At 32.0% G+C, this 72,089-nt stretch overlaps 4 protein-coding genes across 5 annotated transcripts in view; 3 read left to right on the forward strand and 1 right to left on the reverse strand.

Moving 5' to 3' along the window:
- Nucleotides 1-18,712: 18,712 nt before the first annotated feature.
- Nucleotides 18,713-20,135, reverse strand: LOC115975468 (probable ribonuclease P/MRP protein subunit POP5). Its single transcript, XM_031096287.1, has 3 exons — nt 19,634-20,135; nt 19,379-19,515; nt 18,713-19,142 (listed from the first exon to the last, which is right to left on the reverse strand). Exons 1-3 carry the CDS (start codon nt 19,809-19,811, stop codon nt 18,993-18,995), a joined length of 465 nt encoding a protein of 154 aa, XP_030952147.1. The 5' UTR covers nt 19,812-20,135; the 3' UTR covers nt 18,713-18,992.
- A 1,211-nt stretch (nt 20,136-21,346) lies between these two features.
- Nucleotides 21,347-22,690, forward strand: LOC115977209. Its single transcript, XM_031098926.1, has 2 exons — nt 21,347-22,107; nt 22,464-22,690. The coding sequence occupies exons 1-2, from the start codon at nt 21,354-21,356 to the stop codon at nt 22,496-22,498; spliced, it is 789 nt and encodes a 262-aa protein (XP_030954786.1). The 5' UTR covers nt 21,347-21,353; the 3' UTR covers nt 22,499-22,690.
- Nucleotides 22,691-47,063: 24,373 nt separating this feature from the next.
- Nucleotides 47,064-48,682, forward strand: LOC115975550 (feruloyl CoA ortho-hydroxylase F6H1-3-like). Its single transcript, XM_031096409.1, has 2 exons — nt 47,064-47,636; nt 48,009-48,682. The coding sequence occupies exons 1-2, from the start codon at nt 47,131-47,133 to the stop codon at nt 48,577-48,579; spliced, it is 1,077 nt and encodes a 358-aa protein (XP_030952269.1). The 5' UTR covers nt 47,064-47,130; the 3' UTR covers nt 48,580-48,682.
- A 13,487-nt stretch (nt 48,683-62,169) lies between these two features.
- Nucleotides 62,170-72,089, forward strand: part of LOC115975625 (feruloyl CoA ortho-hydroxylase F6H1-3-like) — an 11,305-nt gene continuing 1,385 nt past the window's right edge. Inside the window, exon 1 of one of the 2 annotated variants that reach the window (XM_031096594.1) lies at nt 62,170-62,433. In XM_031096594.1, the coding sequence (XP_030952454.1) occupies nt 62,170-62,433 (264 nt within the window). Of the gene's footprint in view, nt 62,434-71,855 lie in introns of those variants that run through there. The other variant, XM_031096521.1, reaches the window with a different exon arrangement.

Here is a 72,089-nt window from a genome sequence, read left to right on the forward strand (position 1 = left end):
CGAGGACCATGCAAGGCCTTGGTTCTGTCCAAAACTTATAAGATTTCTTTTTTGTACTTGGTTTCCCCATAGGCTTCCGAGGACCATCCAAAACTTATAAGTGTACAAAACTGTATAAGATTTCTATTTTGTACTTGGTTTCCCCATAGGCTTGAGTCCGAGGACCATGCAAGGCCTTGGTTCTGTCCAAAACTTATAAGATTTCTATTTTGTACTTGGTTTCCCCATAGGCTTGGGTTTGAGGACCATGCAAGGCCTTGGTTCTGTCCAAAACTTATAAGATTTCTATTTTGTACTTGGTTTCCCCATAGGCTTGGGTCCGAGGATCATGCAAGGCCTTGGTTCTGTCCAAAACATATAAGATTTCTATTTTGTACTTGGTTTCCCCATAGGCTTGGGTCCGAGGACCATGCAAGGCCTTGGTTCTGTCCAAAACTTATAAGATTTCTTTTTTGTACTTGGTTTCCCCATAGGCTTGGGTCCGAGGACCATGCAAGGCCTTGGTTCTGTCCAAAACTTATAAGATTTCTATTTTGTACTTGGTTTCCCCATAGGACCATACAAGGCCTTGGTTCTGTCCAAAACTTGTAATATTTCTCTTTTTTGTACTTGGTTTCCCCATAGGCTTGGGTCCGAGGACCATGCAAGGCCTTGGTTCTGTCCAAAACTTATGAGCTTTTTTTTTTTTTGGTTTATTTCTCGACAATAAGCCCCTATACCAGGGCGGAAATAGGTGGCTTGAGGCCGGAAGCCCCTAGAGATGCCCACGCCCTTGGTACTGCAAGGCGTAGCCCCTAGCAGAAGTTTATGCCGGAGCAGCAACTGTATGTCGCCGGAGACGAAGGAAACCCCAGGAATTTCTGCTTGCTAGAGAGTTGACTCCAACGCCACCTTCGCCAACGCGCAAGCTTCTCCACAGACGGCGCCAATTGTAAGGACACAATTCCTTTGCGGCCCAATAATGATGTTGGGCTCGCATATGAAAGATCCCTCACAATATGATTTGTAGAGAGTGGGCTTGAAAAGCTAGCTGTTGGTCACGGGGCGATGCCCGGTCTTGGTTTTAGAGGAATTCATGTAGAAAAAAGGAGTTGGGCTTGAACATTTAAGCCCTAAGGCGTCGCACCCTATGGGATGGGACTCCTCGGAGTTGATCCGAGGATCTTTAACGTCTTTCCCGGTTACCCAACGATGGGCTTTTTCGGTGAAGTCAGGTGTTGTTGAAGTGTTCTCACCCATGTAGTCTTTCTTTTTTGGAGGTGGGATGGGACCTCCCCACCAGACTCATTTGCTTCTTCTTTTATACTAGCCTGTGTTCGCTGTCCTTCGTCCACGTGTAGGGTCAACCTTTACGAGACCGACATTTGTCCCATCAGTCCCATCCCAGAATTGTTGGGGATGGTTGATAAAGCTGAAGAATACGGCTTTGTCAGGGGCAGGGCATTAAATGGCAATGAGAGTAGCTTTCCCGGATATTCTTAGATCCCCTTTTTAGTTTGGCCCTATACCAGTTTTACCCCTCTTTTCCGGTGGGATTCTGGATCTGCTGAGGACTGAACTGTCCTCGGCTGCCCCCCAAAATTGTTTTGTGCTCTGTATTGTAGAGCTTGGGCCACAGCTCTCCTCGGCTTGGGCCTTCGGATTTCCAGGAGCAACTGGGCCTGGCCCTTAAATTATTGGGCCCCACAATTGGATTATTCAAAATAAATTGAGAAATAAATCAATATAAAAGTGTTAAAATTATAGCAATATACTTGAAAAGTTTAATACAACTTCACTATTAGGACATATGTGATTTGATGTTAGGAACATATGTCAATATTTTATGTAATTGCCTAATCCTTTGACAAAACACACTTTACTTGTAATTGGGTAGATCTAGGATGTGTTTAATGCATCAAGAAACAATATTTCAAGTTTAAGTGTTAAAGTTGTAAGGTTGAATTTAATCAACCATTTTGTTGCTAATTTGCTTGTAATTCAGCATTTAGAAACCCTGTATTTAGGTGGAAATCATGTAAGGATAGTGTGTGAGAGAGTGTGAAGAAAAGCTCAAGAGTGTGCACTCAGTAGGGCCTCGCGACTGGCTTGCGGCTGGCAAATCGCCAAAGGAGGCACATATGTGAAGCATGTAAAGGAGCTGAAGAGTCAAGCTAGTTGGATTACTACAAGACAAAACTTCCAATCTGTCCAGGCAATAAGCTCGCGACTCAAACTCACGACTCAGTCAAGTCGCGAGGTCAAGTCGTCAGACCACTATGTTTGGGAAAAACTGACATTTCGCATTCCAAACACACACTAGTATAAATACCCCTTATACCCACGTATTGTAGAAAGCTTCTAGAGAGAATTTTAAGAGAGAAATCCTTGAGAAAAACAAGATTGACTCATCCACAATCTTTATCCTTTGATTCTCCAAATTCCTCTACTCTCATCCTCTCCATTGTTTCATCCTTGAGAGGTACATTTAACCAAATCCTTTTTTCACCATACTCATATCTGTGAGAATGTTATTTGGTGTTTGGGAAGCATTTAGGAAGGGACCAATTGATATTGGTTGATGCTATGGGCTATAGCAGAATTCGGTAATCTAGAGAAGACAAAGGTTCGACGTAACCTCGTTGGAGCAAGAAGTTTGGAAGGCTTACGTACATTAGGTTTGAAAGGTCTTCTGCTGTTCATGTATCCCATCTTCACTCTCTAGTGGATTATTGACTACTTGGAAGACGGCGGAGAGGTTTTACGCCGAAAACTTCGATTTCCTCTTCAATAACGCATTGTTGTGTTATCTTTGTGTTTGCATTTCTCTTCCCTTAATCTTTGCCATTTAATTTCTGCTGTAGTTGTGATTTTATTTGGTTTAGATTGTTTTATCAATTATGTTTTAGCTTATTTTCATATTTCACACATACATTGTTTGATAATAAGCTTGAATTAGTAATTTGTAATTTGGGGGTCTAAATGTTCAAGGTGTTTTACACACTAATTGAACTTTCAAAAGCCATGCAAGTCTATCCAAGAATCAAGTAATGAAGTGCTGGATTTTAAAACTCGACAACTAGCATCTATCGAGGTTTAAAAACTGTTAAAGCCCATGCCTTAACAACTAGCTCGATAGATAGCTATCTATTGAGATTTATGAAATTCAATTTTTCAAAGCTGATTTCAATCCAATCTATGGGTGTATGTTTGGACTTTCTTTTCTCACAACCCTAAACATATATAAGGATTATTTTGAGGGCCGTAAAAGGTTACAGAAGTTGCACAAAAGCACAATTCCACAAGCGTGAAGAAAAGTGTGACCGAAAACCTACTTTGCCCTAGTTCATCTTTCTCTTGAAGAAGCTGCTGTGTTTGTACACCGTAGGGTTTTGTAACCAAGCAACTTCATGATCTTCATCGTGTGATGAAGTGAAGAACTTTGCAGCCAACATCCTTCTCTAGTTGGTGATTAAGTCGCGTACTGGGATCTGTGTAATTTGTTAGTCACGTACTGGGAGCCATGCATTGAAATGAGAGATTGTCACTACAGAACAAGTCCAATTGGGTATTATGGTAAGGGTTCAACTATAGGTTGGTATAAGATACTAAGATTTCTTTACTTGTAACCGCTTGTTTTGATAATAGTAGATTCTCGGGAGTGGTGATCTTAAAACACCTGGTGGGGTTTTTACTGTGTAGGTTTTACCTATTTATAAACAAATCACCGTGTCAATTTAATTTCCACTGCATACTTAGTTTAATTGGTGATTTGTTTGTGCTGCCACGTACATTGCATGTTAATTTGATTAATTAATAAACTTGGCTAATTAATTGATTAATTTATTACAAGGGATCAATACGTTTTTGGCCTATCATTCACACTATTGATTGTGTAAGGACACAAAGGTTTAGGGGCCCAAACTCACTTAGAATAGTGAAATTTGTGCTATCCAGCTAGACCCAAATCAATAGATATTTGTAAAGAGAGTTGGGCAAGGATTCAGATAGAGAAGGAATGAACGAAAGCCAAAGAAGAAGTATATAAATGGTTCTTTACAATCTTGCTCGAGGACAATGTTCTTGGGCAAGGATGTACACTCTTCTCTCTCTTTCTCTATCTCTATTCTTGTTTTAATCTCTTTTTCTTGATTTTTTTTGGGGGGGGGGGGGATCCCTTCATCTGGAACAGCATTTTTTATGCCTCCTACTAATGTTATTTAAAGTTTTTTTTTTTTTTTTTTTTTTTTTTTTTTATCTGAAAAATCGATTCATTCTTCTTCATTGGTATATTATTACTCTCATCTATAAAGTGGCAAAATCAAGATTTTAGTTCAGGGGACACACAATTAAAGAAAAGATTGCCAACAAAAATAATCCAAATAATATTAGTTTGGGACATTAAAAAAAATTCATATTATAAAAAGGAACAAATAATAAATTGATAACTGATAACAAGAAATTAAAGAGATTAATCTAATTATATAAAGTTTAAACATGTTATTGGATTATTCAAAATAAATTGAGAAATAAATCAATATAAAAGTGTTAAAATTATAGCAATATACTTGAAAAGTTTTATACAAGTTCACTCCATTGATTGTGTAAGGACACAAAGGTCTGGCGGCCCAAACTCACTTAGAATAGTGAAATTTGTGCTATCTAGTTAGGCCCAAACCAATAGATATTTGTAAAGAGAGCGGGGTAAAATAAGTTGGACTTAGCTCGAGGATTCAGACAGAGAAGGAATGAACGAAAGCCAAAGATTAAGTATATAAATGGTTCTTTACAATCTCGCCTGAGGATGATGTTCTTGGGCATGGATGTACACCCTTCTCTCTCTCTCTCTCTTGTTCTAATCTCTTTTTCTTGATTTTTTTTGGGGGGGGGGGGGTCCCTTCATCTGGAAGTCCTCTTTCTTTATATACTCCTCAGCTTATTGCATCCTAGCCCTCCATCTACAATTCCCCAGACTCTCCTTGGGACACTTGTCCCTTTAAACTTCTGTTGAAGATGGTAGAAGGAGATGCTTAGCTGTGAATTCTACTGTTCAGGTCAATTCCTCACCAATGTAGCTGATAAAGCTGTTGCCAGTCATTTTATGTGGAGGCAGTAGGTGAGCTTTCACTGGAAACTTCCTTCACCTACCTTGACTCTCATTGAACACCATCCTCTCCATTCGGCCTTTCAGGAAGTATTTTGTCCCCTCTCCTCCTATCCTCAAGCGAATCCCCTCCTTGGGCTTAGAATGCTTTTATAATGATAGTCACAGTTTGTTGTATCCTTCCTCGGTTCTCGGGTCCCCACAGATTTCTTTTTAAAAAATGATGTAAAATTCAAATTTCTTTTTTTATTCTTCTAATTAGTTAAAACTTGAGTTTATAGCAAAAACTCAAAGTTTGAAACTATGCAAAAGTCTAGAGATGAGAGGAAAAAAAAATAGAGGAGGGATGAAGAGGTATTTAAGGTTTAGTATTGTAAGAAAACAAGGCATAAGTACATTTTTTTTTGAAAAAAAAAAAAATATTTTAACTTTAAAATTAATATGGACACATTGCTTTGAGTTGGATAGCCATAAGAAATTTTAAACTGGGTTTGGTAGATAGATTTGGTATAATATATATATATATATATATATATATATGACACTTGGTCTTTTAAAATAACTTAAATTCATATTCATATATATATATATATATATGGTTGTCAAAATCCCGATCTAGATCCTACGATCCTACGATTTTACTATCCCACTTGCCCAAAACGATCCAGATCTTTGTGATTGTTTAGGATCATATGATTCTAACGATCTCAAACGACCCTAGTTTCTTGTAAACTTTTTTAACTTGATAGACGGTTCAGTTGGACCAAAATGAAAAATAACATCACAATAGATCAAGTTTTGCTATTCTAATCTAGAGAGATAGAGTGTCAGTTGGACCCAAATGAAAAATAATATTCCAATAGAGTCACGTTTTGAGGTTTTTGGCTTCTTTAAATAGTGCTTACGAAAGGATGTAGTGATGTATGGTAATTACATCAAATTGATGCAAATTTTTGGTTTTTTATGAATAAATGTATAATTTATGTAACTATTTAACATACCAATGTCTTTTTTTTCCCCCCTAAATAATGTAGAATCTTACAATCCACGATTCAATCATTCGATTTACGATCCCACTTACCTCCCATGATTCTACGTAAGATCCCGATTTTGACAGCCTATTATATATACTTTAATGGAATGTATAACATATATAATTATACCATGTCATATATATAGTTATTTTGAAAGACCAAGTGTCGCGAGTAATTTTTTTTTATGGAAGGTATAACATATATATATATATACACACACCATGTTATATATATAGTTATTTTGAAAGATTAAGTGTTGCGAGTAATATTTTTAATGGAAGGCATAACATATATAATGATACCATATTATATATGGTTATTTTGAAAGTCCAAGTGTAGCGAGTAATTTTTAAATTATCTCATGGTCTTTGTCATATATATATATATATGTATGTATGTATGTATGTATGTATGTATGTATATATGTTATACATTTCATTAAAAATATGTAAGAAAACAAGAAGACATGTTACATCCCTTGTCTCTACCTATGCCTCTTCACATGACTTTATTACTTTGAAACCCTTCTCAAATTATCTTAAGTACTCTAGTTAGAAATTAAGCCTAATCAGCCTGGATTGTAATTTAATGAAGACCTACCAAGGGTAATAATATTTGGTAATGGTAAAGATTGAATTAGTAAAAGTTGGTCAAAATGGGCATTTGCCCCTTTCGCCCAAAACAAGTAGCAAAATGCACATGTTCTGAAACTATCTAGCAAAATGTCCTTGTTTTGAAACTTGATTTTTAAAAAATCGAGTTTCAATGAAAAACTCGATTTAATGAAAATCGAGGTACTTGCAAAATGTTACATTGAACTCGAGTTCCATATAAATTTTTTTTTTTTTATAAAGTTTTTTTTTTTCCTATAACTTGATTTTCTAAAAATTGAGTTTATCATTGAAACTCGTTTTTTGGAAGATCGAGTTTAAAATAGGGGTATATGGCTAAATAATTTCAGAACAGTGGCATTTTGCTACTTGTTTTGGACGAAAGGGGCAAATGCTCATTTTGGCCAGTAAAAGTTATGATTGGGATATAACATTTTTATATACATATATTCTTCATAACTACTGATATAGACCATTGAATGGAGTAACAACATCAACACTAAAATTATTATTATTATAGAAGACTTATTGATTTTAGTCATTTAATTGTTTTTCTTTTGTGGAAAAATACTAGTTTTTTATGTTTTTTATTTCCCCCAACCCCAATCAGTCAAAAAAAGAGTACGGCCATTACCGTCCCCCCAAAAAAAAAAAAAAAAAAAAAAAAAACCATGACAAAAACAACAGCAACATTAAACTTTTACTATTATGAACTATAATATATCTGTGGAGGTTGCTGGAATTCATTGTGTTTGACTCATTCAAACCACCACTAATCAACTTAAGAAAATCATATTTCCTAGCATCAAGTTTTGTGCTATCGACCTTTTCTTTGGCAACGTACCATTATGCTAACCTAAGATTTGATTTTGGGATTTGTATACGTTTTTGGGCAATTTTTATTTTTCATTGACTCTGCCGACTTTACACTTTACATTTCTACTTGATGATGTTTCGTTTAGAGAGAGAAAACAGATTGTGGAGCATGTTATATGATCTGCCAAGACTCAGTTATGTTATTTGTGTAAGATAATTGATACCTAATCTCATATAACAGGTATTAGTTACAACTTATGTGAATTGTATTCTTATTATGAGTGTGACTTAAAATAATTTAAAAGAGTTTGGTGTTTTAATAAAAAAAAATTAATTTAAATTGAATTTGAAAGCAACCTAAATTATAGGAAAATTATGTAATTTAACCAAATCTTTAATTAAGGAAACCACTTATTACAAAGAAAATATAGTCACTTGATATAACCATGACTTAACCCAATTTTATTTTATAGTATATTGTTTCAGGTTTGTTTTTGTGAGAGCAGTGCGGCTCCAAGATTTTTTTTTCCCAAGGGAGGGGGGGGGGGGTCATAAGAAACTTAAATTAAACAAAATTTAATAAAAAGAAAGCTTGAATATATCCAATTATAAGGGGAAAAAAAAACCACATGAAGTTTTACGATATGTTTCTACAAGTTTTTATATTTTGAAATCGTTAGATGATAGTTCATTATTAGCGATCATTATTTATTAAAGTGGGTAGATGTGACTATTTTATTACGTTAAGTTTGTATAACATTTTTGTTTTTATGCACTTATCGTTATCTATGATAGTTCACTTAGTGTCTTTTTAGACAATCAAATGCTTGAACAATTATTAACTTTATAATACTATTTTTTCCTCAAAAAAATAAACACTAGCTTCACAAATTTTTTTTTTTCCTTGAATCACTAACTTTATAACAAAAGTTATTATAACATGATAACAATACATACACATGTAAGTGTAACAAACCCTCTATATTTCCTAATTATTAAATTATAAAAAATTATATTATATTTGTACAATACACTCACACATTCACACACACCACAATTCACACAAATCACATTATAACAAAAATATAAAAAATAGCACACACAGTCAATATCAAACATACACTCACAAACATATAACATAAATTTATAATAAAGAGAAAGATACTCACGACTCACAAACATTACTCTTTACTCTTAGAGTTGGAGACACCAAGATAATTAAATAGAGAAGAGAGGTGAGATGAGAATCATGAGAATTAGATCATAGCAAAGAGAGAGATTTGTGTTATTGTTTAGTTTTGGGTTGGGTTGATATATGATAAGGGCGTGTAAAAATATTTTTAGGGGTAAATTAAACTAGTAAAAAAAATATTTTATGTATATAAATTTTTTTTCCAAGTGGGGGGTGGGAGTGAACAACATATACAATTGCCCATGTGTGAGAGTGACCTTGTGCTTTTTTAAGTGAAATTCTCTCCTCTTTATTGTAATGGACATAGGTTGAAGATCGAACCACATAAATTAGGTCTCATTTTTCTTTCTAGATTTTTTGTCTCATTGTTTGATTTTTTTGTGAGATCCTTTTACAATTCCCTATTCATATTTACAATCAATCTTCTGAAAATGTTATCCTCACAAATCTATCTAGAGGTCCTTTATTCTTCCCTTTGTTTTTTTTTTAAAAAAAAAAAAATACTAAATACAGATATTTAATGCCACACCATATCCATATTCTGAACAAGTGATTTTTATTTTATTTTCAGTTTTAACAGATATTCAATAGGCTATAAACAATTTACACTTGACCATGTGCATCTCAATATCAAAGGAGACAAGGACGGTGTAATCTAATCACGCATGTGTAATTGTGTCCCTTTCTTTATTTCTAAATTTCTTTGTTCCTATCTCTTGTTTGTTTGGCATCTTTTGCCATATACATTACATGGTACTGTTTATATTCAAACTCTTGTGAAAATAGTCAAAATAATATCCACACATGAGACAAAACTACTCAAAGGTTCCTTTAACACAACGCTAGGAACAAGAAGGTGCACCATTGTCAACAAGTGATTTCATTTCCCAAATCTCAATATAGATTATAGAGTCATAGACTATTCTATAAACAATAGAAAAATGTAACAAATGACTTTTCTAGTAATGAAACTAACTTATAAGTTAATTTTTTGTTTTTTAACTTTTATGTATAGCTTTTTAAAATCTCTTTTATTTTTAAACTTTTTCAAAATAGTATACTTTCAGGAAAAAATTTTAAATATAAAATTTAAAAGCTATTTCCAAATGAACACATATACATTTCTCAAATCCCAAGGTAGACTGTTCTGCAAATAGCTTACACCTAACACATTTGCAGCTCTATAAGCAATGACTATTTATTCTAGTCACACTTTACAGGGCGATATGCCTATAGTCAGATTTAACCTCAGATTTCCTTCAGCATGTTACATATTTCTCAACCATTTCATATTCTATTTACATGTTTCACTGATTCAACCATCTCAATTCTCAAAATTCACCTCATATGAATTGACTTATTGATATTTTTATGCATGACCAAATTGATGATGTTCACATTAAATTTTACTCCAAGTTGACACTACAAAACACGGGGGCCTTGGGCCGCGTTTTTTAAGCCGCGGCCATAAAAAACGTGGCCCAAGATAGACTAAAGCCGCGTTTTATAAAAACGCGGCTTAAAAAAACCTTAAAGTCGCGTTTCAAACGCGAGGCCATAGAAGGGTTCTAAGGCTGCGTTTTTTTGAGCTAAATACGCGGCCTAAAGACCTTCGTATTTAATTTTTTGGCAAACTCTTTTTTTTTTTTTTCCTGTTTTCCTTAACTGTGGCCGCATTTTTAAAATGTGGCTCTAGCATAGACTAAAGCCGCGTTTTAAACATGCGGCCATAGAACACGTCTAAAGCCGCGTTTTTTTGAGCTATAGCCGCATTTTTGGGTGTGGTGCTATGGCCGCGTTTAAAACACGTGGCCATAGGACTTGCGTATTTCTTTTTTTGTTTTTTTTTTTTTAATTCTTAACTATGGCCACATTTAAAAAACGCGGCTTTAAATTTAGTCTAAAGCCACATGTTTAAAACACAGCTTTAGTTTGGGATGGGGCTGCGTTTTCTAAACATGGCTTCAGAGTTTGCCTATAGCCGCAGGTTAAAAACGCGGCTTTAGGCTTTGTATAAATAGGCTGGTTAGAAATTTTCCAACCCTCTCCCTTCTCACATCATTAGCCTCCATCTCTCTCACTCTCTCTCACTATTTGCCATCGCATGTCGCCAATCCTCTCAAGTACCGTTGCCGACGAAGCCCTTCATCCGCCGCCGACCATAGCTCAATCCTTCCTACTCTCTTTCACTGCCGATCGTTGTGCCTTTTGCACCACCGATCAAGCTCGATGTGCCGCCGTCGACAAAGCTTGTCCTACCGCCAATCTGCTAACTATTCAAGGTATATCTTCTTCTTCTTAATTTTACTTCAGATCCCTCTTTTTCGGTTCAATTATTCTTTCAAACTTTCTACCTTTTTCATTTCCATTACTCCGATCTCTCTAATTCTTCACTGCCCAACTTGTTTTTTCTCTCAAAATTTGTGTCTTTTATGTTTTTGTCATCTGGTTATAGCTGATAAATCTCATGCTATTAATGGGTCTAATTTTTATTATTAAAGAAAAAAAGATGTGAGGGTTTTCAAAGTAGTGAACCAAGAAACAAAAAAAGAAAAAGAAAAAGAAATGGTATCAAATGAGTGCTTAAGTTTGTATTTAAATTTTGCTCTTATCTATTGGTATTGTGTTTGATAAACTAAGAATTAATTTGAATTAAATTGATTTAGATTCCTTGTCGGGTATTTGTCAAAATGTCAAAAGACAATATGCTCTTCTTGGAAAAGTAGCATGTGCACTTTGTAAGAGCTCATGCTTCATTTGGTCCCTCAAAACCCTCCTTAGTAACTTGTTAGAAGTCGTTCTGGGAAACTCTGGAACAATCTTAACATAATTCACCTGTTAATCATAAAGAGAGTTGGAGGAATTGTATCAATAACTTATAAATTAATTTAGACCAATTTGTGAAAACCACCATGGAATTGAAATCTATTCCATCTCTTCTACACATCATTTGGCATGAATTTATGACACTTTTCAAAGCAATTGGTATGAGTGTATAATAATATATATATGGATTCATTAGAACTCAAAAAGACACCAATTTGATTTGGAATATGCTAAAACTACAATCCATTCTACTACAAAGAGGTTAAATTGATGTGACAATGAATGTGGTTAATGTCACATGAAAAATCAAAATAAAGTGAATTTTTGAATTATTTGTTATTTATATTGTCTTTGAGAGTTAGCAAATAAGTTGTAAGCATTTATGTAGTTAGTGCTCCATTTGTTTTGCTGTAAAATTTTGTCATTGAAAACATTTACAGTGCATAAACCACCAAAATCGATGGTCTGATTACAGGAGCCGACCAGTCCAGTGGCTAGAGCTGGTGGTCCGACAGCTCAGCCCACCAGAACAACGACCTAGCCACAAGATGGAGAGATAGGTACTGTGTGTTTTTGTAAAATGTGTTACCAAGTTTTTAAGGTAAAACATTTTACAACCTTTTACAAAGGATTTTATAGTCAGCAATAGAAAACATTTTCAGGTTTGACCAAATTTTAATGAAACAAAAATAGCAAAATGCTAAAAATATTTTTCATAAAATATTTTTCAACAAAACAAATAGAGCATAAATTTGTAACAGTTGTAAGATCACCATATTTGATTTTCCATTCAACATTATTTGGATGGAAAAAATTTCAAAGATGACTCTTCAATTTTGAGCAAGAATCCGATATGACCAACTATTCTGGACCACCATCTACATGTGTGTACGCGAAAAATAATCTGCAAGAGCATAGAATCGTAACAAGTAGTAAAGTGTTTTTAGAAAACGAATGTCGAACCCACAGGGATTAACTATGTTATTGAATACCAAAATTCACTAAATTAATTACTATTTGGAAAATCGAAAATAAATGGAATGTTCTACTATCTGAATTAAATTAAACTATTTAATAAAAATAAATCTACGAATAAAAAGAATTAAAAAAGCGTAAAAATCTAACAGTGTAAAAATATAATAAGAATGGACCTAGAGCGGTTGATTTCACCTAACAAATCCCACACAATTTATTCTTCCTAATTATTAAATTCTAATAATCTCCCGTTGATGATTAAAAATTCCTTAAGTATTCAATATCTTCTCTCGAATAATATCAAAAATATCTTCAAATAACAATTCCATATCTCTATGTGAATTTAATTAAGTGGAGACTCATTACGTACTTTGAATTTTCTATAAAATCACACTAATCGTGGTAAAGCATCTCTACTTTTGCTCAACTATTGGTGTTTAATTCTAGAACTAAAATAACAAATTTCCTCTTGGTCTCATTGTCATTCAATTGATCAATCAATAATTCGTAAAAAGAAATATTAAGCATTAAGAATAAGAATTAAACACTCAATCATGGAAATATTAAAAATAAAATAACTCAGAATATAAATTGTGTGTTCATTGCTAGACTACATCAACGCTCTAGAAAATAAAATTTAGTTCATAATAAAATTGAAAAGAAAACAAATAAAACTTATGTCTTTCATCTAAATTGGTTGATCAACATGAAGCTCTCGCCTTTGTCCTCAAATCCTCCTCTTCAAAAAGACTCCCACAAGAAAATTCTTCTATGCGGCGCCCCCTTTTCCTCTCAGGTTTCTCCTCTCTCTTTTTTCCCTAAAGAGCCTTTAAATAGGTCAAGGAATCCTATTCCCATTTGGAGAAAATCCCAGATTTTTAGGCTTCACTTAACCGACTATTTTGGCCCATTTAACATCAGAATTTGGACTTTTGGTAAACTACAAAGTTGTGGCCCTTTAAGTTAACTTTCCAGCCCAACTTGAATCATCTGGATTAGACATCTGAGCCCAAAGTTATGCTGAAAATACTAACTGATGTGCAGGCTGGAATCCTAATCCGAATTGGACTTGGATTTGGTGCAAATTTCCTTTGATTCCTTGCTCCAATTGGACTTGAATTTAATTGGGTTGGTCTTCTCTTGAATTCATGCCTGGCTGGATGTAAGTTGACTTGATTCAATTGGCCTAGCGCCACTTTGCATGTAAAGTCCTTGTAGATTAATCTGAAATCTTCTCATTCCTTCAAAACACAAATGAATAGATAAATATAAATAAAAATCAAATCAAATCAAAAGAAATAAAAGAAAACTAGCAATTTTAATAAATAAGAGGATAATAAAAATCATGTAAAAATTACACTTATCAGTGTGCAACACTAATTGCAGCAGTCTCCAAGATGCATTCATCAGCACGGTCAAATACACGCTCAATTTCAATAAAACTTGTTTGTGTATCAACAAATATTCAAACTTTTCAATATTTCAGAGGTTAGTCCAAGCATGCTTATTAAAGCACTCAGTCAGGTCAAGCTTATTCATATATATATATATATATATGAATAATAGAGGATTAGAAATTAAAATTGTTTATATGCTATATGTTTCCTTTATTTTTTTAGTTCTTCTCAAAAAAAAAAAAAAAAAAAAATTTGGGCTCTTCTACTTCCCACTATTTACCACTTAAATGTCATTCTTTGTCCAACATTTCTCAGTCCTTTTTGGCCCTCTTTCTCCCTATTATTTCCTGTCTTCTTGTTATTTTTCCTCCAACCTTTTCTAACTCTTCTTTTCTCCATTTTTCTTTTCAATAAATTTGCTATGAGTAGTGTTTATTACATATAAATTGTTTTACACCATTTTACACACACTCCAAAAAACAACTAAAACTGTGACTTGAAGTCACGATTTTCGCTTATCGTGACTTCAAAAATCATGACTTCAAGTCATAGTTTCAATTGTTTTTTAGGATTTGTGTAAAACTATTTGTGCACAACAACATTTTTCCATTTTCTATTACTCCTTTTGTATCTCTCTCTTTCCCATTCAATTCACATTCATCCACACAAAAAAAGGAGATTACTCTCTCTCTCTCTCTCTCTCTCTCTCTCTCTCTTTCTTTCGGTGAATATTTTATTCTTTCTTGTAGTTCTACTTTGGGATGAGGAGTTTTTGTGTTTTTTATACCTCTACTTTAGATTTATGTGTTTTGATGCTTTTGTGTCGTATTTCATAATTCCCCATCATAGGTCTTCTCTCTCCCTCTAATGGCGTTAATTTGATTTTAGTTTTAGTTATATTTATAGTTGTTTTGAAAGTGGGAATTTGAGTTTATCAAAACAAATTTACTTGATTATGCATTTGAATGCACCTACCAACTATTTGAGTAAATGATTATTACAAATCTATCTTTTTTGCCTTTCATTGCACCAAAGTAAAGTTCAGTTGTATAGAAGAAACTCTAAGACAATATTACCCATTATGACACAAGTTAGAAGAACATGGACCATCTTTAAAAGAAACAAAATTAACTAAACACATCCAAAACATGCAAATAAAAGACTAATTGAAATAAGAGTAAATAGAAAAGGCTGATGCTAGAAGCACACAAAATATTTATTTTAAGTTAGTCTTATTTTATTTTGGAGTCCATTGTAATATTTATTAGTCAATTGTATTTTTTTAGATCTTAATAGTTAACTAGGTTATTAGTATTTTATTTTATTAGAGTCAAGGTTATTTTTAAAATTCAATAATTGGGATTCCTAAGCCATTTAGAATGAGGTTTCCTATGCTCAAAAAGAGAAAAAAAAAGAAGGAGGAGAAATCAGAAGAGAAATTTTTTTTAAGTATAAGAATACCTCTTTGATTACAGGAGTCTACCTCTAAAGACAACTAATCATAGTTTTAAGATCCTAATTTAGTATCTTCAGCAAATTTCATAAAATAAATTATAATTATGTCACATTACAAAATAATTACATATTTTCCCACATCGTGTAAGTCCACATCTAGTTTGATGTAATGCTTATACCTTTGTTTTCTTCCATGGGTTAGTCCACAACAAATATTAGGGTAATTCTCAAATGATCGAATCACAGTAAGAGCAATATGTGGTGCCTTAATGCCTCCAATGTTCATAGTGTCATCCGCCCTATCCTAAAAAGTGAAATATCCTATGTGGCAATTGAAGAGAGCATCCATGTGCGATTTTAATTACATCACTGGCGGCTCCATGTAGAGTCCAGGGTGGTCACAAGACAACCCTGACTTAGAAAAAAATTAATTATTATATGAAAATTTTAAAAAATTTATGATTTTTTTATCCTTAAAAAATATTTGGGACAACCCTAAATTTTTTTAGGCTCAACATAGTTACACTTTGGACAAAATTTAGCAACAAACTTGGTTGTAGATTAAGATTACAACTCAATTCAATATTTTTTTTATTGGATGTGAATTTTGACAAATTCATCATTGGATTACATTTTCTTCTTAAATCCTCCATATTTGCAAAATTTCAAAAAGATGAAATATCAATAGCTATGTCATCACTCAAATCTTTAAATTTCGAATTTTTGTTGCCTAAAATTATATATGAAAAATAAGTTTATAAATTAAATAGTAAATAACTTCTGATTGACATGAAATTTGACATATGTTTTAAGAACATAAAGAACATACAATTTAACACTTAAATTTTCAAAATATGTAACCATATTAATTTGTTTAGTAAGAGTTGTAGCCTTAGGTTACAGCTTAGTTTGTAATCAAACTTTTCTTTAAACTTTGATCCCTTAATAGTATATTAAGTCCTAAAAAACAAAAAGAAAAAGCCCAAGAAAATTTATATGGAACTAAAATTTTGAAAAAAATGTAATTTGCAGTATTGATAATGAGACTATCATGCAAAAATTTCAAAATAAGAAAATTCAAAAAGGAAATTGTAAGACTTTATGTCTTTGTGTGTGAATGTGTTTTTTTTTTTTTTTTTTTTTTATGGCCAATATATGAAGTTCTATTTTTATTAAATTTTGTATAATTTAAGTTTCTTAATGACCACCCTAGAAAATATTCTTAGAGCTGCCACTAAATTAGATGAATTTGTTAATGAGTCATGTGACTTATTTAAATAATACACATAGATAATCTTATAAACCGCCACGTAATGTGTTGGAAAATTGTAGATAAATGTTAGAATTGATACAAATTAGTGCTTTTGCAATTATTGTAAGGTTGAATTTATTCAATCATGTCTTAGCGTTATTTCGTGCTAAATTTGCTTGTATTTTAGCAATTAGATACCCTGTATTTAGGTAAGAATTATGTGTGTGAGAGAGTTTGAAGCAAACTTAAGATATATGCAAACAAAGGAGCCTCGCGACTGGATCTCGCGACTACTTCACGACTGGCAAGTCATCAAAGTGGCATACGTGTAAAGCATGTAGGGAACTGAAGAGTCACGATAGCTAGAGCACTATAGGACAAAAATGTACAGTCTGGCTAGGTAGTTAGCTCACGACTCAAACTCGCGACTCGTTCCAGTCATGTGGCTGAGTTGCTAGAATGCCCTGTTTGGATGAAAATTGACTTTTCACATCCCTCACATACACTACTATAAATACCCTTATACCCACGAAATGTAAAGAGTTTCCAGAAAGAATTTTGAGAGAGAAACCCTAGAGATAAACAAAATTGACTCATCCATAATCTTCATCATTTGATTCTCCAAATTCCTCTACTCTCACCCTCTCCATTGACATATCCTTGAGAGGTACATTTTGCCAAATCCTTATCTCACCATACCTATATCAGTAAGGAGGTATTTTGGTGCTTGGAAAGCAATTCAGAGATGACCAATTTACTTGGTTGATGCAATGGGCTTTATTGCGGTATTCGGGAAGCTACTACAAGAAAAGAGTCTACTAGTGAGGGGTAGAATACCCTTGCAAAAATTCAAATATCGCCGCAAAAGGTTATTAACGAGGGCATATGGCCCTCGAAGGCCGTCGTATTTGCTCTTGTTGCTAAAAGAGATTTTGCAACCATACATTTGCAAATAAATAATTTACAAAGGCAATCCACCATCGTTATTGAACAAATCCACCCTCACAAAAATATATTACCAAATGATGAGAAAAGTCGATGACTTATTTTTAACGAGGGGAAACAGTTGTCGTTAACAACTATTTGTGAGGACCTTTATACCCTCGCAACTAGTTATTTGCGAATTCCAAATTGACAACATACTTTTTAATGACAAATAATGACATCACTAAAATTTATTTGTGAGGCCTTTTAACCGCTCGCAACTTATTTTTAGTGAAGAGAAGCAATCGTCGTTAATAACTATTTGTGAGGGCCTTTATACCCTCACAATTAGTTATTTGCAAATTTGAAATTAACAAAAAGACAAATAATGACGTCGCTAAATTTTTTTTTTTTTTTTTTTTTGGAGAATCACATCGCTAAAATTTATTTGCAAAGGATTTTAACCTCCTCGCAATTAGTTAGGAATAATAGTGATGACATTAAACTGTCACTTAAAACATTTTTGCAAGAGGTTAAGGGGTGTCGATATTCTATTAATTGCAAGGGACTTTGTCATCACTATAAAGTTATTTATAACCAAATTTTTATGTTATCAGTGGTAATATTTTATTATTTATTTATTTTTAATTTATTTTATATCATTTTTGTTTAACTATCATGTTACAATAGTACAATAATTACTAAAAATTGATACAATAGTCCAATAATTACTAAAAATTGATCCATCAAAAGATAAAAATTCATATAAGTTCAAACTTTAAAATATAAAATATACAAAGATATCCTGAAATTAAACCTTGTTTTAAACCTTTTTTTTTGTTTTGATAAACCCTTGTTTTAAACTTAAACAACTAGAGTTATGACAAGATCTATATTAGTCTTCCTCTGAGTCACCCTCCAAGTTGCTTTCAACCTCTATGTTATTATTTGAGTTGTCCTCTTCATCTCCGCTAGTACCATCCTAAAAAATTTATTAAAAAAAAAACATTAAACATGAGTTAAAATGAAACAATATCACCATCGACCTCAGCAGACAATATCCACTCCAAAGCAGCATGTCATTGAGTGGCAGAGTTTATGCTCACTAAGCTTTGGTTTTAGTTGAAGGAACAACCTGTAGCTTATCCTAAACCTTAGCATCATGTTCAGAACTAGTCTCCGTTTTAACACTGAGTAAATTGGAAGAATGACCAAGAGAAAAGCAAAGTCAAGTGGCTTTTATACACAACACACATGGCTCATGTGCACGTATTGCTTTTCTTTTTGTATTTGCCAACGGTATGTGATGTGAGGGTGGAGTACTGTGGAGGAAGGATTTAAATGGGATCGATGTATTGGCGGTGGGCTGAGAGTCTGGGATCCATTGATTAAGCCACCCCCAACCCCCTTTGATCTCAGCAATACTTTCAGTGCTCCAAAACTTTGATCTTGTCTAGACAGTTTTGCATGTGCTGAATAGCATCGATGGCGAGACAAGCCCCAACTACAAGTTTGTACTGCTCAAATTTTAGCCCATCATACTTCAAGGCTACATTTCTACAAGCCTTTATACTCCCCAGTAAAAAGAAAAAAAAATGGTATTATATTCCATTTTGATAGATGAAAAATTCTGATAAATTTTCAGAAAAAAATTCCGTATGGCAGTACATAAAATTAGATTTGCATCTTTGTTATGCTAATTATGAAGAAATATAAGTTATTTAAGTAATTCAAACTATGATAAACACACAAATATATATAAGCATTATCAGCAGGGCAATAGAGTATCCATCTCTCTGTTATTTGAATTACCACTTAGGTCCAATAAGTTAAATAGCACAGGGCAATTTCCAATACTCCTAACCATGGTGATGGCAGACCAAATCTTTTGGTACTCTTCCCTTGAAGCTCTAATGATGCAAAGCTTTGTGATGGGATTCACATACTTGACTACACATAAACAACAAGTTCAATGATTGTTGAAGACATGACACTTTATTGAAAGTAAAATGCAAGTGTGCATAAACAAGGGAAAAGGCAAACTAATAACTAGCAATATGGTACTTACCTTGGAAGGATCCAAGTGATGAAGCAAGACCAAAATCTCCAAAGTTTACAAGAATGCTGTCTTTGATCCCTTTTGAGACATTAAATTGGGTAATAATGATGGGATCATGCCCAGCAAGATCTCTATTAGGATCCAAGAAAACTTCCACAATCATGTACCTATTTTTAAATTCCACCATAATTCTCTACCTGGCATAACAATTGTAACATAACACAATTCAGCATGGAGAAGAGGAATTCTTTTGCTTTCTTTCTTTCTTTCTTTTTAAGATGAAAAAAACAAATAACCTTGTACAGACATGATGGGGAATGACTAAATTGACCTTCAATGCAAAAATTGATAAAAGGAATGAATTAAAAGAAAATTTTAGAAGACAAATAAACATAACCACGATTTGGAAGTTCCACTGGTTTGGAACTTCAACAAAATGGTTATATAAGAAATGATACAGAACTTTAGCATAAGGCCTCTACAGAACTATCAAACAAACATGAAACCATATAAAAGAATTTGAAGGTTTAGTTCTACTCAAAAATCAACTATAGCACTAAATAATCAACAGGTCAGCGAATAACTCAAAAAACAAATGGAAGTAAGAACAAACAGCTTGAAACTCATAACTACACCTAGATATGTAATCCAAAAAACAAATAAACCTGTTGAAGACAGAAGCATTACAAACGACAGAAGTAGCAGCACTGAAAACGACAGAAGAAAAACAAGGCTGAAGAACAGAACGACAGAAGCAAGAGGAGACTTGAAACGGAACGTTTTGATTAATGAAGTCACACAGGACACACGTGCGAAAGGAACACAGAGCTTAGTTAGAGAGGAAGCCAGCTGTTAAATTGTAATTAGTTGATTAGTTGAAAAACGGTTAATTAGTTAGCACAGCACCTGGAGTAATGCTCTGTTTTTGAGTTGTATATAAATAGCTCAGTTAGAAATTATATTTTGATCAATTCATTTGTATCATTCATTTTAGCTAATAAGAATTTCAGTTTCTCTCTACTCTCTGTTATTTTACATGGTATCAGAGCGCATTTTCTCTCATTTTCTCTCTTGCCAAACAGAAATTTACTCTTGATTTTCTTCGTTTTCTTGGTCTCTCATGGCTTCAGACTCAACATGTGCACCTTCTTCTTCGTCTGCACCTACTGGAAGTGCAGCTATGGCAGATGAATCTGCTAACAACCCTTTTTTCTTACCAGCGAATGAAAATCCTGGTTTGGTTCTTACATCTCAGCCTCTCGTTGGCCCTGAGAACTACATGACCTGGGCGAGATCTGTGTTTCTGGCTCTGAGTTCCAGAAATAAGTTTGGATTTGTCAATGGTTCGATTTCAGAACTAGATCCAACCTCACCTTTCTTCAATTCCTGGAATAGGTGCAACACTACGATCCTATCATGGCTGACCAATTCACTCAGTCCTGATCTTAAGGCTAGTGTTATGTACATAAATTCAGCAAGGGATTTGTGGATTGATCTCAAGAATAGGTTATCTCAGGACAACACTCCAAGGCTGTTTGAGCTTCAAAAGGACATTTCACATTTGGTTCAAGGATCACTCTCGGTGAGTTCTTACTTTACTAAATTCAAGACTCTATGGGATGAGTTTGTGAATAATCAACCTTTCACAGTGTGCAATTGTGCTTGTGTTTGTGGTTCTAAGTCGTCTAAGCTAGGTGCACAGCATAAAGAACATGTTTTTCGATTTTTAATGGGCTTGAATGACAGTTATGGGACCTTGATTGGGCAAATCTTGCTTATTGAGCCTTTTCCCCCTCTTAGCAAGGTGTGCTCGTTGGTTTTACAAGAAGAGAAAAGGAGAAATATTGGCAACACTGTTAATGTGGTTCAGCAATTGGATCCTGTTGCTATGTATGTGAATGGTAGTAAGTCATTTCAAGGTAATCAAGGTCATGCTGGTAATCAAGGTTATGCTCGGAATAATGGAGGTAAAGGAGGTAACTTCAAGAAGGAGAGACCAATTTGTACTTACTGTGGCTTCACTGGTCACATAGCAGATAAGTGCTACAAACTTCATGGGTATCCTCCAGGGTATAAGCCAAAAGGTGGAAATAAGGCTATGGCTAATCAAATCACAGGAAGTTTTGGTTTTGATGGTCTTCCTAATATTCAACCTTGTGATACTAATCAGTTCAACATTGGTCTTCAGACTCCTTTTGGTGTTTCACAACCAAATTTTGGAGGTTTTCTTGGTGGTTTTGGTCCTCAGAATTGTCAACAGACCACTCAGCCTCAATGCCCAATTTCTCAGGTTCAATGTGAACAGCTTCTCAATTTTCTAAAGGCTTATACTGCATCCAGTTCAGGTTTTGGTACTCCAAATGGCATTGGTACTCAGACTGCTTCACAGGTTGCTTCAGTGATGGCACCTGCTCCTTCTCTTACTACAGCTAATTCATTTCCTACAGTTGCTTCAGTTTCTTCATCTTCTTCCAATTTCTCAGGTAATCCCTTTTGGTTTGCCCCTAATTTGTCTCATTCTATTTTTTCAGCCCAAGTCATTGATAGACATTGTTTTAAGTCTAATTCTTGGATTCTTGATACTGGGGCTACTGATCACATGGTGCACTCAGTATCACAATTAACCACAATCACTTCTATAGTCCATTCTTGTGTCTATTTGCCAAATGGGGAAAAGGTTGTAGTAACACACATTGGCACTGTGCAAATTTCTCCTACACTCACACTCACAGATGTATTGTGTGTTCCATCTTTTAATTTCAATCTCATTTCAGTCAGCAAACTCACTCAGCATAAACTTTGTTGCCTTATATTTCTTGGTGATTGGTGTTTCATCCAGGACCTTGCTCAATGGAGCATGATTGGTCTGGGTAGGCAAAGCAATGGTCTATACTTGCTTCAAGCTTCTATTCCTCCATCAAGATCAGCTGCTCTTGCAAATAATGTCAGCCACATTTCCTCTTTAAATTTGTGGCATTCTAGATTAGGACATCTTTCTTTGTCAAAACTTCAATTGTTGAAGCACTTTGTAGATATTGATGTTCAAAATAAGGCTACTTGCTGTGATGTATGCCATTTTTCAAAGCAAAAGAGGCTTTCCTTTCCCTCCAGCTCTCATGTAACCACTAAGCCTTTTGAATTGATTCATTGTGACCTATGGGGTCCCTTTTCTGTTAATACCATTGATGGTTACAAATATTTTTTGACTATTGTGGATGATTTTACTAGATGCACATGGGTTTACTTGCTTAAACATAAATCTGAAACTCAATTTCTGTTTCCTAAATTTGCATCAATGGTTTCAACTCAATTTGATAGTAAGATCAAAACCATTCGAAGTGACAATGGTACTGAGTTTTTCTTGAAACAATTTTTTCATTCTAATGGCATTTTGCATCAACTTTCCTGTGTTGATACTCCTCAGCAGAATGGTATTGCTGAAAGAAAGCATCAGCACATCCTCAATGTTGCAAGAGCTTTGAAGTTTCAATCTCATATTCCTTTATGTTTTTGGGGTGACTGCATCTTGACTGCTGTTCATCTCATCAATAGAATTCCTTCTAAAGCATTAGGCAATAAGAGTCCCTATGAAATGCTTTTCAATTCTTCTCCATCTTATCACCACTTAAGGACTTTTGGCTGCTTGTGTTTCATTTCTACTTTATCTCATAATAGGCACAAGTTTGCACCTAGGGCCAGAAAATGTGTGTTTCTTGGCTATCCTCATGGCATTAAAGGTTACAAGGTTCTTGATGTTGAGTCCAATTCAGTCTATATTTCCAGAGATATTGTCTTTTATGAAACTCTCTTTCCTTATGCTGAATGTTCTCAACCCTCTACTTCTTATTTGGATGATTTTGTTTTTCCTCATACCACCATAGATTCTGTTGAGTCTGTCCTTGTTCCTTGTTCTTCCTCCATTCCTCATTCTACTTCTATTCCTATCCCCGACCCTAGTTCTATTCATGTGGAACCTGTTTCTACAGAACCTGTTTCTGTTGATTCCATTGGTTCTGATGTTCCTACTTCTTCCCAAGCTTGTGATCCTCTTCCTTATCCTTCTGGTTTCAATGTTCCCCTTAGAAAGTCTACTAGGTCCCACAAACCTCCTTCTTACCTGTCTGATTACTCTTGTAACTTTGCCAGTACCAAACCCAGTTCAGGTCTGCCTTATGTTCTTTCAGATCATTTGAGTTACTCACATCTTGGACCTACCTTTAATTCTTTTGTCATGGCTGCTTCTTCCATTCCATCCGAGCCTATCTCTTTTCAGCAAGCAGTGGAATTTCCTGAATGGAGAGCTGCCATGGACAAAGAAATTGAAGCTTTAGAGGTTAATGATACTTGGACTTTAACCCCTTTGCCTCCTGGTAAGTCAGCCATTGGATGTAAGTGGGTTTATAGAGTTAAATACTTACCTGATGGTACTATTGAGAGGTACAAAGCTAGGCTTGTAGCCAAGGGTTTCACTCAAAAGCATGGGCTGGACTACTCAGAAACTTTCTCTCCAGTTGCAAAATCAGTTTCAGTTCGGATTGTTTTGTCATTGGCTGCTGTGAAAGGGTGGTCCCTTCATCAAATGGATGTAAATAATGCTTTTCTTCATGGGGAGTTACTTGAGGATGTTTACATGTGTTTACCACCTGGTTTTCACAGCAAGGGGGAGCATCATTTGGTTTGCAAACTGAATAAGAGTCTCTATGGTCTCAAACAAGCATCCAGACAATGGTTTGAGAAGTTTTCCTCAACTATTCTACAAATGGGGTTTGTCCAATCAAAGTCTGACTACTCCTTGTTTACTCATACACAAGGAGCTTCATTCACAATTTTGTTAGTATATGTTGATGATATACTTTTGACAGGAAACAATGTTGCTTGTGTTAATAATTTGAAGAAAGTTCTTGATGATAAGTTTGGTTTGAAGGATCTAGGCTCATTGAGGTATTTTCTAGGATTGGAAGTTGCTAGGACTGATGAAGGCATCAGTCTTAATCAAAGAAAATATGCTTTGGAAATCCTCAAGGACACTGGGTTCATTGGCAGCAAACCTATTAAGTTTCCCATGGAACAAAACTTGAAGTTGTCCAAATATGAAGGCAAGCTATTGGAAGAACCAGGTCAGTATAGAAGATTAATTGGACGACTCTTATACCTTACCTTGACAAGACCTGACTTGACTTATGCAGTGCATAGGTTGAGTCAATTTGTCTCACAGCCAAGGGAACCACACTTGCAGGCAGCTCACAGGGTGCTACAATTCATTAAAGGGTCACCAGGTAAAGGCTTATTCTTCCCAAGCAACACAGAGTTGCATATCAAGGCCTTCTATGATGCGGATTGGGCTGGATGCCCAGACACAAGGAGGTCCCTCACTGGTTATGCAGTATATTTGGGAGATTCCTTAATTTCTTGGAGATCAAAGAAACAAGGAGTCGTGTCCAGATCCTCAGCTGAAGCTGAGTATAGGGCTATGGCAAGTGTAGCCTGTGAAATCACTTGGGTTTTGCAATTGTTGAAGGACTTAAGGATTGAGCATTCAAGACCAGCTATGCTATTTTGTGATAACCAGGCTGCACTGTATATAGCAGCAAACCCGGTCTTTCATGAAAGAACCAAGCACATAGAAGTTGACTGTCATTTAGTGAGAGATAAAATTTTGGAGGGAATGATTAAGACTTTCCATGTTGCTACGAATTCACAGGTTGCAGACATCTTCACAAAAGCTTTGGGTTTTTCATCTTTTGTGAGATTGACAGAGAAACTAGGATTGAAAGACATTTTTCAACCAAAGCTGTTAAAGGAGCAATCTGAGCAATTACAGATAGCTTCCTTAGTTCAAGTTACAAAGTCTAATACTCTGAACTTGAGGGGGAGTGTTGAAGACAGAAGCATTACAAATGACAGAAGCAGCAGCACTGAAAACGACAGAAGAAAAACAAGGCTGAAGAACAGAACGACAGAAGCAAGAGGAGACTTGAAACGGAACGTTTTGATTAATGAAGTCACACAGGACACACGTGCGAAAGGAACACAGAGCTTAGTTAGAGAGGAAGCCAGCTGTTAAATTGTAATTAGTTGATTAGTTGAAAAACGGTTAATTAGTTAGCACAGCACCTGGAGTAATGCTCTGTTTTTGAGTTGTATATAAATAGCTCAGTTAGTAATTATATTTTGATCAATTCATTTGTATCATTCATTTCAGCTAATAAGAATTTCAGTTTCTCTCTACTCTCTGTTATTTTACATATAAACCCAAGGTGATCAAGTTAATCGGTTCATCACGAGTCGATGGACATGTAACCATGGCCATGGCTCCTTTAATGCGTCCAAGCTATTTCACCCTCATAACTTGAGACTGATTATAAAATTAGTTTTTAAAAACCATAAAACCCACTATCACCCTCATCCAAATGAAAAGTGATCTCAGAAAGGAATTATAACTAGACTTCTCCATACCCATGGATAAACGCAACAACAATTATCTTTAAAAAAATGATAAAACCCATCACTTTCTTAGGCTCTATAGAAGAAGAATCATACCTGAGAGAGGCGTGATTGAGAGAGAGAGGCATGAGATTGGGGATTAGGATTAAAGGGAAAAAAAATTATAATGAAGAAAAAAAAAATTTAGTGCCCAAATTTTTTTTTGAAAGTTGGCGCCCAAAATATTGAAGCGCACCTTTATTTTATTTTTTTCAAATGAAAATTATTCTAATATATATATATATAATTGAAACCTCTGAAATTTTCATAATTATCATTTGATTTAAATAAAATTATCATTTGATTTAAATAAAATTATTTTTGTTTAGTCCAAGATTAACAAAGAGTGAAACTTTATCTCTCTAATAAGTCCAACTTAAACTCAAACTTATCATTATCATTTTTTTTAAACAAAATTATTTTTATTTAATTTAAACTTAACATAAAGTGAAACTCTCACTCTATTGTTTCAATGTAAAATATTTTCAGGAAAATATTTTACTATTTTTAGGATGTTTATTTTAAGTAAAATATTTAAACAAAAGTAAAATATTTTTAGCCAACCAAATCAATCTAGACAAATTTGTGTAAAATATTTACACTTAAAATTTTGATAAAACATTTTACATTTTCTCTACTCCCTCCTTACCTGATACTTACATTTCCTCACACCTCAATCCCTCTCAGTTTTCGCTCTTCCTCTTTCATGACTACTATACCTTCTCACTCTCAAGTTCTCCCTCCTCTCTCTTTTCTCTTTGGCAGTTGGGACTCCTACTGGTGAGCGGTGAGGCAGTCGATGGTGCAGATCGTCAATCTGGGTCGGTGGTGAGGCGGTACAAATCGTCAATCTAGGTTGGCGGTGAGGCGGTGCAGATCGTCCTCCCTTTTATACTCTTCCTCATATTCCTAATTTCTTTCAAGCCGCATCTCTCAGATCTGGATAAGTGGGTTGTCGGTAGTGGGTTTGGTTTTAAGTTTGGTAGGTGGGTTTAGTTTTGGGTTTTGGTGGTTGGGTATGGTGCTGCTGGGTTTTGTTTTGAGATTGGCGGCTAGGTATGGTGTTGGGTGACTGATGGTCATCGGTTCAATGTTGTACCTATGTATGAAGCACCCACATATGGGTAGGGATTTATGTAATTTGCTATTTATGTATATCATCATACTCATAAGTGTATATATGATGTTCCCAGTGTATGATTTGTTGGACTAATGTGGTTCTTAGTATTTGTACATCAGTGGGCTAGCTTTTGTTCTAATGTTGGATAATCCCCTGTGATTGGTGAGGTTTTTTTCTTGTGTTTCACCGACAAACCATAGCTTGAAGGTAGAAACAAGACTTGCTGATTTTTGGTGATTGGACACTCATCTTATAAAATCTATGGAAAATAACAAATTTAGTTAAAATTTGCCATACTTTTTGAGATATTTGGGTGAGCCTTGAGCCCAAGACGGGCTATGACTCTGATATTGGTTTCAGCCACACCATTCTAATCTGCTGATTGCTCTCTTAGCTTAACAACAATTAGTCATTTTTTAAGCCACAAAAACAACTTTAACACAGTTCAATGCATCGAACAAATTTATAGACCAATGTTCAATCCGTCGGTAAAGAAAGTAGACCAATGTTCTTAAAGGCAAGCCCATATGTCAATGCAGAGAAGTTAAACCACTTGGACAATGTTTTGTTACATGAAACACCTTATGACACGGTCCATTGTCGTTCACGTATGATGCAGAGCTTTAAATCAAAAAGAACCTTTTACATTTCCAATTCAAAACAACTGTGGTAAAATAAGGTTATTAGTGAAGTGCTTGCATTTGTGGTTGCATTTTCAAGTGTCTAATTTGTACTTGCATTGGTGGTGGCTGATTTATGCTAGCATTTTCAAGTGTCTAGACAATCCAAACACTTGAAAAGATTTTACTGAAAAGATTTTACTGTAAAATTTTTTACTTGTAAAATATTTTACATTTGAAAATATTTTACTTTGAAACAAGCGGAGCGTACTATCTCTCTAACAAGTCCAACTTATACTCAAACTCAAACATTGATAATCTATCTCAAAATTTGCGACACTATAAAAGCAAAGCAAACCCCACTATATTTTTTTAAAGCAGAGTAGAGGTATGAGCTCTTCTTATGTTTTTTTTTTTTTTTTTTTTTTTTTTTTTTTTTTTTATGGTAAAACTTCTTATGTTATTTACTTCTCCCCTACTTTGTTAAAAAAAAAATATATATATATATATATATATTTTATGGTTTTTTTTTGTATTTTTTAAAAAGTAATTTTCGTACATGAACTACCAAACTCTCTTCAGCCGTTTTTTACAAAATAAAAAAACTTGCAATAATTGAAATTATTTTTTTGAATGTAACTCATCTTTCTCTTATATTTCTCTATTGTTTAGTCATATATATATATATATATATATATATATTGTTTTGTTTCAATAATTTCTAAACAGTAAATCTTCTAATTCTTTAATATTTTTTGGTCTTTCAGATGTTCTAATATTTGAATTTTTGAGTTATTTTTATGCAGTATTTGAAACTGTCTGACAAATTTTTTGTAAGCCATTGCATGTTCAAGCAATGGCTTATTCATCAAATTGTAACACAAATTGAAGTCATACAAGTGCAAATCATGCAATGGTGTAGTTTCTTAAATTTTTTATAAAAATATTTTAGTCTACCTCACAAATAGGTAGGTTCTCATGCATAGCATGGGGTAGCGACTACTGAAATCTAAATCTTACATATTGGGTAGGAGTGACAAAATAAACCCATTTGCCAACTCAAATCCACCCAATTTTTATGTCAATCGGATGTAATTTATAATTTGATCTTTAAAATAATCTTTTATGCGTTATTTTAAACAACAAAAACTTGAATTTAGACAATTGATTGATGACACGCCTATTAATCTTTGATCACCTTGAAATTTTGTAAACATGAAAAATATATGAATATAATGTAATCTAACGGTAGATTTATCAAAATTCTCATCGAATTAAGAAATATAGGGTTGGGTTTAAGTTACACCTGATGTAACTCTCAAAAATGTTACACTACCCAATAATTTATTATTGAATTCATATTTTGAAAATCCAACCGTTAGATTACATGTTCTATAGAGTCTGAACATTCATGCCAATTTTTATGCTAATTGGATGTAATTTACCATATGATCTATAAACTCATCTTTTATGCATTATTTTAAACTACTAAAACTTGAATCTAGATAATTAATTAATGACATGACTATTAATCTTTGATCACCTTAAAATTTTGTAAGCACGAAAATATATGAAAATAATGTATTCTAATAGTAGATTTGTCAAAATTTATATTGAATTAAGAAATATAGGGTTAGGTTCATGTTACACCTAATTTAACTCTAAAAAATGTTACACCACCCAGTAACTTATTATTGAATTCATATTTTAGAAATCCAATCGTTGGATTATATATTCTATATGTTCTTAACATGCATGTTAATTTTTATGCCAATCGGACGTAATTTACCATTTGATCTTTAAACTCATCTTTTATGCGTTATTTTAAACTACAAAAACTTATATTTAGACAAATTGTTAGGGACATATTTTTATGTAATTGGCATATCCTTTGACAAAACGCACTTTACTTGTATTTGGGTAAATCTAAGTAGGTTCAAGATGATCATTACAAGTGGTTAAATTGAAGACATGAAGACTGCTCAAGAACTGTTCAAGAAAAGTGCAATCTGCAGGTCTCGATACCTGCTTGATAGAATCTCAATCTGTCGAGATTCATTAAAGTTCGACAGATGCCCCGATCGATTGAGCTTACGGGTTTTCAGATTATAGCCAGAAACGTTTATATTCTAAAAGGCTATTTGTTTATGGGTTTGTATAATCCTTATAGGACTAGGAAAACCCAAGGTTTATGAGTTTGCATAATTCTTATTGGGCGAGGAAAGCCCAAGGTTTGTGTAAACCTATTTGGAATAGGAGAGCCCATTAAACTCCTATTTAACGGAGGTGGAAAAAGAAAAACCTAACCCTAGAGAGTTTCATAAAGTTTTCTTTTTGAAACCCTAGCCTCCTTCTACAGAAGAAAGAGTTCTTACTGCGTTTCTTGTAACTCTTTAGGTTCTGTAACTAAACAAAATTTCTTGTACCAACATTGAAGATCTTATTGGTGTTTCTATGTGAAGCTGCTGCAAATCAACTACAACAATCAAAGGGTTGCTGTGGAGTTAGTCACGTACTGGGATTCGTGCAAAGGAGTAAGTCGCGTCCTGGGATCCGCACAATTGATTAGTCACGTACTTGGGAGTCATGCATCGAAAGGGGAACTGTTACTACAGAATAAGTCCAATTAGGTATTGGGATAAGGGTTCAACTATAGGTTGGTAAGGTACTTGGATTCCTTTACTTGTAACCGCTTGTTGTGATAGTAGTGGAATTTCGGGAATGGTGACCTGAAAATCACCCGGTGGGGTTTTTGCCGTTAGGTTTTTCCTATTCGTAAACAAATCACCGTGTCTTTTATTTTCCACTGCATATTTAGTTTATTGGTGATTTGTTTGTGCTACCACGTGTTTGCATGATAAATTGATTAATTAATAACTTGGCTAATTAATTTCTATCACAAGGGGTCATTCAGTTTGTGGTCTATCACAAATAACTGATGACATGCCTATTAATGATTGATTACCTTGAAATTTGGTAAGAATGAAAAATATATAAAGATAATATAATCTAACAGTAGATTTATCAAAATTCGTATCGAATTAAAAAATATAGGGTTGGATTCAAGTTACACTTGACGTAACCCTAAAAAATGTTACACCACCCAATAACTTATTATTGAATTCATATTTTGAAAATCCAACTGTTGGATTACAAGTTCTATATGGTTTTAACATGCATGTCAATTTTTATACCAATCAAATGTAATTTACCATTTGATCTATAAACTCATCTTTTATGCATTATTTTCAACTACAAAAACTTGAATCTAAACAATTGATTGATGATGTTATTATTAATCTTTGATCATCTAGAAATTTAAAAAGCATGAAAAGTATATGAAGATAATATAATCTAACAGTAGATTTGTCAAAATTCGCATCAAATTAAGAAATATAAAGTTGGGTTCAAGTTACACCTGACGTAATTCTAAAAAATGTTACATTATTCAATAACTTTTTATTGAATTCATATTTTGAAAATTCAACCGTAGGATTACATGCTCTATATGTTCTTAACTTGCATGACAATTTTCATGTCAATCAGATGTAATTTACCATTTGATCAATAAACTCATCATTTATGCATTATTTTAAACTACAAAAACTTGAATTTAAATAATTGATTGATGACATGACAATTAATATTTAATTGCCTTGAAATTTTATAAGCATGAAAAATATATGAAGATAATGTAATCTAACGGTAGATTTGTTAAAATTCATATTGAATTAAGAAATACAGAGTTGGGTTTAAGTTACACGTGACATAACTCTAAAAAATGTTACACTACCCAATAACTTATTATTAAATTCATATTTTTAAAATCCAACCCTCGAATTACATGTTCTATATGGTCTTAACATGCATGTTGATTTTCATTTCAATCAGATGTAATTTACTATTTGATATATAAACTCATATTTTATACATTATTTTAAACTACAAAAATTTGAATCTAAAAAATTGATTGATGACATAATTATTAATCTTTGATCATCTTAAAATTTAAAAATCAAAAAAAATATATGAAGATAATGCAATCTAACGGTAGATTTGTCAAAATTCACATCGAATTAAGAAATATAAGATTGAGTTTGAGTTACACCTGAGGTAATTCTAAAAAAAGTTACACCATCCAATAAATTTTTATTGAATTCATATTTTGAAAGTTCAACCATTGGATTACATGCTCTACATGTTCTTAACTTGCATGACAATTTTCAAGCCAATCGGACGTAATTTACCATTTGATCCATAAACTCATCTTTTATGCATTATTTTAAACTACAAAAACTTGAATTTAAATAATTGTTTGATGACATGACAATTAATATTTGATCGCCTTGCAATTTTATAAGCATGAAAAATATATGAAGATAATGTAATCTAAAGGTAGATTTGTTAAAATTCACATCGAATTAAGAAATACAGAGTTGGGTTCAAGTTACACGTGACATAATTCTAAAAAATGTTATACCACCCAATAAATTATTATTAAATTAATATTTTGAAAATCCAACCCTCGGATTACATGTTCTATATGGTCTTAACATGTATGCCAATTTTCATACCAATCGGATGTAATTTACCATTTGATCTATAAACTCATCTTTTATACATTATTTTAAACTACAAAAACTTGAATCTAAACAATTGATTGATGACATAATTATTAATCTTTGATCATCTTGAAATTTAAAAAGCATGAAAAATATATGAAGATAATGTGCATGCCAATTTTCATGTCAGTCAAATATAATTTACCATTTGATCTATAAACTCATCTTTTATACATTATTTTAAACTACAAAAACTTGAATCTAAACAATTGATTAATGACAAAATTATTAATCTTTGACCATCTTGAAATTTAAAAAGCATGAAAAACATATGAAGCTAATGTAATCTAAAAATAGATTTGTCAAAATTCGCATCAAATTAAGAAATATAAGGTTGTGTTCAAGTTACACCTGACGTAATTCTAAAAAATGTTACATCATCCAATAACTTTTTATTGAATTCATATTTTGAAAATTCAACCGTTGGATTACATGCTCTATATGTTCTTAACTTGCATGCCAATCGGATATAATTTACCATTTGATCTATAAACCCATCTTTTATGCATAATTTTAAACTACAAAAACTTGAATTTAAATAATTGATTGATGACATGACAATTAATATTTGATCGCCTTGAAATTTTATATGCATGAAAAATATATGAAAATAATATAATCTAACGGTAGATTTGTTAAAATTCATATTGAATTAAGAAATACAGAGTTAGGTTCAAGTTACACGTGACGTAACTCTAAAAAATGTTACACCACCCAATAACCTATTATTAAATTCATATTTTGAAAATCCAACCCTTGGATTACATGTTCTATATGGTCTTAACATTCATGCCAATTTTCATTTCAATCGGATGTAATTTACCATTTGATCTATAAACTCATCTTTTATGCATTATTTTAAACTACAAAAACTTAAATCTAAACAATTGATTGATGACATAATTATTAATCTTTGATCATCTTGAAATTTAAAAATCAAGAAAAATATATGAAGATAATGTAATCTGACAGTAGATTTGTCAAAATTCACATTGAATTAAGAAATATAGGGTTGAGTTTGAGTTACACTTGACGTAATTCTAAAAAATGTTACACCATCCAATAACTTTTTATTGAATTCATATCTTTAAAATTTAACCATTGGATTACATGCTCTATATATTCTTAACTTGCATGCAAATTTTGATGTCAATCGGATGTAATTTACCATTTGATTTATAAACTTATCTTTTATGCATTATTTTAAACTACAAAAACTTGAATTTAATTAATTGTTTGATGACATAATTATTAGTCTTTGATCATCCTGAAATTTAAAAAGCATGAAAAATATATGAAGATTATGTAATCTAACGGTAGATTTATCAAAATTCATATTAAATTAAGAAATATAGGGTTTGGTTCGAGTTACACCTGATTTAACTCTAAAAAATGTTACATAACCTAGTAACTTATTATTGAACTCATATTTTGAAAATCTAGGATTACATGTTCTATATTTTCTTAACATGCATACCAATTTCCATGCCAATAGGATGTAATTTACCATTTGATCTATAAACTCATCTTTTATGCATTATTTTAAACTACTAAAACTTGAATCTAGACAATTGATTGATGACATGACTATTAATCTTTGATTATTTTGAAAATTTGTATGCATGAAAAATATATGAAGATAGTGTAATCTCACGGTAGATTTGTCAAAATTCACATCGAAATAATAAATATAGAGTTGGGTTCAAGTTACACCTTACGTAATTCTAAAAAATGTTACACCACCCAATATCTTTTTATTGAATTCTTATTTTGAAAATTCAACCGTTGGATTACATGCTCTATATGTTCTTAACTTGCATGAAAATTTTCATGCCAATTGGATGTAATTTACCATTTGATCTATTAACTCATCTTTTATGCATAATTTTAAACTATAAAAACTTGAATTTAAACAAATGATTGATGACATGACAATTAATATTTGATCACCTTGAAATTTTATAAACATGAAAAATATATGAAGATAATGTAATCTAATGGTAGATTTGTCAAAATTCACATCGAATTAAGAAATACAGAGTTGGGTTCAAGTTACATATGATGTAAATCTAAAAAATGTTACATCACCCAATAACTTATTATTGAATTCATATTTTTGAAATCAAACCGTTGGATTACATATTCTATATGTTCTTAACATACATGCCAATTTTCATGCCAATCGGATGTAATTTACCACTTGATTTATAAACTCATCTTTTATGTATTTTTTTAATGGGAAGAAATTTTTATTCACTCTTGAGAGAGAGAGAGAGAGAGAGAGAGAGTACAAAAGGCTGAAAGTCTTGAATTTTAGGCTACCATTTTGAAGTTGAAAGTGTAATCATTTTTTTTATGGGTACAATTGTTTAGAAAATAAGGATAGACCTTTCTTATGTAGGATATATATAAAAGGTTTTTTTTTTTTTTTTTAGATGGTAAACAAAAGGTTCATCTAAAGAATACAAAGTTCTATATGTTTATATGTTTTTTTTTTTCTTTCTTTGAATTTTAGAATAACTTTTATCTCCAAAAAAAATTTAATATTTTTATGATTTTTTGCGAAGGTCAATCATGGCCCTCGCAAATAATTTATTATTAGTAGGGGCATATTTTTAACCCACACAAAAAATAAAATTTTTGCAAGGGATTTTTATTGTCCCTCGAAAATAATTTAGTGGGAACATTTCCCTCCAAAAATTTTGACATTTTAATGATTATTTGTGAAGTTCGATCCTAGCTCTCGCAAATAATTTAGTATTAGTGACGGCTTTTTTTTAACTGTCACAAATATACACTTTTTGCAAGAGATTTTTAATTGTCCCTCGCAAATAATATGGAGTGAAACTTTCCCTCCAAAATATTAGTATTTCTGACGGCTATAACAAATAATTGCGACAACTTTTCTTGTTGGTCACAAATATTTCACATTTTACCAAGTATTTGCGAGGGTTTTATTTTGTCATCACAAATAAGATTTTTTGAGAGGGCTTTTTGGGTCCATCAAAAATTCTTGGTCGCTAATAGGCATTTTTTTTAGAGGGCTTTTTCCTTCTCTTCAAGTAGATGCAATAGAAACTTAGCCAGTTGGAGTTGGAGAGATGGGCAACCATGGCATGGGCAATGGTACGCAAGAAATAGATTCTACTTTCAGTAGGTCCAAGTCCATCCAAAGGCAATCTTTGAAAGTGCAAGTGGTTTTTTCGAGGAATATCAAAGAATAATGGCCTCACAAGTCTAACGGGCTTTGGTATAAACTTTCTGCGGTTGAGGTCTATTTTTTCCTTTGTATTCCACTCTCTGGGTTTCAGCTTGTGTTGGGGAGACCACTTCATGTAGTTGGTGTTTCCCCCCTACACTAGTTTTCTAACTAGCTTTACTTGTAATTCTTCTTTGTTTTCTAATAAAGCATTTCTATCCTTTTTAGCTAAAAAAAAAAAGAGATTTGACTTATTTGATAATGTTTATATTGTGATTGGCTTACATTCCAATTTGACAAGCTCGCTTTCCTTGATGGGAAGAAATTTTTATTCACTTTTGAGAGAGAGAGAGAGAGAGAGTGAGAGAGTCCATAAGGCAGCTATTTTTGAATTTTAGGCTACCATTTTGAAGTTGAAAGTGCTATCATTTTTTTATGGGTAAAATTTATTAGAAAATAAGGACAGACATTTCATATATAGAATGTATATAAAAGGCTTTAAACAAAAGGTTCATCTAAAGAATACAAAAGTGCTATATGTTTATTGTTGGTTTTTAGACCCCTTAAAACACAATTGGATTAACCTAGGTAATTAGCCAAGTTGTTACTTAGTCCAATTAAACAAGTCTAGGTTATCACAATATTAAAGATCAAATCATGCAAAGCAGCGGAAAATAAATAACACAAGATATGATCACCCAGGAAACCAAACCGGTAAAAACCTGGAGAGGATTTGACCTAACTATCCTCAAGGTAAAAAGCAAATCTACTAGAAAGAATCAAAGTTCATACAATAAGACTTACAAGCCCCCACGCTCGACTTCTTATTACTACCCACCAATGGAACTTACTGACACGACCACGTACAAGCTCTGAATCCACAGACTCCTTCTTTCTTTGGCCTTTGCAAAACACAAACACCCCCGTTTATGACTTTGAGATCCCACTCAAAGGTTTAGCAACACAAACTCTCCTGTTTGTGACTCCAAGACCACCCTTGAAGGTTTAGATCATCAACACCTTTGATGACAAGAGAAGGCAGCAACTTCTACAATACCGGATCTTGAGATTTTTCAAGGAATAACACCGATAGAAGACATAAGAGAGCTTTTTAGGAACAAAACCCTAAATACAAAAGAGGCACACTCTTTTCTTTCTGAAAAGCCACATAAAAACGTGCTTAGGGTTTCCTTTATATACTAGGAGAAGTAGATTAGAAACCCTAATCCTAAATGGGCTTGAACTACTATTTGGGCTTAATTAAAATTCTGCAGATATGACTTTCAATCGATCGAGCCTGTCTTTCGATCGATCGAACCAGACAGGTTATGAATCTTCTTCCTGTAGCTTGTATGTTCTTGAATCACCTTGAGCATTGTCTAATAATACCTATAGACTCTAAGATCTATATCTAGACAAGTTTGTGTTCATGATTTGTTAATTGTTCTAAACATTTAGAACCTAACATTTATACTTTTTTTTTCTTTGAATCTTAAAATAACTTTTATCTCCAAATTTTTTAATATTTTAAAGATTATTTACGAATGCCAATCGTGGCTCTCGCAAATGATTTAGTGTTAGTGAGGGCATATTTTTAACCCACACAAAAAATAAACTTTTTGTGAGGGATTTTTATTGTCCCTCAGAAATAATTTGGTGGGAACAATTCCCTCCAAATATTTTGACATTTTAATGGTTATTTGTGAAGGTCGATCTTGGCCCTCGCAAATAATATAGTATTAGTGACGGCAATTTTTTAATCGTCACAAATAATACACTTTTTGCGAGAGATTTTTAATTGTCCCTCGCAAATAATATGGAGGGAAAATTTCCCTCCAAAATATTAACATTTGTGACGGCTACAACACATAATTGCGACAACTTTTCTTGTTGGTCACAAATGTTTCACATTTTACCAAGTATTTGCGAGGGCTTTATTTTGCCATCAAAAATAGGATATTTTGTGAGAGCTTTGTGGGCCCGTCAAAAATTCTTCATCGCTAAAAGACATTTTTCTTGTAGTGAGATAGCATCTTGGTGTCTGAAACTCATTCTCCAAACTTTGTTTCTTCTTTTGAGCCCCCCAAGAGTGAAACTGTCAAACCAGTAGAAGTTACACCACCTCCTAGGAAGATTAGGGTTGATTTTAAAGAGTCTAAGCCTAAGAATCCTAACCTCCATAAGGATAAGAAGCATGATAGACCTTTGTGGGTTGTCATTTTTGTGGAAAGGCTAGGCATACTTGCCCAAACTGTTTCATGTTGCAAGCTGCAAAGTGAGCAAATAAGTCAAGAGTACTTGTGCCTCAAGCACAAGATCCTATGGTATTTATTGGTGAATTTGTAAAGGATTTAAACCTCAATACCAATCCTGGAGTTGCACATTATTCTAATATGAATAATTACTCCAAAGCTAGAGTTGCATCTAAGAAGTTTTGGATGCAAAATGCTCAATCTAATTAAGTCTTTCTGACATGGTCCTTGTGCTTCATCTCAATACTCTGTGTGACCATTCTTCTTTGATTTTTTGTTTCTTTTTGCTTTTAGGATTTGCATTGCATTACATTCTTGCATTTCAAATGAGGTTGTTTTTGTTATTTCTTTTAATAAAATAAAAATAAATAATTTAAAAAAAAAAACAAAAAAAAAAGGAGGAAGGAAGGATATGTTTTGATTTATATGTCTTGGATTTATAGTTGAGGTTGGCCATATTTCGTTTCATAACATGTTTGTGTACCTTGTTTAGTTTGGATGAGCTTTTTTTTTTCTTCTGCATTTTGCTAGTTTTAGCTATGTAGTGCATGTTGTGTGGGAGTTCTTTATAGTTTTTGATCATATGATCTTGATTTTGAAGTCACATGCTTTTGATTGTTAGGACTAGAAAATGCTAAGAGAAAGGCATAAATAACTGTAGGGTCACATTTTTCAGGCTAGGCCCAAGATGCATGAGACCTTAGACCAGTGAGGCCGATACAATGAATTTGTAGAGAGTGGGCCAAAGAGCTAGGTTTTAGTGTATGGATAACAATTATTACGGTGTTCTTCATGAACCGAGTTTACCAGAGGGGATTGGTCCTCGGCGCGATTCGAGGAGCTTTTCCTGGTGCCTTTGGTGTGATGGGGGGTCTCAGCCCCCGCACTTCTGTCTCCTTCCTCTCCCTTTTTATAGTAGTTTCCTTTTTTCTCAGTGGGGTTCCTTGGGTAGGTACTTGTCCCATCAGCCCTTCCCTCCAGTTGTTGGGAGTGGTTGTAAAGGCAGAAAAATATGGTTTCGTCAGGCACAAGGCACTGAATGCAGTCATAGCAGCTTTTCCCTCAGACATTTCCATTTTCTCCGCTGTCCTTTTTTGCTTTAGTACTTTTCCTGTTCTGTGGAACAATTTGGAGTGTCACTAACAGTGGCAGGTTGTCTCCTTTATCCTCGACTACATCCATACCGAGGAGGATTCTCCATATGGCTGAGGAGGGGTTTTTCCTCCCCATGGCCAAGGAGGGGTTTTTCCTTGGGCTGGGCCCTTGGCCCAACATAGACATTGACATGGGCCTACTGCTCTTTTACCCCCCATAATAACCATCACACCATGTTTACTAGCCAATCATGAACACCTTAATGCATATCGTAAGATTTTGTGCTTAAGAAAGTGTAGCACATGCACAAAAAGAAAATAAGGTGTAGCCTTGGAATAATAATAAAATTGATGTGTACTTTATGTGGCTATAATAAAGATTACACAAAGAAATAAAATTGGTGTGTACATTATCTAACTAAAATAACAGTTATGCAAATGAAATAAAAATAGTGTGTACATTATAAGGCTAAAAAAAAAAAAAACATGATTGCAAGCTTGTTTTCTAGGAGATATGAGAGTTATATGATGTAACTCTTTACGTGATAGTCACTTTCAAACTTATGTGATGAATAATGTAGAAATTGTGATTGATTACTATCTACATATCACCTCACTTGTATCTCATGCTGTTACTAGTTACATATACTACACAAGTTATTCTTTGCTAAACTTAGTACATGAAATTGTGTGTGAAGTTAGTTTGGCCATCCAAGATTATATGTTCCTTGATTTTGATACAAAATATGTTTATTGATTGAGTTTTGGGGACACAAAGTGTAAAAATCTTGTTATTGGAAGATCTGGGTTGAATTCAAATGTTTTTGAAAAACTTTTAAACTCTTTTTTTTTTTTTTTTGATAGAAACTTTTAAACTCATAATCATGCATTTCATTCATGAAATAAGTTGGTTTGAGTGGTTTCTGCATAAAACTTCCTTAGTTTTTCAAAAAATTTCAATTTTCCAGATTTTCAATTGATCGAATGTGTTTTTTGACCAATAAAAAATACGTTCAAAATTTTTATTTGAATTTGCCTGGGTCGATTGGTGCTCAATCAATCGAATCTATTTTTCGATCGATCGAACTCCAATTTCGACCAATCGAAATTCGAAAGTTGAGTCTTTTAAAAAAGCTTCTCCCTTACGTGTTTTTCACAATTTCAAATGCTTTTCAAACATTTTCTCTCTTTTTCACTTCGACCAATCCAATCTAAGTGATTTTTGTCGTTTTCTTCCTCAAATTTTTTCAAGGCTTTTGTCCTCAAGCTTTGGTAAGACCTTTATACCCTTTCTTTTTCAATTTGATTACATGTTTCATGCATTTTCATGCATTTTTCTTGAAAATTTCGAAAATAGGAATTTAGGGATTTTTGTTCATTTCAATTGTTTTTAATCATTTTTTATCAATGGGTTTTTGTTCTTAGTTCATATACATGTGATTCCCATGCATTAATTTGATCAATTTTGTGATTTGAGGAGAATTGAAAAATCTAGGGCTTGGAACTTTGAGAAATTGGGGATTTTGTTCAATTGAGGTTATTTTGATGAAATTGACTTGGGATATTGATAAATTAATTCATTGTATGATGTTTCCTAACTAGTATAATGGTTAATTGATTGATTTGGTTTAATTTTTGAAATTGGGTTTTTTGGACTAAAACTCTATATTCAAGTCATTTGTTGGCTTATAAAGTGAAATTGAACAAATCTTATTGCATTAGAGCATGCATCATATGTGCATTCATTTTATGCATCATATAGATTGTTATTTGTTGATATTTTTGTGCTCTAACCCTCTTTAATGCAGTCTGCCCTTGGTTTGTGTTTTGTTTTTGGTTTTCCTTTCCTTTAAACTCTTAGCATCATGGTTAGGAAGACTAGAACAAAGAAAACCCCCACCCCATCTATTCTTGAGTTCCAAAGTGATAGGTTTAGGACCTTGAAAAACCAAGAAGCCTATAAGAAGCTTAATATCTTTAGACTAGAGTGGGCTGAGAGTAAGGTAATTTTGGATGAGGTTGATCCTAAAATACATAGGAATTTTGAGCGTAGGGGTTGGTTACCACTCTTAGAGGTCGAGCATCCTCCTCCAGTTGCATTGATTAGAGAGTTCTATTCGAACCTCTCTGTCCACTCCATTGATTCCAACATTCAGTTTGTGAAGAGTTGGATAAGGGGTGAAGAGTATGTCATACTCCTAATGTAGTGGCCTCTACTCTTGGTATACCTTTGGCATAGCAGCCCGTGTACCCTTACACTGAGACCCCTTACCTTGATGACATCATGTCTCTCATCACCGGTACTTCCATTAGTTGGGGTACTGATCCTCGTGTCACCTCTCATAAGCTTACTGAGCTCAACTATCTATTTTTTAGGATTTCTTGTCATTTTATTTGGCCTAATCTCATCTTCATACTATCCCTATTGAGAGATGTGCGTTTTTGTACACTTTCATCACTGATGCTCCTATGAGTTTTCTCACTCTTTTTATTTGCTCACTTGTTGAAGTTTATAGGAGTAGTGCCAAATCCCATGGCTTGTTCTTTCCTGTCTTTATTCATAGGATTCTTTTGGACTTAGGATTAGATGACTTTCCCCCATCCAAGCCCGTACATATCATAGCTCCTATAGGTGCCACCTTCCTTAAGTAAAGAGCAGCTTAGTTGAAAGCTAGCTCTAAGCGCCCTAGAGTAGAGTCTTCTATAGGTGATGCATCTTGGCTTCCTCCTTCTAGTGATCCTTCTACTAAGGCGTATGTAGACCCTATAGCTATTGTGGATCCTCCACTATCTACATCAGGTGACTTTTCCTTATGTGGTATGCTGGATACTGTTATGACCATTCAAGTGGCGCATGGATAGCTTCTGTTGGATGTGCTCAATGAGCTTCATGCTTTACGAGCAAATTTGGCGGATGCTAGAGGTTCTACTCCACAAGCTCCACCCTTTAATGAGTCTTGATTGCCCTTTGGCAATTCGTCACAATAAGGGGGAGTACATACCATACATACACATGGAGATAGGACGAGATTGTAGATTGTATCTAGGAGTTTTTGATGTACTTTGTTTATTTTGGCTTTGATGTATTTACTTTTATGGGTTGTATATGTTAGGGGGAGACTTTATGTTTTGTGTTTAGTGTTTTTATTGTTTCTTGTTTAACATATGGTACATTGGTTATTGATTTATATTATGTGGTTATTCATGGTATATGTTTTTTTTTTTTTTTTTTTTTTTTTGTGAAATCAAGAAGTTTAATTTGTTTTACTTGTATTTTCCACACATGCATTTATGTGTTTGTTGAGTGTTTCAAGAATTTATAAGTTAATTCAGTCGTGGCTATCGTCTACTTTAGCAACTAATAGATACTGGTTTAGGTTGCATTGTAATTAGGGCTTTTTAATTGAATGGGTTGTTTTACTTTGAGCATTTTAATTTTTGTGATGTGTTTTATCACGGATTGCCAAAGGGGGAGTTTGTTAGGTTCTAAGACTTTAGGAAATAATGTATTAGAACTTCAATTTGTATTATGTTGGCAAGCCATGATCAAAACATAGTGTCTAGGTTAGGCTTGCTCAACGTATGTTTTAATGTAAAATTGGAATCGAGTGATTGCAGGATTTATTGGACAAAATCTGCAAGGTTCAATCGATCGAAACTCGTGTAGATTTAATTTTCTGCAGAATTTCCAATTCAACCTAAGGCCATATGACGTGTAGGGTTTTGTGTTTCACTCCAAGTATAAAAGGAAAAACCTTCGCTACATTTTGAGAGTCTTTTGGAGAGCTGTGTGTTGAATCTTCTATGAGATCTAGAGGTGTTTACCTTCATACACACATGTAAAGTTGTCAAGATCAAGATTTGCATCAAGAACTTGATGATCTTTTCAATTGTTGCATAAAGAACTTTAATGAAGATCTAAAACCTTTGAGTGGAGTCTCAAAGTCACAAGTAGGAGAACTTGTGGTTGCAGCAGATTAAAGAAAGTAGTAGTTTGTGGACTTAGAGCTATTACGTGGTTGTGGTAGTAAGTTTTCTACTCGAGGTAGCAATAGGATATTAGTGGTTTAAGTTCTATTATAAAAACTTCAATTCTTTCATAGTGGATCTTTTTTACCCGTTAGGTTTTCCTAGGTTATCATATTGTTGTGTTCTTTATTTTTTCGCATTATTTACATGATATGATTTTATTGTGTTAACTTAAAACTGAATAATTTATCTAAGTAATCACTTGGCTAAATAACTAGACTAAACAACTTGTGTTGAAGGGCCTAAAAACGTACAATGTCCTTTTTATTCAAAACATAACAATCAAAAATAGTAAGACATTTAAAATTATCCATGATAATAGGGATCAAGGATCAACTCTAGGTATAATAACCTCAATCAAGAGCTAACCCACTCTAATACCATTTGTTAGTTTTAGATCCCTGTAAACTAGATTGTTTAATCTAATTAATTAACCAAGTGAATACTTAGATTTATTATTCAGATCTAGGTTAAAACAAAACAATCATATCATGCAAAGCAGCGAAAAAGTAAATAACACAACGATACGATGACCTAGGAAAACCAAACTGGTAAAAAACCTGAGGAGGATTTAACCTCGCTATCCTCGAGGTAAAAAGAAAATCCACTATAGAGAATTGAAGTTTACAATAAGACTTAGACCACTAACATCCTATTGCTACCACATGTAGAACTTACTGACACGACCACGTGCAAGCTCCGAATCCACGGACTCCTTCTCTGTTAGGCCTTTGCAACACAAGCACCCACATTTGTGACTTTGAGACCCCACTCAAAGGTTTTGGATCTCCTTAGACGTTGATCTTGTATGCAACAACTTCTACAATACTGGATCTTGAGATTCTTCAAGGAATAACATCGGTAGAAGACTTTAGAGAGCTTTTGGGTATAAAACCCTAGATCTAAAAAAGAGGCAGAAGATGCACTCTAATCTTTCTAAAAATATTTGAAAACCCTCTCTAGGGTTAGCTTATAATGTCCTTTAAATACTGAAAAAAAAGGCTTGAGATTTGGGCTTCAAACGGTCAAGTTATGGGCTTTTTAAGTTTGCTTATTTTCTGCTGATATGTGACTTTCGATCGATCGAGTACCAATCGAATGAAACAGATTGTAACTCATTTTTTTTTTTTTCATCCTGAACTTGAGTTTTTTGTCTTGGGGTTGAAAGTACACTAAACCAATGAGACTTAGTTTTTGTCATGGTTTGCCAACATTACAAACTCAAAACCTAACATATTTTATAGCATAGGATGTTATAGTTATATTCGTACCATGTGTAATACAATATTAGTCCATTATGATAGTTCCAAATAATATCCTAATACCTATCTATATGAGTTTTCTTTTTAATGATGCCATAAAGGATGGAGTTTAATAGAAGTCATTTAAGATCCAACATATCCAATAATTTTTTTAAAATAAAAAATGTAATTTAAAAAGTCTTTTAATTGTAAATTTTTTTTAATTATAAAATATACTCTATCTAAACTCTAAAGGAAAGCATTCGGAATAATCACATTATTGATACTATATCATGATGGTTGCAAATAGCAATATTATTATTCATGATTAATAGATGAACAATGAAACTGTGAGTTAACAATTTAACAATTCAAATACCAAGTTTAAACTATAACAACACATATACAGAAGACTCCAAATATTGGAACATACTTCTTCTGCAATTTTCATTATTTAATCAAAACCAAAGTTTCAAAAATAATTCCAATTCAATTAAACCCAATACATACATATACATGAACGTAAATAATTCCAAAAATAAAACCAACAATCTCCAAAGCCTCTACCTAATACAATCACTATATCATTCTCAAAAGAAAAAAATAATACAATCACTATTATTATGTTTTTTTTTCCAGATTTGTTTGTTCTTTAGTTCTTTTTCCTTTTTTTTTTCATCAAAATTTTTTCTAATTGACCAAAATATCTCTCATATATGTTAACATTAAACCTGAAAAGAAAACTTTACATGCCTTTTTTTTTAAGGTGCTCTAAGAACCAAAATCAATGCAAGAGACTGTATAGCAGAGTGGTGTTGAAAGAATAATCCAAAAAAAAAAATATTTAAAATATAATATAGGAATGAAAAGCCGAGTTGAAATTGTAACAAACACTCCCTAAAAAAAAAAAAAAAAAACCCCTACTATTTATAATATAATATAGGGTTATGGATTCCTAATCAAATTTGGTTAGGGTTATGGATTCCTAATCAAATTTGGTTATATAATTTTTTTTAAAGGATGAATATGTTAGTAGAGTCCATTTGATATAAAATTTAAATCCTATTGAAATCAAAAATGATATATGTTTGTTGAGTCTCATTTGACATAATTATAGAGTTTAAATCCTATTGAAATTATAATTTCTAATCAACGTTAATATATAAAAAAAAAATGAAAAAAAAAGAAGAGAAAGAAAACGTGGTTGATAGATATAAGGAAATATGATAGTTTTTTTTTTTTTTTTTTTTTTTTTTTTTTTTAAATGTCATCAACTTAGAAATTATTAAATTAATGGAGATATATTCTGTTTTTTGGGATAGATTTATATTAATGGAGTTATTATATAGTTTGTTAGGATTATCTAAAAATTCCCTGATTAGGTGATAATTTAGGTATTTTTTAAGTATAGTGGTTGTATGACACCAAACAAATAGATTTAGTTACAAAAATAGGATTCCCCCCCCCCCCCCCCCAAATATTTAACTTAGTCCAATAATGCTCTTATAAACAAAAGAATTATGAGATCTATATCAGGAATAGGTAAAGAAAAAAGAAGATCAGTAGGCTGAAGACATGTAGGTTTCAACTTGAGAGAACAAGCATCATCAATGGAAAAATCACATGCTGAGATGAAATATATAAAAATGACATGCACTTTAAAACTACAAACTGTAAATGTTTTATTTATTTTGTTAGATTATAAACAATCATAATAAAATTTTAGGATCTTGAATTATCGTGATTTCACAACTACACAAGTTAATAATAAAGCTTATCTTGATCCATTGCTGATATTTTCTTAAAGGCACTTAATTCTTATAGAATTGGTTTCTCTCTCTTGACCTTCTTTTCTCTGTAACTATTTAGTGTGTTTGATGAGGGTAGTTGAATGTCTCTTTTATAGATAAAGAAAGGACCAAATTCCTTGTATCATAACATATATACATGAAGTTATCAAATGAATACGTTATCAAATGAGATAATTTATTCTTACACAGACAAGTTATAGAATCTAGAGTGAAGTTTTGAATTTTAATATCTATATCAGGAATAGGTAGCTGAAAGTCTTTGATGAAGCTTCCGGGCTACGTGCAGTAATTTGACTAATTTCACCCATAAGCTCACACAAACGTTTCTTCGTTAAGAAGTGACGGTAGGAGCAAATTTCGGTATTTTTGAAAATAAAATTAATAATACTTGTTTTTTTTTTTTTTATTAGAATAATACTTGTTATTTGCCCAAATCTCACAAATAGTTTTAATATTTTACCCCTAAAAATAAACTTACTGTCAAAATCTCAAGCGCAGAGTAAAAGAAATATATAAAGGTCATGTGCAGCAACAAATTAAGTAATAAGTGTCTAAAGGTCATATGCAATAATGCACATGACTAAGTGAATCCTTAGACATTTGTCACTTATTTTTTGCTGTCACCTAACCTTTTATGTAGCAATTGTTAAATACAGGTATGTATCAAATTCTCTCTCTATTTTATTTAAGATTTTAATTGGCTGAAATTTTAATTTTAATTATTAATTTGATAATTATAATTGTGGAAAAAAAAATTTGAACCATTAATGCCATCGTTTAAAACACTCCAATATCAATTCCTTCTTGAAGACTTTTTTTTTCGACTTTGGGGGCCATGGCTCTCTGACCGGTGAACACATTGAGTTAGTGAGGCATATATTAAATAAATAAAAATTAACCTTAAAATTCTTGAGACAGTGCTATATAAATGGGTGCGAATGGCATGCAAATTGCACCACCAACAACAACACCAAACATCTTAGTTTCAAGCCATTTGTTAAATACTAAGCTCTCTTTTATTCCTTTCTTGTAAGAATGGATCCAACAGTATCAACACCTATCAGTGAGTCCTCAAATATCACTGACCTTGTCGTAACAAATCGCAATGGAGTAAAGGGTCTCTCAGAAATGGGACTCAAAACCCTCCCTAAGCAATATATCCAACCTGTAGAAGAAAGGATCACTGTGAGCAACATCTTGCCTCAAGAGTCTATACCCATCATTGATATGTCAAACTGGGACGAACCAAAAGTCTCAGAATCAATCTGTGATGCTGCAGAAAAGTGGGGTTTCTTTCAGATTATCAACCATGGAGTGCCCATTGAAGTGCTGGAGAATGTGAAGGACGCAACACATAGGTTCTTCAATTTGCCAGCTGAGGAGAAGAGGAAGTTTTCAAAAGAGAACTCACCTTCCAACAGCGTGCGGTTTGGCACAAGCTTTAGTCCTGAAGCAGAGAAGGCCCTTGAATGGAAAGATTACCTGAGCATGTTTTATGTGTCCGAGGATGAGGCCTCTGCATTGTGGCCTTCTGCGTGCAAGTAACAGAGCTTTAACTTTGCTCAATTTTGTTTACACAACAAATACATGACATATAATATAGGTGCAATACTTGTGTACGTACATACATATATAATTCACTAAATGAGTTAACTTCTAGTTTCATCTAGTTTAACTCAATATCTAGTTTAACTCAATATGTCGTTAAAACAAGCCATAACTTTTAGTTACATCTCATTATATCCTCCATGTTTGATTGAAGATCAATAGTGATCTCATCATAATATATATATATATTTCTATTTTTATTATTAAAAAAAAATGAGTATCATAAAACATAATTTTGTGGAACAAATAGTATATGCTTATGTGCATATATAGTTTTTGGTAGACTAATTGTTGTTTGCTTTTAGGGATCAAGTTTTGGAATATATGAAGGGGTCTGAACCAGTTATCCAAAGGCTATTAGAGGCACTAATGAAGAGGATAAATGTGAAGGAAATTGATGAGACAAAAAAATCTCTCTTAATGGGTTCAAAGAGGATTAACCTTAACTACTATCCTATATGTCCTAACCCTGAGCTCACCGTGGGAATAGGTCGTCATTCTGATGTGTCAACCCTTACTATCCTCCTTCAAGATGATATTGGTGGACTCTATGTGCGAGGAAACAATGATAGTTGGGTTCATGTTCCACCTATAAGCAGCTCCCTTGTGATCAATGTTGGCGATGCACTACAAATAATGAGCAATGGTCGGTACAAGAGCATTGAGCACCGTGTGGTTGCCAATGGAAGCAAGAATAGGATTTCAGTTCCTATTTTTGTTAATCCTAGGCCAGATGACATGATTGGTCCTTTTCCAGAAGTGCTCGTAGGGGGTGAGAAAGCATTATATAAGCAAATTCTGTATTCAAATTATGTGAGACATTTCTACAAGAAGGCTCATGATGGGAAGAAAACAATTGAATTTGCAAAAATATGATATGTATTCTGAGGTGTGTTGTCACTACAACACCGATCAGTGTTGTCACTACAAGTATGTTATGTTCTATTGTAATGGAAATAAATTTTATGAAATAAAACACAATCTGAAATATGTTTGAAGATAATACAAGTCAGTCAATTCTTTATCCAATTATTTTACTTTTTACAAAAAAGAGTTTACACTTCATTTTTAAACGTGGCATTGACATTGTTTGTATATATGTCTGTTTGAAGCACTGGAATTCATGACAGGTTAAAAAGATTGATGAAATTAAAAGGATTTCTCTTATATATTGGGTTCAATAAACTTCAAAATAACTTTCTTGTTCCCTCATATTGTCCAAAAATTGCTAGAACACTGCGCCTTGTTTTAAGTGATAATCCAAAGGTAATGGTATTATTTATGTTACTTCATATTTGTGATTTAAACTACCGTACCCTCTCCCACCATCTATATATCTCAAAAAACAAAAACAAAAAAACACATTGCGCGTGTAAATGATTCCTCCAGGTTCCATTTTGGAAAAATTATTAAATACTCCGGGAGTACCATAAATGCATACTCCTCACTCTCACATGCATTCTAGGTCCCACCATAAATTTAATTAGTAAGACTTACAATTATATGAGAAGAAGGAATACGCATTTATGATATTTCGAAAATACCCAATAATTACCCTCCATTTTGACCCAATTCATGAAAAATGATTTAATGATCATATAAGAAACAATAATTACTGTCTGATGTGTCTTGAATGCCGTGACAAACAATAGTAATAGTACTAACAGCATCCAAATATTAGTTGACGCAACATCTAAAATATTTTTTATTTTTGTAATCAAGTTTTATGGAGTGCCTTTATATAGGCCTACGACCTACAAGACCAAAATAATGTTTTTGGTTGAATTTTATAAAACATTTGAGAAGAAGCTCTCTTTTTCTTTGCCTACTAGCTTGGAGTTCTTGTATACTAGGTTGGTAAAAAAAAAAATCAATTTATCATATACACTTCTATGTTGCATAATTAATCCTAAATTTTTGAAATCGACTATGAATTAACAAACTAATTAGGGTCATATGTACTTATTATATTATTTCCTAAGTCATACTATGATATCTCCTTAATCGGAACGGTCATTACCTGAAAAATCGATTCATTCTTCTTCACTGGTACATTATCACTCTCATCTATACAGTGGTAAAGCTAGGATTTTAGTTCAAGGGAGACACAATTAAAAGAAAAGATTGCCAAAAAAAAATAATCCAAACAATATTAGTTGACATTAAAAAAAATTCATATTATAAAATAATGGAAGAAATAATAAATTGATAACTAATAACAAAAAATTCAAGAGATTAATCTAATTACATAAAGTTTAAATGTGTTATTAGATTATTCAAAATAAATTGAGAAATAAATCAATATAAAAGTGTTAAAATTATAACAATATCCTTAAAAGTTGTATACAACTTCACTCCATTGATTGCTTTTAGAAAAATAATGTAAAATTCAAATTTCTTTTTTTATTCTTCTAATTAGTTAAAAACTAAGTTTATAGCAAAAACTTAAAGTTTGAAACCATGCAAAAGTCTAGAGATGAGAGGGAAAAAAATTAGAGGAGGGATGAGGAGGTATTGAAGATTTAGTATCATAAGAAAACAAGAAATAAGTAATTCTTTATAATAAAAAATAATAATTAAAAAAAAAAACTTATTTTAACTTTAAAATTAATATAGACACATTGCTTTGAGTTGGATAGCCATGAGAAATTTTAATCTGGTTTGGTAGATAGATTTGTTTTAAGCTTAAAAAAGTGTGCTGATATGAGAAAATTGAATTTTAGTTATTTTAAAAGACCAAGTGTCGTGGGTAATTTTTATATTATCTCTTGGTCTTTGTCAAATATATATTTTAATGGAATGTATAACATATATGATTATACCAGGTCATATATATATAGTTATTTTGAAAGACCAAGTGTCAGCAATAAATTTTTTTATGGAAGGTATAATATATATATATATATATATATATATATATTACCATTTTTTTTTTTTGGATAAGACCATATTACCATGTTATATATATAGTTATTTTGAAAGACCAAGTGTTGCAAGTAATTTTTTTAATGGAAGCTATAGCATAAATCATTATAACATGTTATTTATACTACTATTTAAGAGGATTTTTTGGATCCTCAATTTTAATGCCCAAAATACCCTTAAATTTACCGGTTTGTAAAGCTTAAATAATAGGGTTAAATATGTATAATTACTGATTTTAAAAAATCCTATATTTTAGCTAAGTAATATTTAGGAGTCAAGCATAATTTAACTTTTTTTTAATAAAAAAAAAAAAATCGGTTTTTTTTTCTACTAACGTACCCTCTTCTTCTTCTTCTTTTTCCTAATTTACAAATGAAATTGCTGCAAGTCTTATATAAAAAAGAAAAATAATAAATTGGCTCAAGTTTTTCCATACTTTTAAAAATATAGGAAAAAAAGACTTTTATCTTCATCCCATCATCCCATTTAGTTTTTATTTATTTTTATGAGATTATCTCATGTACTTAAAAGAATATCCAATTATCTAATATTCTTTTTCACTTATCTAAGTAAACTTATTAAGTTTTAAAATCCTAAATTTTAGACTACTTATAAAATCTTTCTTTTTTTATTTCTCTCTCATATTTTTTATGCACATTTAATTCTATCAAAAATAAATACAATTTGTCATGCTGAATTAAGAGTATTTAAAAAAAAAAAACTCATTGTTATTATCCTTAGTAGTTTTTTATTTATTTATCCAAATAATCCATTTAGTTACAACTTAAATGAATAATCACCACTCTTCTTCAATTTTCTTTTGTTTCCAATACAAACTTTAGATTCAAAAAATCAAGGTTAAGGCACAAATGCATATCTTCAAATGATTTCTTCCTCTCTCAATTTCTCCATGGAAAATTTTGAAGAACAAGATCTACACTATACAATAATTTTTTTAGGTATTTGTTTTCAAATCATAAATAAAATCTCCACTCTTCATATTATTATCAATTTTAATTAAATACTTTAACCATTGCTACTTTTGTTATTATTTGTCTATTACTCATCACATTTAACTCTCGATCAATTCTTATTTTACCTTACTTTCGTGGTCCATTTGAGCAAGCATGTGATCATCCTACCAACTAGCAATTACCAATGGCTTTATTTTACCCTTTTTTTTTAATATCTATTTTCATATTTTTATTTGCTTTGTATTAGTTGGAAAACTTCAAATTTTAGTTTTGGTTTGCAATAAAGACTACTTTAAATTTATTCAAAACTATGTATTTCTTTTGGCATAATTAAGATGCTCTTTTAAAATTAGCACAAGATTTTTCTCTTCTAATTAATTGTTTTTACATTCTGTTTCCCCATAGTGGTAGTAATCTTTCCAGTGGTATCCGTAATCTTTCCAATGGTATCCCTAAAAAATAGAAGAGCCTCTAAGCACGTGCATGCTTAGAGGATAGTATATGGTTATTTTGTTAGGAATCTAGTGGCTCCTCATGCGATGGATTTGAATTGTACGAGTAGTTCCTAATGGGGGTGAATAGGAATTGTAGGATAACCTTGAATTACATCATGTATTTATAGAATACTAGCTCTAATCTCATTGGTCAACATGGCCTTATCCTTTTGGTTCTATTATTTCTCATGTGCATTAATAATTCTAACATGTGTTAAATGTGATTAACATGCTTGGAATTGTAAATAACTAACTAACTAAATCCCAATACAACAATTATTATCCATATGCTTATAGCATTCCTAACATATTTTGAAACACCAAGTGTCGTGAGTAATTTTTATATTATCTCTTGGTCTTTGTCATATATATATATATATATATATATACATACACACACTAGTCTATACTACTATTCAAGGAACTTCTCTTATTTGGTATGGACATTTAAGTGATCCTAAAATACCGCTAAACTATTTTTTTAAGCAAAGAAAAAACTTAGGGCCAATATGGTAAAAATACATCTTTAACTCACACCTAAAATAATGCTTACAAATAGGACCACTCTTACACTAACCACATGTTTTTTACATTTTATTTATATAAAAAAAAATAAAAAAAAATAACACTCACATTTTCATACATTCCCGTTGTTTTGTTCAAAATTCAAATATGAGTTCTATTTGAACTCAAATTACTTTTTTCTTTGATATATATATATTTAAATAGTTGAACACTATTTAAAAATCTACCTCTAGAAAACAAGAAACAAAACACGTTTGCTTTTGAAAATAACCTTGAATCCATGAGGGTTTCTTGAATCCATAGGGAGAAAGGGTATGGAATCCACCAGAAAATAAAAAGACAAAAATCTAAATTTTATTGATTGAATAATTGTTCAAAAAACGTGTATAGACTTTGAGACCTATTTAAGGGCTCCGTAAAATATGACAAACAAGAAAATATATTCTAAAATAACTCCTAAATAATACCTAACCATAACAAGAACCAAATTTGACCTAAAAAACATTAAAAGCACCTAAAACAAGGAAATAATAACCTTAAACCTAAAATAACGAAAATTACAAATTAAAAACCAAAATTAATAAATTACAATAATTAAATTGTAGATTATGTCCTACATCAGACCCCTCCACTTGAAACAAACTTGACCTCGAGTTCATCTTTGAAATCTAAAATCTTCCATGCTAAGAGAACAAATACTTTGAATACTTCATCTTCCTTGTCTTCTTGCCAAACTTGAAAGTCATCAATTGAATAACTTGAACTTCTTGTCCCTTGATCTTCATGCAATTAACAATATTCACCAAATAAAAGTCAACAATCACATTTGTATGGCACCGGGCCCCTAGAGCCGTTTGGGCCTTAAACCCAAGCTGAACGGTATGCCCTGCGGTCCCTGACACTTATGTCAAAGAAACTGGGTTTAAGACCCACTAGGGCCATGGGAGCAAATCCTGCAGTAATGTGTCTGGCCCAAAACCTTGTGGGCCGGCCTTTGAAATAAGTACTTGTCAGTTCGCGGCTGGGAAGTTTCCCGACGCATCCATCTTCTTGGCACATAAGTGCTCAGGAAGGCCCTATCCTAGATGCTCAGCGAATCCTTTTCAAATTCCACCGCCGAACATCATCCCTTCCTTGAAGTAGGAATCAGTTCCAATGCCACTCACACCACACTCCCAACTAAATATCCACTTAGCGATAACAATATTGGACCTCCATTTCCACTAGCCTTGAGAATAATCATGATTTTCCCACTAATTTTGGACTATAAATATATGAGGCCAAGGAGAGGAAAAGGTTGTTGAAGGTCTGAAAGGAAAGCCTCAAATCTAGGTTAAGAGCTACAAAGAGTGAGGGGAAAACAGTCCAGTGGTTGTAGAAACGTTGTTGGGTCTCTAGGTTGGAATCACCCAGAGTAGGAAATCCAAAACCCACATTATAAGTATATTGTGAGCGCAAAAGCAAGACCGGTCCATTGAGCTTGCTTTAGGTGCGCACAACATCAAATCTTTCCACCCCAATAAAATCAATAAACTTTGTTTCTATGTCTCCCACCAAAGTAATAGGACCTTAAATGTTGCTATCATCTAACTTGACTTCATCGAGATCATTGACAACTTCCTATATAATTTCTTCTTTAATGGTTTACACTATCTCGTTCTCAAGATTTTTCTCTATAATAGGGTCTTCATTAATCTCCTCCATAATCTTGATTTTAGGTTCTTCTTCTATAACATGACCTTCATTCATTTCCTCAAAAATCTCTACATTTTCTTCTTTGACTTCTACATACTCTTCAAGAAAAGTATTTTCTTCAACATGTAATTCTTCCTTTAATGGTGGAACATATGGCTATTTGAAATAATTTAAATATGAACTTCTTAGCCAGTAATAATCTTGTATTGTATACGACAAGATTTCTTCACAATCCAAAGGATAAAATTTGATAGCAAGATTATCTCAATGTCAATATTCTCTACACAGTCATCATCACACTTTTCTATTTGCTTCTGCTCAATGGTATGTCAATGTACATGACTCTTTTCTATATTGATTTTTTTTTTTTTTTTTTTTTTAAGAAATCAAATCAACTGTAGTTAGTTTTTGTTGAATTTGGGTACGTTTATTTTTACTATCGTTTCTTTTTGGTTTTTATTTGGTTTGGATACGTGCAAACTCTTCACTATTATTATCAAAGACTTAAGTAATTTTTTAGTCATATAATTGATTTGCTTTTGTGGAAAAATACTATGACTATATATCTGTGGAGGTAGCTTGAATACATTGTGTTTGACTCATTCAGAAACACCATAAATCAACTTAAGAAATCATATTTTCTTGGTTTGAGTTTTGTGCTATCGACCTTTTCTTTGGCGACAATTATGCTGACTTAAGATTTGATTTTGGGATTTGTATTTCCAAAATTCCAACTCTCTTACGTGTTTGGCACTTTTTATTTTATTTTATTTTTCATTGACTCAAGCCGACTTTACAGTTTACACACTTCTACTTGATGATGTTTCGGTTAGAGAGAACTATGAATGCATAAGTGTCCAAGTTTTTATTTAAAAAAAAAAAAAAAAAAAAAAAAAAAAAAAAAAAAAAACAAAAAACAAAAAACTAAACTAGCACATCATAGTACTAATCAACTACTAAATAGTGAGCCACATAGTAACTATTATTATTAAAAAAACATTATGTTTGATTATTAAAATAAAATAAAGGGAAAATCACATTTGAATGTCTGCTGGAATTGATACCTAATTATCTCATATAATAGGTTTTAGTTACAACCTAAGTGATTTTTTATTGGTTTTAGGCAATTTATACTTATTAATAGTGTGACTTAAAATGATTTAAAACTTAAAAGAGTTTGTTGTTTTAATTAAAAAAGTTTTTAAATTTAAGATTGAATTTGTACGCAACCCAAATTATAGTAATATTATGTAATTTAACCAAATCTTTAATTAAGGACACCACTTATTACAAAGAGAATATGGCAACATGACATAACCATGACTTAACCCAATTTTATTTTATAGTATATTGTTTCGGGTTTGATTTTGTGAGAGTAGTGACAGTTCCAAGATTTTTTTTTCACGAGGAGGGGTCACAAGAAATTTAAATTAAATTAAATTTAATAAAAAGAAAACTTGAATATATCCAATTATGAAGGAAAAAACACATATGAAGTTTTACGATTTGCTTCTACAAGATTTTATATTTTGAAATCATTACATGATAATTTATTATCAGTTGTCATTATCTATTAGCAAAGTGGGTATATGTAACTATTTTATTTTGTTAAGTTTGTAAAACATTTTTATTTTCATGCATTTATCATTATCTATTATAGTTCACTTAGTATTTTTTTAAACAATCAAATGCTTGAACAATCACTAACTTTACTATACTATTTTTTCCTCAAAAAAAAAAAAAAAAAACAATAACTTTACAATTTTTTTTTCTTGAATTACTAACTTTGTAACAAAAAAGTTATTATGACATGATAACAATACACACATGTAAGTATAACAAACCCTCTATATTTCCTAAATATTAAATCATATTATATTTATACAATACACACACATTCACACACACCACAATTCACACAAATAACAGTATGAGAAAAATATATAAAATAACATACATAATCAACATATGGCATACACTCACAAACATATGATATAAATTTACAATAAAGAGAAAGATTCTCACGACTCACAAACACTTACTCTTTATTCTTAGAATTGGAGATACCAAGATAGTTAAAATAGAGAAGAGAGGTGAGATGAGAATCATGAGAATTAGATCATATCAGAGAGAGAGAGAGAGAGAGAGAGAGAGAGAGAGAGAGAGAGAGATTTGTGATTTGTGTTATTGTTTGGGTTTGGGTTAGGTTGATATATGATCAAGGTGTACAAAAATATTTTTAAAGGTAAATAAAACTAGTAAAATTTTCCAGGTGGGGGGGGCAGGAGTGAACAACATGTACAACTGCCAATGTGTGAGTGACCTTGTGCTTTTTTAAGTGAAAGTCTCTTCTCTTTATTGTCATGGACGTAGGCCGAAGATCAAACCACATAAATTCTTGATGTTATTTATTTTACGTGTAATTGCGTATCATTTTTCTTTCTAGATATTTTTGTCTTATTGTTTGTTTTTTTGTGAGATCCTTTTACAATTCCCTTTTCATATTTACAATCAATCTTCTGAAAATACTATCCTCACAATTCTATCTAGAGGTCCTTTACTCTTCCCTTTGTTTTTTTCTTAAAAAAAATATACTAAATACAGATACTTAATACCACACCATATCCATATTCTGAACAAGTGGTTTTTATTTATTTTCATTTTTAACAGATATTCAATAGGCTATAAACAATTTACACCTGACCATGTGCATCTCTATATCAAAGGAGACAAGGACGGTGTAATCTAATCACGCAGATGTAATTGTGTCCCTTTTTTTAATTTTTTTTGTTCCTATCTCTTGTTTGTTTGGCATCTTTTGCCAAATACATGGTACTCTTTATATTCAAACTCGGGTGAAAATAGTCAAAATAATATCCACATGACACAATATTAAGCAAAGGTTCCTTTAACACAACGCTAGGAACAGGTTCCTAGTTTTGCCATTGTCAACAAGTGATTTCATTTCCCAAATCTCAAAATAGATTATAGACTATTCTATAAACAATAGAAAAATGTAACAATTGAATTTTCTAATAATGAAACTAACTTATAAATTAATTTTTTGCTTTTTAACTTTTATATATAGCTTTTTAAAATCACTTTTATTTTTAAATTTTTTTTCAAAATAATATACTTTCAACAAAAAATTTCAATATAAAATTAAATAAATTGTTTTCAAAGGAACACGAATGCATTTCTCAAATCTCAATGTAGACTATTCTGCAAACAACTTGCACCTAACACATCTGCAGCTCTATAAACAAAGACTGTATATTCTAGTCACACTTTACAGGGAAATATGCCTGTTGTCAGATTTAACATCGGATTTCCATCAGAATGTTACATATTTTTCAACCATTTCGTATTCTATTTACATGTTTTACTGAGTCAACGTGAATGAACTTATTGATATTTTTATGCATGACCAAATTGATGATGTTCACATTGAATTTTACTCCGAGTTGAGAGCTCATGCTTCATTTGGTCCCTCAAAACCCTTCTCAGTAACTTGTTAGAAGCCGTTCTGGGAAACTCCGAAACAATCTTAACATAATTCACCTGTTAATCATAAAGAGAGTTGGAGGAATTGTATCAATAACTTATAAAATAATTTAGACCAATGTGTGGAAACCACCATGGAATTGAAATCTATTCCATCTCTTCCGCACGTCATTTGGGATGAATTGAATGACTCTTTTCAAAGCATTTGGTATGAGTGTATAATAATATAAATGGATTCATTAGAACTTAGAAAGATACCAATTTGATTTGGAATATACTAAAACTACTATCCATTCTACTACAAAGAGGTTAAACTTATGTGACAATGAATGTGGTCAATGTCACATGAAAAAACACAACAAAGTGAATTTTTGAATTACTTTTTATTTATATTGTCTTTGAGAGTTAGCACATAAAGCATTTATGTAATTAACGCTCAATTTGTTTTGCTGTGAAATGTTGTCATTGAGAACATTTACAGTGCATAAACCACCAAAACCAATGGTTCGATTGCAAGAGCCCACCAATCCAATGGCTGGAGCCAATGGTCCAACAACCTAGCCTACCAAAACGAAGACCTAGCCACAAGATGGAGGGATAGGTACTGTGTGTTTTTATAAAATGTTATACTAAGTTTTTAAGGTAAAATGGTTTACAACCTTTTACAAAGGATTTTATAGTCAACAACAGAAAACATTTTCAGGTTTGATCAAATTTTAATGAGACAAACATAGCAAAATGCTAAAAATATTTTTCAACAAAACAAACAGAGCATAAATTTATAACGACTTGTAACATTACTATATATTTGATTTTCCATTCAACATTACGTGGATGAAAAAAATTTCAAAGATGACTCTTCAATTTTGAGCAAGGAATCTGATCTCTTAAGAATGGTCAGATGATGGTAAAAGTAAAATAAATCGTAAGCCAAAGGAAGAGAAAAAAACAGTTTTAGAGACAAATCTTAAACAACGGGTTGAGGTTGCTTTGAATTGTCCTTGAGAAAAGGATTTTCAGCTTGTCTGGTTCAATAGAAGATCCTTTCTTTAAGACTACAAATATGAACAACTGTTCTGGACCACCATCTACGGGTGCAACACTGATTGCAGCAGTCTCCAAGATGCATTCGTCAGCACGGTCACATACACGCTCAATTTCAACAGAACATGTCTGTTTATCAACAAATATTCGAAGTTTTCAATATTTCAAATGTCAGTCCAAGCATGCCTATTAAAGCTCAGTCAGGTCAAGCTGATTCATATATATATATATATATATATATATATAAAATAGAGGATTAGAAATTAATTTTGTTAATATGCTATATGTTTCCTTTATTTTTATTTTTTTAGTTCTTCTCCAAAAAATAAAAATAAAAATTTTAGGCTCTTCTTCTTCTTCCCATTATTTACCACTTGACTATCACTCTTTGTCCAACATTTCTTGGTCCTTTTTGGCCCTCTTTCTCTCTATTATTTCCTATCTTACAGTTGTTTTTCCACCAACCTTTTCTAACTCTTCTTTTCTCCATTTTCTTTTCAATAAATTTGCTATGAGTAGTGTTTATTATATATAAATTGTTTTACACACACTCCAAAAAACAACTGAAACTGTGACTTGAAGTCACGATTTCCGCTTATCGTGACTTCAAGTCACAGTTTCAATTATTTTTTAGGATTTGTGTAAAACTATTTGTGCACAACAACATTTTCCCATTTGCTATTACACCTCTTGTATCTTTCTCTTTCCCATTCATCCACACAAAAAGGGAGATTTCTCTCTCTCTCTCTCTCTCTCTCTCTCTCTCTCTCTCTCTGTTTTTCTTTCTTGTAGTTCTACTTTGGGATTAGGAGTTTTTGTGTTTTTTATAGCTCCACTTTAGATTGATGTGTTTTGTTACTTTTGTGTTGTGTTTCATAATTCCCTATCATAGGTCTCCTCTCTCCCTCTAATGGCGTTAATTTGATTTTAGTTTTAGTTATATTTAGTTGTTTTGAAAGTGGGAATTTGAGTTTATCAAAGCAAATTTCTTGACTATGCATTTGCTGCCAATGCATATATATATATATATATATATATATATATCATGTTATAATAGGATACAAGACCAACAACCATCACATGTTTGTTATACTCCCCAAGAGAAATATTGTATATATATTTACTATCTTCTCTGGGTAACAAATATAAAACAATAATCAATATAGTAATAATAATTCTGTGGAACAAACTTGGAAAAGAAATTTTTTTTGGCTCCAAACATGTTTGGAGTTATTTTTTTTTTCCAAACCACTATGTGGCAATTGAAGAGAGCATCCAGTGTGATTTTAATTACATGAATTTGTTAATGAGTCATGTAACTTGTTTAAATAATACACGTGGATAATTTTATAAACTGTCATGTAATGGGTTGGAAAAAATATCTCCAATCCAAACATGTTTGGAGCCTAACTTTGTCCTTTAAAAAATTGTAGATAAATGTTGGAATTGATACAAATTGGTGCTTTTGCAATTATGATAAAAGCATCTCCTGATGAAGGCCAGAAAGGAACTAGACAATTATTTGTTCTGCCAAGAAGAGAATGTCATTACTGTAATTAATTCTTTGGACATTCTTTGCATGATGATACAAAGGTGGACCTTTATTTTCATTAAGTATTTTGTTGGACCAATTTGACACCATTGCTTTATGCATACCTTGGATGGTGATTGGCACTAGAAAGAAAATCTTTCCACGATAAATCCTGTTCTCTTAACTGAATGCCCACATCATTACCAATTAACATGCACAAAATCATTTCCATCTTGGGTAAGTGCTTCATGGGAGCTAACTTGCATGAAGTGCCTGCGAGAACTACTTTAAAGGAAATTGGTGTTTGGCATTTGGCTTTTGCACAAAAACTATCATTTTATAAGGCTCAGGTAGGGAGAATCCATCATTCACAAGTGTGGCATGTTTCTTTACTTCTACCACCTGACAGAGAGAAGGAAGTTGCTCATCTATCTTAACTATACAATGGCAGTCTTTACTTGTAGTTTCAAAAAGAGTTTACATAACTAAATACTTTTGCCCTCGTGCTATCCACTTAAAATATTCCTAAAAACATACTATTTAGCAAATTTTGCCGAGTTAAGTACATAGTGGAAGAGAACATGTGGAGGAGATAATATGAAGATTAAAAAAAATAAGAACAAAACCTAAGAATAAAGCAAGAGAGAATGAGTGGAAACCTAAAATAAAAAAATTGTTGTCAAATGTCAATGTCGGTACTTCGACACTTGAGATGAGATATGTGTAACAAAAATATTGTTAGAGATATTTTTTTTTTTATGAAAAAAATATAAAAAAAAGTTATCAACTTTTGGCATACATTAACCAGATCCAAATTACAAATTTTACTATATAGCTATTGCATGGGTGTCACTAATCACAAAAAAAATAGTTTTATCTTTATTTATTATTAATATTTACCAATTACATTAATTTTGTATTAATTTGTAAATAATAATTTTCTTTATTATTTTCATTAATTTGTAAATAATAATATTTACCAATTACATTAATTTTCGTATTAAGATGATAGTACGTTCTCAGATTTGAGATATATTGGTTTGTTGTGTTGATTTAACCAATGATTTTGCTTAATAAGTTTGTTGAGAGGTTTAGGTTAATGTTGTAAGAAGATGAAGCTTCAGTTGCTGTAATAGATGGGAATAGCATGGCTTTGGAAGAAAGGATGTCAATGGGAGCAAATATATTATGAAAAGAAGGATAGAGACCTTAATTTTCATGGAAGAAAGAATGTCAATGGTAATAGACGTGGGATGCCCAGCTGTGAAAATGAGATATCTATAGATTTATCCCAAGATGACAATTGAGTAGAGCAAAGATTGACAAATGTTATAATTGAGATGCCAAAGAGAATGAAGATCAAGATTGACGTGATATCTTTCCGGCAATTTAAATGTTGAATCTTAATAACCAAATTCCACTTTGATGAGTTGTTTGGACAAGAAATTTTTTCTTTATTTTGATGGTTAGAGTTTATTCTCAAATGACATTTTGAGATGAATGTTGTATATTTGATCAATCTTTTTCTGTCTATTTTCAACCTTCATTTTGTATTGAAATTATATTATTTTTCATTTTCAAGTGATTGTACCTTTAAGTAAAGTAAAATATAACTTTTGTTAAACTATCTCATGCATCACACAGGTTAGAAGCTAGTTATAATTTAAAATGCTATATAAATATCTACAAAGGTCATGCAAATTGCACCACCAAAAATCTTCGGTATCTTCTAATTTCAAGCCATTTTCCAAATAATAAGCTCTCTTTTTTTCTAATGGCTCCAACTGTCACAACACCAATCAGTGAGTCCTCAGATATCTCTGACTTTGTCGTAACCAAAGGCAATGGAGTAAAGGGTCTCTCAGAAATGGGGCCCAAAACCTTACCTAGGCAATATATCCAACCCCTAGAAGAAAGGATCAATGTGAACAACATCATGACTCTTGAGTCTATACCAATCATTGATATGTCAAACTGGGACGAACCAAAAGTCTCAGAATCAATCTGCGATGCAGCAGAAAAGTGGGGTTTCTTTCAGGTTATCAACAATGGAGTGCCCATTGAAGTGCTGGAGAACGTGAAGGATGCAACACATAGGTTCTTCAATTTGCCAGCTCAGGAGAAGAGGAAGTTTTCAAAAGAAAACTCACCTTCCAACAATGTGCGGTTTGGCACAAGCTTTAGACCTGAAGCAGAGAATTCTCTTGAATGGAAAGATTACCTTAGCCTCTTTTATGTGTCAGAGGATGAGGCCACTGCATTGTGGCCTCGTGTGCAAGTAAAAAGGCTTAACTTAGCTAAATTTAGTTTTACACAACAAATACATGACGCATAGATACATACATACCTAAACAAAACACTCATATTCATATATGAATATCTGCATAGATACTTGTACTTACATAGTTACATTTTAGGTTTAATTGTAAATTGCTATCTGATCATTTTGATTTTGTTCTTTAAAATTTAAAAGTTTGGATTGTGACCTCCCTAAAGTTATATAATACTTTAATTTGAGTCATTTTAATTCTACTCACTATTGAGTGTAAGGTGTGTTGAGGACAAAATTTTCGCGTTACTTGGCTTTATTTCATTGGCAACCCGCACCACATCAACATATGATGAAATTTGGAAAAATATATTTTAAAGCCCAAAAGAACCCATATTTACACAAAATGACGCCAAAGCCCACAATCGAAAACCCCTGGCAATATTATCTCATCAAAGCCCATGGTTCAAGCTCATGGCACAACATCTCATTTATATCTCATAATCAAAGCTCATGAGTCTCATCGAAGGAATTTTGGGAATCGTGGTTTGGAGGGCCAAGAAGTATGTTCAATAAACCTCCTGCGGTTCAAAGTTATTAAAAGAAACATGTTACTTGGCATGTCTTCTCCAATTCTATGAACTCTAATGAGTCAGTGTCTAATAGGTAATATCTGATAAGCCTTTCATATCACATAACACTTAAAATAATAAAACTCCTCACTGCTCTTTACCTAAAACTTAATGTTCATCATATAAACTAAATTATAAAATCTCATTTAAATTATATTATTATTTTCATTTAAATCAATATCAAACACATGCCTAAATCTTATTGGCTATTTCTATTTAATATCTCATCCAACATTAAATGCCTTCCTCTCTAAGATTTGGTCAAAACACAAAAAGACCATAATTACATCTCTAAAACTTCATCAAATATCAACCAACTAGTTTATTACATACTAAAATTGTATTGAATCAAACCATAGACTAAACATATATTTTTCCAAAAGAGGAAACTTAGCCAAAAGTATCAGCAGCAACTCCAACAAAAGCTGCCTTAACTCCAGCAACAACTACAATAAAAGGACTCATAATATCATACTATACTGCTGGATTCATTTTATTATGCTGCTGAAATATTATAAGTCCACTGATGTTATACGACTAGAGCCACAAACCACAAGCTATGAAGATAAGTCATTATATCTTTAGCACCAAGTTTACATTATTAAGTATATTTTACTTTATTATCATTGTACATTTGGACTCATGTTATTATACCGTTGGAATGTTATCAGTTCACTAATGCTATATGGCTGGAGCCATAAGCTATATAAAGTGATGCTATAGCTGGAACCACAAACCATATCAAGACAAGTTATCATGTCTCAATCTATAAACTTACATTATTGAGTACATATTGTTTCATTATCACTACACCGCAAAATGCAACTTACACTAATAATATCTTACTATTTAACAAAATGGATTCACTAATATTTCACTAATGAATACAAAAATATTGACAAGTTGAACCTACCCACTACTGGACATATAATATTTAGACATTAACCACTGCAAGACATATAATATCTGGACATAAACCACCACTGGAGATATATTATCTAGACATGAACCACCACTGAACATAAATTACCTAGACATAGACCACTGCTGGACATGTATATTATTTGGACATAAACTATTTGACATACATTATTTTTACATAGACCATAGCTGGACATATCTTATTATGTTGAACATGGGCCATAAACAACAATTGGATATGGACTATTTTGGACTCATTCCATCACTAGACACATGACACTTAATTAATTATTCTCTAATATTTAAAATCACTTAATATACATCATTAAGATTTTTAACTAATGACTTAATCAAAGCTATTACGCTAAACATATTATTTATTTATTTTAACCATTATCACGATTCTTAGACTTTGGGCTTATCTATTTTGTATGCTTAAAAATACACCATAAGCCATTGGTCTATGTGACCCAATGTTAAGTTTTGGATTGAACTCCCCAAAACAAATCCGGGTCTAGCAAAGTCACTCTTCCAGTGGAAGACACGTGGCTAAGCGCAAAAACGGCCTCCATCAGGGTGTCACCTCAATTTATTTAAAAATTGTGTCCTATCAATTAAATCATTTCAAAAAAAAAATAATAATTCTTTTTTAGTAAAAAATATTGTTATTTTTTCTTCATTTTCTGTTTTTCATTTTTCTTTAGAGGCACCATGGACACCAAAAGCCACCACCATCCACAACCAAGGTACCCTATCCAAACCACCTCTGTTGGTCTTATTTCAAAACTAAACCACTTTCATAGGGGCGGAGCCATAGCCATGGTTGGTGCCTTTAAAAATATTTTATAGTCTGTATAACTAGTTGTTAACCCGTGTAATGCACGGTATAGTTAAATAAAAATTAAAAGCAAGGAAGTCGATTCTGTACCGTACCGGTCGATACGGCCGGTATATACCATGCCGGCCAATGCACCGGTATAGGTACACCCCCTGTTTTTTATTGGAAAAATTACCGGCCATACCGGTGAAATCCAGCTGTTTCGGTCGGTAAATGGATATTGGGCCGAAACACAAAATGCTTCTTTTTTTTTCTTTTTTTTTGGTAATTTTGGCAATTTAATTTTAAAATCCTAATGGCAGTGCAAAATCTGAGTAAGCCAAGAAAACCCAACAGAAAGAAGGAGAAAAATGAAAGAAAAATGCACAATAGCTTTGCAAAATGAAGTTAGAATCACCTCTTCTTCTAGACTTCGACTTCATTATTCTTCACATTTTTCTTTTACCATCTTCTTCTAACTTAACGATGACCGATTTGGTTATGCTATTTTGTAACTTTGTTCTCTACCCTCCACTCTTCCTTGGTCTTACCTTTTGCGTTTTCAATGTAAATACTGAGTAACTTGTATGCTTGGTGAAAAGAGTACACTTGCCTTTTGATTTTCTCAAAGCATCAGATGATATTTTGAATTGGTGTCACCAATCTTTTGACACGTGGAACTGGCATTTATTGAGTTTGGTGGGTGTTTGATTATTTAATAGTTTTCACTTTAATATATTTATATGTTGATAACTCCATCAAAAAATATAAAAAGTTACCAAAGTGATATGTTGAGTTATTAGATCTATAACTTAATATATTGTATAAAATAGTAAAAAATAGTGGTAAATCCGAAACAGTACACCGGTATTGACTGGTATCTGAAATATATCGTACTACTGGTCAAACCGATAAAACCTTCGGTACGGTATTGACTTCCTTAATTAAAAGTATTTATTTTGTTTAAAGGTCTATGACTTGACTTAAAAATATGTATAACTTGAAAATGAATGAAAATAAGTAATTTTTTTGTTCAATATAATACTTTAGAAAAATTCATTTTCTTTCATATCATTGGTTCCACATAACACATCTCGGCGTGGGCAATTCTATGGTGATGACTTCACACAATACTCAACTGCAATTAAATCTACTATCCACCACCAATCTAATTTATGTTATTTTAATAGTAGATCTACATTAATTTGCATTCTCATATCCTCCATCATTTAGAAGGTAACTGAAATAATGATTATATGTAATGTATAAATTTTTTTCTTTTACAATATAAAATTATTAATATAAAATCTAATGTTCTGGAAATTTTTTGAAAGAGATTTTTAAATTTCTTAAAACTTAGTTAATAGAATTTCTATTTTACCTAAAAGTGAACTATCACAATTAATGAGAATTTAACCATTTTTTGCAAAGAGAAGATAGCCATAGGCCCAATTTTTATTTTATAATATAAGATGTTACAGTTAGATCTATACCATGTGTAATACGTTAGTCCATTATGATAGTTCCAAATAATATCCTAATACCTATCTATATGAGTTTTCGTTTTAATGATGTCATAAAGGATGGAGTTTAATAGAAGTCATTTAAGGTCCAACATATCCAATAATTTTTTTTTATATAAAAAATGTAATTTCAGAAGTCTTTTAATTGTAAATTTTTTTAATCATAAAATAGATTCTATCTAAACTCTAAAAGAAAGCATTCGAAATGATCACATCATTGATACTATATCATGATGGTTGCAAATAGCAATATTATTATTCATGATTAATAGATGAATAATGAAACTGTGAATTAACAATTTAACAATAATACCAAGTTTAACTATAACAACACATATACAGAAAACTCCAAATATTGGAACATACTTCTTCTGCCATTTTCATTATTCAATCAAATCCAAAGTTTCAAAGATCATTCCAATTCAATTAAACCCAATACATACATACACATGAACATAGAGAATTCCAAAAATAAAAACAACAATCACAAAAAGCCTCTATCTATTTTTACTTTTTTTCTAGATTTGTTTGTTCTTTAGTTCTTTTTCCTTTTATGTTTCATCAAACTTTTTCTAATTGACCAAAATATCTCTCATATATGTTAACATTAAATCTGATAAGAAAACTTTACATGCCTTTTGTTTTGAAGGCACTCCAAGAACCAAAATCAATGCAAGAGATTGTACAGCAGAATGATGTTAGAAAAAGCTGAGTTGAAATTGTAACAAACAAAAAAACAAAAAAAAACAAAAAAACTATTTATAATATAATATAGGGTTATGGATTCCTAATCAAATTTGGTTATATAATTTTTTTTAAAGGATGAATATGTTAGTAGAGTCCATTTGATATAAAATTTAAATCCTATTGAAATTAAAAATGATATATATTTGTTGAGTCTCATTTGATATAATTATAGAGTTTAAATCCTATTGAAATTATAATTTCTAATCAACTTTAATACAAAACAAAAAATGAAAAAAAGAAGAGAAAGAAAACGTGATTGATAGATATAAGGAAATAAGATAGAATTTTTTTTAAAAAAAAAATGTCATCAACGTAGAAATTATTAAATTAATGGAGATATATTCCATTTTTTGGGATAGATTTATATTAATGGAGTGATTATATAGTTTGTTAGGATTATCTAAAAATTCCCTAATTAGATGATAATTTAGGTCTCCTTTAAGTATAGTGGTTGTATGGTACCAAACAACTAAATTTAATTTTTTTAAAAAAAATTTAATAAATTTTCTGCAATTTGGTGCTATAAAATCGAAAGAATTAAATCGAATTAAATCAAATTTAAAAATATAAATAAAAAATGCTGATGTGGAACATTGTGGAGAGGTTAATCAAAAGTCCAAGGCTTCAGTTTTAAATATACTAGTCGCTAACCCGTGCGATGCACGGGAAACTATTGAAAATTAGATTTTAAAAAAGAAAACTTTATTAATTTTAGTTTATATTGAATATTTATTTATGGTAGTTTAAAATATTATTTCAAATCTTCATTTCATTTTATTTTAGTTGGAATAACATATATAATTAAATGAAATGCTTATGAATAAGAGTTGACATTAATAATATACTATATATATTTAGTGATTATTCAAGATATCATTCAAATATAACAATTTTTTTTGTTGTTTTAAAAAAAGAACAATATTAATACATTGAAACACAAAATACTATATTGTCCAATAGATATTACAACTTTAAAACTAAAACATGAGTAGTGATTTTTAATGGACTGGGGTAATAGCACAGCTTTCTGTAGAAAAAAATCTGATTAAAATTTTTTTGGAGTTAACCATGCAATTGGCACGGTCTTATTAGATTGAAGACGACAATAACTCTATATATCAAACCATAACCTTTTTGTAATTTCTTGTAGTTGAATTCTTTTAAACAGAGAACAAAAGGCATATTACAAATGAATCTGAGAACAAACACCTGAGCATTCTATCAAACACATGTTCAGCAATCTCAAGCACTTATACTAACCAACCCCAACCTTCAAAAAAAATTCCCACGGAATCCAAAATAGTGGCAACCCCAACATAACATTCCACAGGCTATCATATATGAAGACCCAAAGATTATAATAATTTATAAAAAGGGAAAACCAATGTAAATGAAGATGACAATAACACTATATATCAAACCAAAACAAACCTAAAATTGAAATCAAATAGAAGAATCCTAGGAAACCAAAAATCCAATAAAAATTGCATAACCAAAAAAAAAAGGGAAAAAGAAAATCCAAACCAATGTAAAATGAAGATGAGAAAAACACTATATATCAACTAAAACAAACCCAGAATTAAAACCAAATAGAAGAATCCCAAAAAACCAAAAATCCAATAAAAATCGCATACAAAAAAAATGGAAAAAAAAAAATCTAATAACAAAAATTTCATGATTCTTCTTTGCCATAGATTTGACAACAAAGGAAGAAGAAGAAAACGTGGAAATCTGCAAAGAAAAAAAAAACAAAAACAAAAAAACTTAAATCCAAAGCAACCCACAGCCACAAACCAACAAAATTCCATGAAAAACAAAAAAAAAATACTTAAATCCAAAGCAACCCACAGCCACAAACTAACAAAATTCCATGAACAATTGAAGCGGATAGAGAGAGAGCAATATATAGAAATTATGCAAAGTAAAAAATATGTTTTAATTACCTCAAAATAATTTGCCGACCTAGAATATGATGGGCTAGATTGAGCGGCGATGGAGAGGCAAAAAGAAATCGATGCAGTGGCGGTGATCCATGGTGGCGGCAGCAGCGGGAGGATCTGAGTTTTGGGGTGCCAGTGTATATTAGAAAATAGAGAGGTTGTTTTAGACGTGAAGGCTGACGGGAAACAGAGAGGTTGTTTTAGACGTGAAGGTTGTAGGGGAGTTGATTGGGGTGGGGTTCTAAATTAATAAATTCTAATATAATAAATCTAGAATTAACAAGAAAATCATTAGAATTTAATAATAAATCAAAAAAAAAAAAAAAAAAAAAAAAAAAAAAAGAAGAAGAGGAGGTGACGTGAAGGCTGAAGGGGGATTAGGGTTGTAAATTCTAATATAGGGCAGATACTTATCCTTTTATAGCAGATTTAAAAAAAAAAAAAAAAAAATCTTTAGATTAAACTTAGCTTAAAATATCAGATTTTATCCAAAAAAAGAAAAATAAAAAAAGAAGATAAGTATAGTGTTTTTAATTTTATTTTTTATTTTTTAAATATTGTGTTATGCTGACGTGGAAAATTATGGTGCCAGCAAAGGCTTCGATTTTATATATATATATAGATTATGAAAAATAGATTTAGTTACAAAAATAGGAGTTCCCCTCCCCCTCTCCTCCTCTCCCCCAAATATTTGACTTAGTTCAATAATGCTCTTATAAACAAAAGAATTTTTAGATCTATATCAAGAATATGTAAAGAACAAAGAAGATCAGTAGGCCTAAGACATGCAAGTTTCAACTTGAGAGGACAAGCATCATCAATGGAGAAATCACATGCTGAGATGAAATATATAAAAATGACATGCACTTTAAAAATACAGACTGTAAATGTATTCTTTATGTTGTTAGATTATAAACATGATTTCACAACTGCAAAAGTTAGTAATAAAGCTTATCTTGATCCATTGCTAAATTTTTCTTAAGATCAAGTCTTAATATAAAAGGCAGTTAATTCTTATAGAATTAGTTTCTCTCTCTTGACCTTCTTTTCTCTTTAACTATTCAGTGTTTGAGTGTCTCTTTTATAGTTCGAAAAAGGATCAAATCCGTTGTACCATAACATACATGAAGTTATGAAATTGAACAATTCATTCTTAACAGACAAGTTATAGAATCTAGAGTGAAGTTTTGAATTTTGATATCTATATCAGGAATAGGTAGCTGAAAGTCTTTGATGAAGCTTTCAAGCTACGTGAGTAATTTGACGAATTTCACCCATAAGCTCACACAGATGTTTCTCAACATCTTTTTCTTCTAAAAAAACATTTATTTTATATATATATATATATATATATATATATATAAAACTTGGCCTACCTAATTTTTAATAGTTAAATAATAATAAAGATCAATAAACAAAAAAACAAATCCAAGTTCATGGCAATACTACTAGTTAGATTTAATAAGATATTTTTAAAAAAAATAAATAAATAACTTAGTATAAGTATGTTGAATTGATAGTATTTTTCTCTTTTTTTAGGGAACAGAATTAAATGAATGAGAATTCAGTTTTGTTTGTTTGTTTGTTTTTTTTTTTTTTTTTTTTTTTTTTTTTTTTTTTTTTAAACTTGAACAGAAGATATCAATTAAAACTAAGAATAAGGAGATTAAGCAAATTTGGGGAAAAGAAAGAATGCAATTCAGGAAGAAACTTACATATTCTTGCCATGGCTAGAAAGGGAGCGGTATTTTGGCCTTGAAAATTGGTGCGGCTCCGCTAATGATCACAACATTCAAAAGTAAAGTGTAAAGAAAAAAAAGGTCATATAACCACTTTTGAGGTTTGGTTAATATCAGTATTACCAAGAATTTAAAAAAAAAAATCAATTTAATTTCTAAGCATAAACTGCAATTTAACACTGTTTGAAAATTCTTTGCATTATTGCAAGCGCACGTTGAAAGTCTTGAGTAGTCAATAATAGAGAGATGCTACGTTTATAATATTTTCACAATAAATTATAGGTGGTTAGTTGTTATTAGTTTAAATTTGAATCTAATACTAAGATTATTTTTTTGTCCTAACAGTAACAATCTACAACTTAAAATTTCTAGTAACAATCTACAACTTAAAATTTGTTGTAAGAATAGTATGGACATATCATTTCTCAAATAATAAAGCAAGTAGAGAAATGAAAATTTTGAATTGTGTTAAGAAGTGACGTTAGGAGCAAGTTTCGATATTTTTGAACTTGTGATTTGCCCAAACCTCACAAATAGTTTTAATATTTTACCCCTAAAGATAAACTATTCTGTCAAAATTTCAAGCGAATGGTAAAAGAAATATATAAATTTCTTTAACATCTTAATTGAAAAGTCAAAGTAAATCAAATCACATTATTCCTGTATGTAGCAGAATGAAGCAACGCTCCAATATCAATTACTTCTCAAAGACTTTTTCTTGGACTTTGGGGGCCATGGCTCTCTGACCTGTAAACACATTGAATTAGTGAGGCATATATTAAATAAATAGAAATTAACCTTAAAATTCTTGAGACAGTGCTATATAAATAGGTGCGAATGCCATGCAAATTGCACCACCACCACCAAGAACACCAAACATCTTAGTTTCAAGCCATTTGCTAAATACTAAGCTCTCTCTTTATTCCTTTCTTGTAAGAATGGATCCAATAGTTGCAACACCTATCAGTGAGTCCTCAAATATCACTGGCTTTGTCGTAACAAATCGTAATGGAGTAAAGGGTCTCTCAGAAATGGGACTCAAAACCCTCCCTAAGCAATATATCCAACCTGTAGAAGAAAGGATCAGTACTGTGAGCAACATCTTG

Source organism: Quercus lobata, chromosome 1, assembly GCF_001633185.2.
Source record: "Quercus lobata isolate SW786 chromosome 1, ValleyOak3.0 Primary Assembly, whole genome shotgun sequence".
Lineage (NCBI taxonomy): Eukaryota > Viridiplantae > Streptophyta > Magnoliopsida > Fagales > Fagaceae > Quercus > Quercus lobata.

Bases quoted from the DNA above. Each gene is read 5' to 3' on its own strand.
- LOC115975468 (XM_031096287.1), bottom strand. From the start codon at position 19,811: ATGGTGGAATTTAAAAATAGGTACATGATTGTGGAAGTTTTCTTGGAT. The intron at 19,516-19,633 runs GTAAGTACCATA...GTTTATGTGTAG, and splicing joins ATCACTTGGATCCTTCCAAG to TCAAGTATGTGAATCCCATC. The intron at 19,143-19,378 runs GGTAATTCAAAT...TTCTTTTTACTG, and splicing joins TTAACTTATTGGACCTAAGT to GGGAGTATAAAGGCTTGTAG.
- LOC115977209 (XM_031098926.1), top strand. From the start codon at position 21,354: ATGGGCTTGAATGACAGTTATGGGACCTTGATTGGGCAAATCTTGCTT. The intron at 22,108-22,463 runs GTAATCCCTTTT...TGTTTCATCCAG, and splicing joins ATCTTCTTCCAATTTCTCAG to GACCTTGCTCAATGGAGCAT.
- LOC115975550 (XM_031096409.1), top strand. From the start codon at position 47,131: ATGGATCCAACAGTATCAACACCTATCAGTGAGTCCTCAAATATCACT. The intron at 47,637-48,008 runs GTAACAGAGCTT...GTTTGCTTTTAG, and splicing joins TTGTGGCCTTCTGCGTGCAA to GGATCAAGTTTTGGAATATA.